At 40.1% G+C, this 54,964-nt stretch overlaps 3 protein-coding genes across 5 annotated transcripts; 1 reads left to right on the plus strand and 2 right to left on the minus strand.

The window, feature by feature from the left end:
* Positions 1–2,031: 2,031 nt before the first annotated feature.
* hhex (hematopoietically expressed homeobox) lies at positions 2,032–9,581 on the minus strand. The gene is made up of 4 exons (XM_078279797.1): positions 8,895–9,581; positions 4,438–4,616; positions 3,182–3,232; positions 2,032–3,045 (listed from the first exon to the last, which is right to left on the minus strand). The coding sequence occupies exons 1-4, from the start codon at positions 9,289–9,291 to the stop codon at positions 2,773–2,775; spliced, it is 900 nt and encodes a 299-aa protein (XP_078135923.1). The 5' UTR covers positions 9,292–9,581; the 3' UTR covers positions 2,032–2,772.
* A 4,411-nt stretch (positions 9,582–13,992) lies between these two features.
* trub1 (TruB pseudouridine (psi) synthase family member 1) lies at positions 13,993–25,209 on the minus strand. Its single transcript, XM_078279493.1, has 8 exons — positions 25,017–25,209; positions 24,830–24,928; positions 20,123–20,178; positions 18,043–18,124; positions 17,865–17,937; positions 16,254–16,393; positions 16,033–16,089; positions 13,993–14,633 (listed from the first exon to the last, which is right to left on the minus strand). Exons 1-8 carry the CDS (start codon positions 25,162–25,164, stop codon positions 14,473–14,475), a joined length of 816 nt encoding a protein of 271 aa, XP_078135619.1. The 5' UTR covers positions 25,165–25,209; the 3' UTR covers positions 13,993–14,472.
* A 320-nt stretch (positions 25,210–25,529) lies between these two features.
* lrrc45 (leucine rich repeat containing 45) lies at positions 25,530–52,069 on the plus strand. 3 transcript variants are annotated; one of them, XM_078279172.1, is made up of 19 exons: positions 25,530–25,621; positions 27,007–27,322; positions 27,718–27,779; positions 27,872–27,942; positions 29,764–29,942; positions 30,642–30,770; positions 32,766–32,878; positions 34,092–34,150; positions 34,362–34,439; positions 35,938–36,048; positions 36,311–36,446; positions 42,383–42,460; positions 42,662–42,773; positions 42,893–42,963; positions 43,969–44,061; positions 47,078–47,170; positions 47,692–47,865; positions 49,729–49,876; positions 50,932–52,069. In XM_078279172.1, the coding sequence occupies exons 2-19, from the start codon at positions 27,094–27,096 to the stop codon at positions 51,129–51,131; spliced, it is 2,136 nt and encodes a 711-aa protein (XP_078135298.1). In that variant the 5' UTR covers positions 25,530–25,621; positions 27,007–27,093; the 3' UTR covers positions 51,132–52,069. The 3 variants fall into 3 exon arrangements, with proteins under 3 accessions (XP_078135298.1, XP_078135299.1, XP_078135300.1); XM_078279173.1 differs by having other exon boundaries at positions 35,971–36,048; XM_078279174.1 differs by lacking the exon at positions 35,938–36,048.
* Positions 52,070–54,964: the final 2,895 nt, after the last annotated feature.

Below are 54,964 nucleotides of genomic sequence, written 5' to 3' on the forward strand. Positions count from 1 at the left end.
AGCCATCGCCCTGCTATGCCCTACTACGCCCTGAACTGCTACAACTATTATTTCTAGTCATAGTTACATTATCTTTATTTTTTACTATAACTGCCACTGTTCATCGTACCGACTGCTATAATTATTATGAATCATATTTCTCTATATCTGTATATCTGTATCAGTGTCTCTGTGTCCAACTGGCACCGTCAGACACTAAGAGCCTGGGTCTGTCCCAGGTTTCTCCCTAAAAGGGAGGTCTTCCTCGTAACTGTAGCACTAAATGCTTGCTCCTGGGGGATTTACTGGAATTGTTGGGTCTTTGTAAATTATAGAGTGTGGTCTAGACCTACTCTATCTGTAAAATGTCTCGAGATAACTCTTGTTATGATATAATACTATAAATAAAATAAAATCAAATTGAATTGAATTGAATAGTTCCTGCCCGATCCTGTTTTTATTGTTGCATACTTCTTCTTCTAGAGCTTTGTGGGAGGAGGGAGGGAGGAGGGAGGGGGGGGGGGTATATTTGCATGGTTTTCTCCCACTTATATGGCTGTCTTTGTATTGTCTGTGTTTTTTTCATAACTTAAAAAAAATGCTAAATAGAGCTTGAAAAAGAGTTCTGTAAAGCAGTTTGGGGTTCAGCATCTTCCTGTGATTTTTGTTATATGAGTTAAGTGAGTTGTTGATAATACTAAAATATTGAGCAAATGAATGTAACAAAAAAAAAATGTTCTTCTTTAGGGCATACATATTGTCACATGTTTTTTTTTATGAATCTTCTTCAAAGCCATACAGCAGAAATACTGCATGGTGCCTGCAGGCTGCAGAGCTTCCTGTCTAAAGTCCACCAATCAAATTCTTCTGTTCATGTTATAGATTGTCATGAGATTAATTTCTACTAATCCATGTGAAGAGGTCAACTTGAAATAAATGAAAGTATAGACACAATATGCACTGTTATAGATTATGTAATGCAAGCATTTTCCATATCGGTGCTACTGATTACCTTTCAGTTTTAAAATGTCATTAAAAACCACTTTGATGCATTTCTATAGACTTAATAGGCTATACTGGTTACATTTCTGATTACACAGTAATGTTTCAGTACTGTGAATTTATAATAAATGATACAATATAATATCGAAAGGGGCCAATTTGTAGTGTCAGTAACTTTGCTTATCTTTTAATTACACCTTTCTGAAATCACAATCGTTTATTAATGTCAAATTTGATATACAGATTTTACTTGTAAGGAGTAATCTAATAATGTTGTATTGATACTTTTATCTAAGAAAAGGATATAATAAAACATCAAAATGACCAACAGGCTCTGATTAAACCAATGGAACGAAGCTGTATTTAAGCTAAACGTCAAATCATTTATGATTATGTAACCTCACAAAATATTGCAGGTTGTAATACATTTCTTCCTTGTCTTTATCTGTAGTACCCCATGTCTGGAATTTGTATTCTTTTCTTAACTTTACATATTTAAAAAATATATATAATTAAAAATTGGTGTCCTAAATCAGAATTGCAGGCCTAATGAATTGCATTTTCTTATGTTATTATATATTTCCTCTTTTTTGTTATTTTATTTTACATGACAGAAATATAAAGACAAACATTGCCTATTACAGTGAGCAGTCAGCTTTAACTTAGCGTTTGTATACATCATTCTTTTTACATCTCTTCTTTTTTTTTTTTTTTTACAACTTGTCCTTACAAATAGTTGGATTATTTAAATGTAATTTATTTTTAGGCTATAACTTCAATCAGCCCATTACCAAATCTGATTAGTTTTAGAAAAGGCCAGGCTAAAGCCCCATTGGTTCTTATTTTCAATGAATGGCCTGGGCCTACTATATTTATGTCAAGTGATTGATTTATTGTAGGCTAATCTGTCATTTTAATTTTCGCCGAGTTATAGATGGTCACCAATTCAAAACATTAGGACGTAATATATTGATTTCCTTATTTTCTATTTCAAATAAATACCAAACAATAACTCACAGTCAATATCCAGCTGTTCCAAATTCCAAAATGTGTTCTTACCACAAAAATAGTTTATTAGATATCACACAACAAAACATAATTTGCGCTACATTGATTATTTAATGGAACATCATGATTGAAGGTAACGGCCCAAAGACGTGAACGTGTATCATCCCAGACGACATACAGTACAGCAGACACTAATGTCTACTGCTCATTTACAGTGATCGACACATAACACAGACACAATCAACACAAATACAGCAGCGTGCTATATGCATTATTTACAAACAGAAAAGTGTCCAATAGAGATAGACAGTCCTGTGTGAAAGGCACTGGGAGATGGTGAAATGTAGTTTTTGGGGACTGAGTTTTACCTTAATATTACATCAGGAACTAGTCTGGCATCCTGGATTAAAGAGACTGAAGTGAAGGTGAATGAACAAGTGTCAGAGCAGTCAGTCCAGTGATCTTCATCATCCAGCTCCGAATGACTGTATGTGCTTTTACATATTAGGCTACAGGCCCCGTTTACCATCCACACACATTCACATTCATCACACACATCCAATTACACTGTGGCCGAGGCTGCCGTACGAGGTGTGTGAGATCAGATTAACATTCACACACCGATGCATGGCGCAGCATCGGGAGCAATTCGGGGTTCAGTGTCCAGTGCCCAAGGACGATTCAGCAAGGGACTGCAGGGCCAGGGATCGAACCGACAACCCTGCGATCGCTCTACCGCCTGAGCCACAGCCGCCCCGGGTGCATCCAGTGTCAGTGTCCCAACTATGGGTTCAGTGTGTAGTCGTCGTCGTCGTCCTCCTCTATGTCCAGCTCCTGGTCTGTGTCATCGGACACGTCAGAGTCCAGCTCGGTGTGCGCCTGATGCGGGGACACGGGGCGCACGCAGCGGCCCGCCTGCGCCACGTCCGAGGCCGGGACTGTGTGTCTCTGCTCCGGGTTCTGGATCCCGGAAGGCTCGGTCGTCTCGTCTCCTTTATTACTTCTCCCGGCGGGACTCTCATCCTCCACCTCCCTCTTACCTCCCTGAGGGTTTTCCTGATGCAAATGGATAATAGATCGTTTATGTATTAAATGTAATTATTACCGTTAGGCCTAGTTAATAAAAGGAGTAGCCTAAGAAGAACTATTTCCGAAGAAGGAACGTCATTCGTGCCATGAATCCCTCGCTCACCTGTTTGAGTCTTCGCCACTTTGCTCGTCGATTTTGAAACCAGGTCTTAACCTGAAAGACAAAATGAAAAATTAGCAAATGACATCCTCCTTTTATTCAACAGGGAATACACGTAGGCATAACAAACTAAGTGATAAGTTGTTAAAATGATAACAGCACAAAACATTAGGCCTACAAGCAGTTTAAATGTGTGTGGACCGGCCTAGTTGTGCTTTCATCCAAAGAATGTGGCGATTGGAGATCGGGTTTCATTCTCAATAGGCCTAATTCCCGATTCGGTCATTCCCAATGTCCAAGTGTCTGCTAAAGTAGCCTACGCTTATTGTGATGCTATTTCTCTACCAATTATTTAGACTTCACCAGTGCTCATTAGAATCTCATAGCCTATGTCTTAATCCGGTCGGCTAAAGCACAGAAACCCTGCTCTGGTCTATCGGTCTTATGTGTGTATTTTCGGGCCTGTGTGTGTGTGTGTGTGTGTGTGTGTGTGTGTGTGTGTGTGTGTGTGTGTGTGTGTGTGTGTGTGTGTGTGTGTGTGTGTGTGTGTGTGTGTTAAAGGAGTGAATTAGTTAAGACAAATTCTTCTTCTATTGGGTCAGTTCTAGCCTAGACGTTTCTTTCTTAGCATTGCTTATAACATGACGTCCCTCAATAACATGACGTCGAAATGCGCAGTAGCCTATCTATGCTTCACGCGCCAAGCGCCATCTCCTCTGCACGCGCGCGCCTCTAGACAATTAGACCAGAGATATTCAACAGGGGGCCCGCCAAATTATGTGTAAAAATAATAACTTTTTAATTAGAATGTCTGAACATATACATTAATATGGAGCCAACATAATATAGGCTAGTTAAAATGGCCTATTCGTAAGAAGAAAAAAAACATTTAATTTAAGCATTGAAGATAAGGTTACTAAGGTAACCACTATGGTAGCCATACAGTTAAGGGATGCACTGTGCCTTCCACATGTTAACATTAAAATATTATGTTTGAACGATATAATAATATCCATTCATTTTCATCCACGTGGCCAAATTTAATATGCAACTCAATTGTATACTATATAGTACGGGGGTCCCTACTCGGTCTCTCTTTCAGCTTAGGGCTCCTTGGCCTAAAAAACAACGTTGACGATCCCTGTAATAGACCAACCTACTTAATGGGACAATTCATGTCAATGTTGGATGTAAAGACATCCACGTGGTCTCGTATTGCTGAGTGAGCCGGGAGGTATACCGAGCTCCAGTCTGCTCACCTGTCTCTCGCTGAGCTGCAGCATCTTGGCCAGTCGCTTCCTCTCCGGAGGTGAGAGGTATTTCTGCGTCTCAAACTTCTTCTCCAGCTCGATCGTCTGGTCGTTAGAGAACCGGACCTGGCCACCCTTTCTTTTATGTAAGGGCCGCTGTATGAAGGGGGCCCACAGCAGAGGTTTCCCTTTAGAGAAGAAGGAAACAGGACCGAATATTCATTTGAAAGTCCACATTTAGCCTCATAATATCTGAGGATATCTATGGCATTTCTGATTGGTGAATGGACCAAGTATATATTTTTCACACCCGTCACACAGAATAGAGCAGACTGACATAAATAAAAAGGAGCTTAGAAAAAAAGATTACGCAGAAAAAAACGGAGGGAACAAAACCCTTTCTAAAAGATATCTTGCACTTCTCTGGCCTTTATAAATAATTTAAAAACTTGACATATGCCTAGGCCTACATAATGTCAATTTGAAATATCTACAATTTGAAATCTAATCTTAATCCTATACATACTGGACTATATGCCTGTCCTCTGCACATTTTAGGCTATACTGTATATCCGGAACTTTTGCACATCCCTCAACAATTTTTGCGCATCGATACAGCTTTTTTACTTTATATTAATAGTAATGTGTTATTTGTTTCTGTATTTATTGTTGGTTTATTTCATATTAATGTTCAATATGTTTATGTATGCACCAACAACCAAGGCAAATTCCTCATATAAGTGCACTTATCTTGGCAATAAATCCTTTTCTGATTCTGATTTACATATGTCATTTAATTCATAAAGTACGCCACAATATGGGCCTATAATGCTGTCCAATATAACTAAAAGAGTTGAGTTAAAATAATGAATTGCACAATGCTACTTAATATATATATACTTTTGTCCCGATTTGATTCTTTCACGAGACATGTGTGCCGATCCGATTTACACAGTGATTTTCATTTACTGCGATCCTAGAAGTACTGCCATTCCATAGTATTGAGTATTGCGATTTTTTTTCCCCTTCTTTAACAAAAACAAAAGTTGAATAAATAATACACTTCTAGAGACAATACATCATGAGACATTTATGAAAACTAATTGTTTTCTAAAAAGAATGTCAGAATGTCAGTCTGACATTTATGTCATTAGTAAAGAAGTAGCCTACATAACAATAATGTATTTTCTGCATTTTCTGCTTTTGCTGGAAACGGATGACGTAGTCACTGTCAGCTGTAGCCTGCCACATAAACAGAAAATATTTAGGTGAATCATTGGTAAAAATAAAAAAAATTTAAAAAAAATCGATTCTGGGGAAAAGAATCAATTTTCAAAATCATCACAAAAATCACAAACGATTTTCGATTTCCCCCCCCCCCCATCCTACTTAAACTGGAATAGTCCACTAAAAACATGATCCACTTATTAGTGCACAGCTCTCCGTGTTGTTTCAAACGACTATTGGACCGATTTATTTGAGGGAAAGGCCACAGCAGTGTAATCAGGGCTGTTTTTGTCTTGTCTGGCTTCCTCTCCAGTTAATGGCCTGGAACAAACAATAGCACAGGCTGCGGCCGCCACACTGCTCTTTAAGGAAGGTCGTGACAGAGTGAAAACTATGGCCAAATATCCGCTTCATGTGCTTCCTGCTTTGTGGTGTGATTATAGGCGATGGCATCCACCAACAGACGCTCGTGCCCTCTGCTCTCACTGATACAATGTAAATCTGTTGTGGTTGAAACTGCTGTCAGCCCTTCTTATTGCTGCTCCTTTCCAAAGGAAGTTAGCTAATCCTGTCCCATGAGATCTATTCTCTCAACGACAATGTCATGACAGGAAAGATTTTGTAAAATAGACCTTAGTTTATGGAGCTTATTTTGCTAACCTGAATTAATAAGGTGAACCCCTTTTCGAGTCATTTTGAGTCTTCACATTTCTACACATTCTTACGGTGCGAAGTACAGGCCTGCTCCGGTTTCAATCTGTAGCGAATGAAAGGAAATACATATGGTACGCTACAGTAAAGCTCATAAAACATAAAACATGTTTGCAGATATTAGCCTATTAAGGAGGATTCTGATTGATTTATGATTAGGCCTGATAGCCCACGGCGTTTCCATTTCTATTTCATTTTCTGTTTTATTTATTTTTTCATTCTATTTTAAATTATTTTTAAATTGCTCTTTAATGTTTTATGTAAAGCACTTGTTGCTGCTATACAAATACAAAAATACTCTTTCTTCTCACTTTCTAGCTATAGCCTATACTTGTCAACCAGTTACGCTGGGCAGAAAGCATGTTCCCATATATTTCCGTGAGAAAAATAGCTGTAGAAAAATATGCGAAAGGCAGGATTTGTCCTAAAGTTTAAAAAGAAAGATCCACCATGAAGTCAGGGGGAAAACGAATGATCGTATTAAAGTACTGTTGATTGGACACATACAGTAGGATAGGCTTCTTAAAAAAAGGAGGGGGAACTCAGATACATGGCCTACTTATCGGTCTCATTATTTGACCATATTTTTAATCTGATCTGTCCCTGTTAAACAAACAAATAAATAAATCATTACTGGTTCACATCATATAGTCTCAAGACACATCACAAGTGCTGGCCTGATACAGTGAAGAGGCTATTTGTAAGTGATTATGTTGTGGGGTGAAACTGACATGTTTTAGGCTATTGAAAGGCTATTATTTAGTCAGCTTTTGTTAGTCAACATGTAAGGCGGTGTGAGGTCATAGCCTACTTTTTTTTAATGTATTTAACATTAGCCCCTTCCTCTTTTATTGTAGCCTAGTTTAAACTCCTTTAAATGAGACTTGATCTTTTTGTGGTAAGATCCCATCAGGCTTGATGTGCTGCTCTGTTTACTTGATTTTCTTCTCGCCGCCAACCATGAAGAAAGTCAGCCACATCCTCGTGGGCCAGGCAGAGGAAGTGCAACAATATGTGAAAAACGGATCCCGGGCTATCAGAGGCCGAGTGTTTCCTGAATATGTCTGTATTGAGGATGTCGATAAAATAATCAGCAGCGTGCAGCGAGCTCCCGAGGAAGCGGCTGGCCGGGGTGAGCCAGGAAAACATTCAACAGCTTCTGAAACCAGATTTACTCCTATCGACAGACTCACGGCTTCCGCTATGAACGGAAAAGGCCCGGCTCGTTCAGTGCAACACAAAGTTAGACGATCAGCTTGTCACACTATATTCAAGAAGACCATCACTCACAGCCTCTAACCCAGCCAGTATAATATGGATTCAATCCTTAACCTCTAAACCTATTTAATGTAAACCAATGATCACACCTTACCTAAACCCTTACTCCTGTGCCCATGAGCCCTTATTCCCCATTAGCCCACTATCTGATGAGCCTACTACTGCATCAACCTGAAATATTTAGTGTCTGCATTTCCTTTAACTCGACATTTATGGTATCTTACGTAAGGACGCTGACCAGAATTTAAAATAAGCGTATGGGTTTTACATGCGTAATGGACCCAGGGGATATGACACGATTTCTTCTCATCCTCATTTATGGGAGCAAAAACCTAACATTTTTAGTATTTAATGTAAAGGGCGTTTGGTGCTCACAAGTATATGAACACACACACACACACACACACACACAAAGCAGTGAAATAACAAGTGATTTAGAGCCCAGCTATGTTTTACTCAGCGGTTGATTTGCTCCTCTGATGTTTCAGAACAATGGGAGTCAGGAAAAAGAGTCAAGGTTGCCATTCACCTCCCGCCACCCCCCACCCCTATCACCACCACCACTAGCAGACCGAATGGACAGGCCTGCCTGCTGTGGCCCCAAACATGTCTGTCACAATAACAGCGTGACTCATATGTGCGTGGTAAGGCAGTGCAGAAATGTTCTTTCGGGACCGAGATGAGCTGAAGAAAAGAACACGTCCAAAGACTCTTCCTTTGCCCTGCAATCTGTTTATGAACAGACTGTCTTGCGTTCGACATGCATGCATAACCAAGCGTGATATACTTAGGCTATGCAAAAATGGTTTCGTTGGCACTGAAACGAAGCTTGTGAAGACAAAAAAGTACTCATGCAAAGGGTAAAAAGGGCTTCTATTGCTACATCATCCAAGCAAGTTTGATTTCTTTTGGACGAAATGAATTTAATGTCTCACAACAGAAGCAGATCATCATATTATGTACAATAAGGCATGAGGAAAAGGCAGCATGCAAAATATGGACTTTTGAAAAATGATCATTTGTAATGTAGCCTGACACTAAAGATAGCCTGCTGAAAGAGTCATTATGCCAACAGTCTGCACTCGTGGAACTGACGTTAGAGCACACAAGGAAACAAAAACATGATTGTAGATTGTCACGGGTGGTGCTGTAAATGACATTCACTCTAAAGAAGAAAGAATATGTAGGCTATACCTGAAAATACCATTCTAAACCTGTCTATGAGTTTTACGCACACTTGCCCAACTCACCGAGAGGGTCGTGCCTCAGCAGCGCCTGTGCGTACTCCCCCATGGAGCGGTGGTGCTGGTGGTGGTGGAACGGGTAGATGGAGCCGGCGAAAGCCCCGGCGGAGGCGTACGTCGCGCTCAACGCAGCAGCGGCGTGGTGAGACAGTGCCGGGTGGATCGGTGTGGGTTCATAAATCTGCGTCCTGTACGGCGAGATGAGACTTGTGAAGGAGGAGTTGGGCGACGGGAGAGTCGGTGTGGGAATGATCGGAGTGGAGCAGGAGGAGGAAGAAGAAGAAGAGGAACAGGGCGAGGAGATAGTGGTGGAGGTGGCAGTCCTCCCCAGAATGTCCTCAATGTAGAATGGTGTCGGGTGAGCCGGCTGGATTGGAGTCGGTGCGTAAAGCGGGACGCTCATGGTGCTGTTTACCTCCGCTGCGCGCTGGAACTGTTAAAGCTACGTCTCTCCTTTCTCTTCCTACAGCCTTCCTCTTTATCGGCAGTATCTCTGAACAACTTCTTTCACATAGTACTACACATCTACTGGAACTTTCAGCGCAAACTTCAGTCCGCTGACTATCCCAAACACATGAAAAGAGTGTTTCGGGGCTGTGGAGGAGACCGTTAGAGTGTTTTGGTGTCCATCAAGTTGCGGTGGGGGACTAGCTGGTGCTTGGACCAACTGTTGGGGCTGTTATCTGGCTGCAGGCGGAGAAGGGAGGAGATAAGTGGAAGGCTAACTTCCTGCAGGTGGCCAGCGGCTGCTTCTGATTGGCTTACTTGCGGCTCCAATCGAGCCACACAGTGCTCAGATGACAGGAGGGAAAATATAGTTGTATTTCAGGAGAATCAGTTCACTACAGCCAATCATCTGGTCACTAGAAACCCGATGGGGTGAGTGATATAGCCTAATGGTGCAACGATGATTTACTAACGCTTAGCCTTTGTTTTTAAATGCCAAAAGTAGTTCTTACTCCGAATATTAGGACCATCTCGCATTTCTCTCACTAGAAAGCGCTTTAGGCAGAATGAGTTTGCGACCGGGTAATAATACACACTCTAAGAAATAATAGAAAAGGTACTGCCAGCTCATTACCCGGACTTCAAACGTGTTGAAAAAGCGACAAAAACCTCGTAAAAACTGTCAAAAGTCGAAAAAAAGCTACAAAAACGTCAGTAAAAAAAAACTTTTAAAATCCGGTAAAAAGCGACACACTCCCAAAACCGACCTCTGTGGCTTCCAGAAGATGTCGGAGCACAAATTATGCAATATGAAATGAAAAAAACTAAAACAGAAACTGTGAATCACGTTCTATAGACAATTCCTGTCTACAGTGACACTGTAATTCACAGATATTTCTTAGAGTGCATCTTGGAAAGCAGGGAATGCGTCAGTACATAATATCTTCACAGGAAAACAACCCCTCCAAAAAATAAAGCTGTCAGGGTATCGGCAATAAAAAGAAATATCTGAGATTCTATCTCCCCACTGAGAAACCTAAACATTAACAGGTGAAGAAAATGTTAAAAATGAAATGAGAACGGTCTGTTGTCATTGCGTTTGACTGATTTCAAGTAGATCTGTAGCCTACATTTGATGTATTCTTTATTAATCTTCATATATTGTGAGCCTTTTGGCAACAAGGCTTCTAATGCAACTGAAAGACTGTGATTCTGTGTTCTAGTCTGCATTCAGGAAGGCGAATGCATGTGATTGTGTAATAACCCGTGGTGGAAGTATGCATAACCTTTACTTAAGAAAGAGCAAAACAACAAATATTACAAGTAAAAAACCTGCATTTAAAATCTTACTTAAGTCCAATTATTATCAGTACTACTTAAAGTAGGCTATATGCACTACTTGTGCCTGAGGCCGCTAGGCCTGGTCAGTTTCCTCTCCATGCTGACACACCCACACAGGCACAGGAATCAAGTCACACTCCTCCACTCCTCTCAACGTTAATTATTACCCTGTTGTTGAGTTTTGGGGTTGCCTCCCTATATATTCACTGAGATGAAGTACAAACATGCCAGCATGTACATGTTATACTTGTCTATTACTCTGAGGTGGCCCCTTATTGTCATATTATTTTAAACTAAATACAGAAATCAAATATGAATGGGTGTTTTCATATTTTCACTTACACCAGTATAGTTCCTATTAATACTCCTAATATATTCCTATAGGCTCCCACTCCCCCCTCCCCAATTTTCTTCTTCTTACAAACAGATCCAAATGGCATGAGCTCAGTGTTGTCAGTGTTATATTGTTCTGGTTTTATGCACGGCACAGAGACGTTCGTTAAATGGGTCTTTGACTAATCAAACACTTTAGAGTGTTATCTTTAACAATGTAGTACAAGTTAACTGCGATCCTCATCCCGGCGGTGCAGCTGAATAGCGGGTGATTAACTCATGATTTGAATGTTTGGAGTTTTCCTGTGAAATCCATCTAGGTTATCAGTGCGGTTGAGGTGATATACTTATGATAAAGACTACGAATGCAAAGCGTTTTAAAAGGTCCTCGAAGTGCACGTTTATCTCCTCAGATACGTTTTCGCAAAGTGATAAAGAATAACCGACAACTTCTCGTTTTCACCACGAACAGAAAAGCTGTCTCTCTCTGACCATCTTGATTTGTTTTATTACCAGGTGACTTCATTAACGATATGGTCACAAATCACGCTCCAGTGTTGAGAGGAAGCCTATTGCTCCTCACTGATAAATCTGCGCACTAATCCAATCCGATGGTTCGATTTTGGGATGCGTCTTTAAAGCGCGCGCCGCTAACTGGCAACTTTCTAACGGCGGTAATTTAGATAAAGTGGACTCAGAGAGCAAACAGGGATATGAGCAGCCTTGAAGACATGAAAGAAATCACCAAACGGCTAATATTTGGTCTGAGACAATCATTGCAGCGCATTGATCCGGCCAGCTTTCCGCGGCGTCAGGCTCCTGTCGGAAAAAAAGATTGATAACTTCTCAGCCGAGGCGCTGCTGCTGCTTCTTTGGCAGCTGGCGCCATATATGTTAATGTTACCATCAACAATATCAATTATAAAGAGATAAAGTCACAGTTTGACTTGGTATCTAATACTTTTGACTTGCCACTAAATCGAAATTGGGACATTTAGGCTTAAGTCAAAATTGTGACTTAATGTTATTTCCTAAGTCTTTATTTTAGTCGAAATTTTGACTTTTTAAAAAGGGTCCCAAACCCCTAGTCCACCTCTACTTTAACTTGATTACATTCAGAAATAAAGTTAGTGATTGTCAGGAGTGAGTATCCCTCACTTTTGACAAAGTATTACAGTATATATTTAGTTAAAGACACTCATTCAAAACCTGTAAGAAACTTGACTTGCATCTCAATTTTAAGACATAAAAGTATAATTTTGAGATACTAAGTCAGAAGTATGACTTACCAAATCAAAATTATGAAATGAGTCAAAAATGTGACCCATCATCTGCAATATGGACCAGCATAACTGTACCATGGTACAGTCTAATTATAGCACTTCATCTGGCAGGTACTTTGAGTCTCTTCAGACACTTGAACCCCAAAGTGTGCTGTGCTAATGCCTCTCCTGTACTTGAGGCAGTGACGTTAGTTTTAGTAATTTCAAACAGTCAGCTTAAAGGAGAGGGGGAAAAGACATTTGGGAAAAATATGAAACAATACATCTACATTTAGAAAATCTTTTCTCTGGTGTGCCAGGGGACCAGTTACAGCTGCCGTAGTCTGGCTTTGCCAGACCATCCACACGCTGCGGAGCGGAGGAGGGTCTGGCTAGTCCACACAGCAACGTCATGGGCGGCGCTAAGCTCCGCATGGAGCCGCTGTAAAATAGTCTCAGGAAGGAACTTGTTTTGGTGGAACATGTGTACCTTCAAAAGTTGTTAGTTGTTAGTCATACAACAGAAAACTCAGATTGGACAGATAGTCTAGCTAGCTGTCTGGATTTACCCTGCAGAGATCTGAGGAGCAGTTAACCATAGTCCTCACAAATCCACCAGAGGTTAGAACGCCAACACAAAGGAAGAGGTCAACAGCTTTTTAGATATGCGCACACATCACTACGCCGACCTTTTCAAGAAGCTGGTTGAAGGAAAGAAAGAGGGACGCTGTCTTCGCACGGTCCAACAAGTCCACCACTGCTGGAAAACTTAAGAAATCGTATTTTGCACGGCTGCATGTTAGTGGAGTATTCACTTTCATTAGCCATGTAAACAGCTTAGTGGGAATATCGTCTTTTTCGAAATATAGGCAAAAACTGATATATTATGTGCATCTAAACGCAGTCAGTGATGCCTAGTAAAAAAATATAGTTCCTATATGACCAGAAGCCACTCTGTTATGAATGATGTTAGAAATGGTGTTGTATTTAACAAAGAAGAATGGTTTCACTTGAATATTTATTTAATATGCAAGTGCAAAACAAATTAAGACAGGCTGTATAAACACACCAACACTTTCAGATGTGGAGTACACCAATCTTTACAAAAATAATAATAGCAGCTATACACAGTGTACTAGAAGAACAGAACTTGCTTTCATTCACGTCAAAGGACTTCTTCAGGAGCACTGTTGAGATCATGGCACTTCCACAAACAAACCTCCAGGTATATTGAGCAATATATTTCACCTGCTTTGTAAAGGAATTTTTTCAGCATGGCTACAGAAGGTGGAGCTGCTGGTGTTTCAAACAAGACCACCTAAATGAAGACAATGTTATCACAACACTTCTTTTCATATCAGTCAATATCGATATACCATTATATCACAACATAAATGAAGTTAATATTTCTGCTCATCTTACAGATTCCCCACAGTTGTGACTGAAAGCAGTAACTATATTTATATATTTATATTATACAAAAAGGAAACCATTTTAAATCCTTTCAGCATGAATCATAAATCCTGCAATGTGAAATATTTTTTCTCCAATGTTTATTTACACTGCAATTCTGTTTCAAGTATTGTGTGAATTTTCAAGCAATATTCCCTGCCCTAGTGTGTGTGTGTGTGTGTGTGTATGTATGTATGTATGTATGTATGTATGTATGTATGTATGTATATATATATATATATATATATATATATATATATATATATATATATATATATATATATATATGGTCCTATTGTCAGATAGTGTAAATGTGTGTATACTGTATGTGTGTATCATTTAGCTCTGTAATACAAGGGGAGGATATGAACAGGTGAAGACCAAGGCTGGATGGAGTGGGGCTGTTACTAAATACAGAATTATTTACAAAATTAACTTGAAATCGTAAATAGCCGGTGAGACAGAGACCAAACAGAAACCACCAGAATGTGGCCTAGAAATCACGAGTACAGTGTATAATTACACTGGTCCATTTGGTTCCTCAAACAACAATGGGTTTGGACATGCGTCTCAATTCGTCACACTTCATTCAAGTACATGCCCTAAAAACATCCGGGAGACAATGGCACGCCTAGACCGGATGTTCCCTTCATTGGAAAAGCCAAGCAGTTGAGTCATGACCATGACAACCATGACAGACTGAAAGCCCAGCTTTTCACCCTGGGTCCCGTTCAGGTGTCGGGTGTTCCTCAGGTGTCGGCGTCTGGAAGCTCCGAGTCGGGGCAGGGCTGCAGAGAGCGCAGGATGTGTTCCAGTGTCCACTGCTCCTCGGGTAAGGCGTGCTCCTCCAGGGTGAACTGACCCTGCTTGGTCCGGATCAGTTCCTTCACATGGGCACACGAAGACAGCGCTGCAGCACACAGGTACTGGTTATTCTCATGGGACAGGTTGGGTTAGTTCACTTTATTGACTTTTCCATCAACATGCTGATCAGTGGTAGAAGTAGTATTCACTTCCTTTACTTAAAGTGACTATATGTAACTTTTACACGTTTCTGAAAGTGTGTAATGTTCCATCTGATGATCATGTTCCATCTGATGATCATACATGACGTGTAACATAAATGAGACTAAGTGAAAAGAACGCTAGTTATAGAGCTAAAGATCTTTGCACGAACCCGATGGGTTCGTAAATTTCTATCATTTTACACGGGCTCGGGCGGCAAAAGAGCGGTCAGGTGATGTGTTTCGATTAGCGTGAAAATGGATGCTGAGAAGGTGAAACAGGCTGGCCCCTGGAGAACTTTTTTTTTTTTTTTCTTTGTTCCAACTTCCAGGTGACCTATAGCCGACGTTAGTCATGAATAAATGATGTTAAAACATGTAGAAATGACTCATTCTTGACTAAAGGCAAAAGAGCTGTGTGGTGCACACATTTGAATACATGTTGGGCTGTAAATGGGCTTTTAAAAAGCTGTCAATCAAAATGTACTTGTCGGGCCTAACTTTTAAGGCCCGATTACAGCTCTAGCTAGTTTTATATAGTTTTTATTAATGCCTCTGCTTGGGTCCGATTTTCACAACACATCCAAACTAGGCTAAGTTACCGTATGCAACACTTAAAATGCAACGATGCATCTGTAACGTATTCTCTTATTGTAAATGAATGATTTTCTGTCTGAGCAAATTCATCCCAACTATATGACCTCCCTATAACACTAACTCAGTAATCTACAGTGGGCAACACAGCACCGTAAAGAAAACAGCAGGTGTGGTAAAAACACTATCGCTTTAGTCCAAAGGGGTCGCTAGAATCAACACAAACTGAAAGGTACATATAGCCACTTCAAGTAAATGTACTAATACCACAATGTAAAAATACTCTGTTACAAGTAAAAGTCCTGTATTGAAAATGTTACTTAAGTAAAAAGTATAAATCAGGAAAATGTACTTAACGTATTAAAAGTAAAAGTACTCAATGCTGAAAAATCCTCCCATTTTAGAAACAGGAAAGGATCCAGACAGTTGTGTGTGTAATGGTCTGATCATTTCAGCTGGACTTGTAGGCCTACATAAACTACATGTGTTTGGTGTGAAAAAAAATCTTAAGTAACTAAAGCTGTAACAGATGAATGTAGTGGAGTAAAAAGTACAATATTTCTTTCTGAAATGTAGCGGAGTAGAAGTAGAAAGGTATGACTCAAGTAAAATACAAGTACCTCAAATTTGTACTTAGGTAGAGTACTTGAGTAAATGTACTTAGTTACATTCCACCACTGATGCTGATGAGCAAATTCATTATTATCTCACCTTTTCCCAGGTCATCCACCAAGCTTCTGACATAAAATCCACCACCGCACTCGATATCTGTTGTAGAAATAAAACCATTTCAGCGGTTTGTTTGAATGTGCAATTTAACTGAACGGAAACGGCAGGCAAAGATAACCAAAAATGCTATTTTGAAATGTCAGAAGTCAGTATTAAAGAAAGAAAGAAAGAAAGAAATACTGCATTCTACAGCGTGTGCTAACCAAGAGTGAAGAGAGGAGGCTTGAACTCTTGCAGGGTCAGTTTGTACACAGTGACTGGTCTGGCTGGTTTGGCCTCAACCTTGTGACCTTTCTTCAGCAGGACAGACAGGCGCTGGCCGTCCTTTTTCAGTGCAGAGTAGCTGAAATGACAGAAAATCAATAAGCACAGCATACTGAAGATGCCTATTTAATTGAAAAGATAAGCTGCACTCAGAACAGAGTTTATACATGACATCCATCCATCTCATATCACAGAGTGATACTGTTAGGCGGCAGCGTTCCCTCTTTCCCTCAATGTTGCAACTTTAAAGCTTTAGTGCGTAACTTTTTGATATTAATAAACGTCTGTTACATTCAAGCCATTGCCAAATTAGTTGCTACTAAGCTAATTAAGACTATCAGCTCCCCACAACTCTCTCTCTATGTCTCAGTGTGACTATGTTCAGAAGATTGTGGCGTCCGGTGACTTTCAAGCAGAAACTCAAGTGAAGATAATGACCTCTTCTGAAGAGTCCATCATGTTTTTATAATCCTCCGTGTCCTCCATGGCTACTAGCAACTGCGTGTAAGTGAGTGGGTGGGTGGGGGGCTTGTATCATGTGTATCATTATTTAGAATTCCTCATGGGGGAGACAGAAACAACACACTACAGCTTGTAGGTCTTTTCAGAAGGGGGGCAATTGACGCGCCTCATAATTCATTTTCACTGAGAGGCGCGACAAGTGGGCGCAATCCCACAAACTGTCACGTTTACGCTCGCCACACGCCCGCCTGCTGCCAAGAGTTTTCTCTATGCGAACGACGCACAGTGCAAATAAATGAACACGAGACAGATTCTTGCAGTTTGTGAGTTCCATAAAATATAAAACCGTTTTCTAAACAGTTATCAGGACATAAGACAGTGGGGCTTTTGCTTGTCAGAGCATCGGCACAAGACTGGACGTATCGAGTAACGTCACGTATAGTTTAAACTTAAATAAGGCTGTAGAATTATGACCATGCTAATTTAGCTAACTTTAGCTATCAACCATAACAGTCTGTGGTTAGGAAAGACTAGGACTGCCACTATTTAGTATGAATCCACCTGTGATTAGGGGTATATGATACCACTGTCAACTTATGTCATTCAGTTGTATCAGTAGGGATACACAGTTTCTGCAGGTTATGTCTGTGGTACAATCAGAAAGAGACTCGCGCCATAACATGAAAGCTGATTGGCTGCAATATAAGTAGCATGTTGTTCTCATTTGTAGTCGTAATACAGCAAATTCTATTTGGACTAGTGAAAGAAAGAACTACAACACCACGGAATCAAAAAAATTAAAGTGTTAGAGCCAAAACACACCGGGCGTCAATGCACCGCCAATAGCTGCGAAGTGCCCATGTTATCCAATCTGTCCTTTAAAATCATCAGATGGTCGCGGCGGCCCGCCCGCTGCAGCGATCGTTTCGCCGTCTCCTCTATTTCTTCCGCGAGCAAATGTGTCAGGTATAACAACAGGAAGGCCACAGAGCAGACGGATACTTTACAAAAATAAAACACCCAGGTTCATGGTGATTTGGGCTGTGACACACACACACACACACACACACACACACGGCTTTACTCACAGTGGAGGAACTTGCATTATGTCACCAGTGAAAACTTTCAGTTTCTCCTCAATGGCCAACCTGGTTATGTGTTCTGTGGGCAAAAAACACATAAACATCATCCTGTAAAATAGAGACTGCAGAAAAAGAGGCATGCTGTTTGGATGAAATTATGTTATTTTTCTTCTTCAATATTTACCAAAGTCTTTCTCCAGAATCACACTGCCAGTGGCATCAAGGTTATCTGTTGCTTTCCCCAGTTCCCCTACAGCAACATATTTCTGAAAAACAAACGGTATACATCACCAAGTTGTCAGTGTATAAACGACCACTTATATGGAACTGTTGAAATTTGGAAATATTCATGCCGCTCAAATATTTAACAGGAGCAACGTGTTTCATTTGGTCATAATATATGTACTGTCCTCAGTGAAATATACTACTCCGGATGAGTAGTGTAACTTGTGCAAGCTTCTCAGGCGAGTAGCAGACTTTGTAAATTGATGTTTTGATATAGTTTTGCTGTTAAACGCGGACCCCTATTACATCAAGGATCAAGGATTTATTCCCTTTTTGGATTCTCTGTTCACCGTGAAGGCACGCAGCAAAAACTAATTTCACGAATTCAAGGCAACACTCTGTGGCAGCCAGTCGAGAGTAGTCTATATCGACAACGTTTCATTTTCGTGATTGTTCCGGAGCAGCTGGAAATTCCGACAGATGACCCTAATTATGGCCAGATGGCCGTCCCCTTCCTTTGTCTCTGTGTTGGCGTTTCTAACCTCTGGTGGATTTGTGAGGACTATGGTTAACTGGTCCTCCTGAGACTATTTAGCAGAGGCACCGTCATTGTGTCCGCAATTATCAATCAAACTTTATTTATATAGCACTTTTCATACATAAAAATGTAGCACAAAGTGCTTCATACAATCCCTTCGTTTCCTACCTCAGAATTCTCCATCTTAAGTTCTTGGAACTGTGTGCATTGAGAGCAACTTCAGGCCACAGTCAAATTCCTTGTATGTGTACTAAGGCATGGATACCCGCCCCGAGCCCGACGGTACCCGATGGGCCTGGCCGGGTTCGGACAGATATTTAGAAATTATGGTCGGGTTCGGGCCAGGCACGGTCACATCAGCGTGATAAGACATTTGTTGTAAAATGGTGCTGCTGCTCCTTTAAGAGAGCTCATGTGTGTCTGTCTGTGTGTGTGTGTCTATGTGGAAGCTGGTCAGAAGAGAGAGAGAGAAAGAGGAGCAGACGTGTAAATGCGACCGGAGCAGAGTTATTCATGTTATAACGGCAGCCCTGGAGGTACCGAGTCTCCTCTGGCTTTCTGATCACGGTCGGAAATGAAGCAAGCAGTGAAGGTTAACACGTTGAACATTTTAACAGCTTATTAACGTGAGCTTGTTGCCCCGTCAGCTGATGACCTCATCTGTTGACATTTCTGAATACCTTCCTACAGCTGCTTAATAAAAGCTTTCCACACAAACAAACGTACATGTGTCATTAGTATGAGAAAAAAAAAGAGATTTTAACAGTGTCGGGTTCGGTAATGGTTCTGTCGGGTTCGGACAGAAAAATTTGGCCCGATCCGGACTCTAATGTGTACACACACACAAAACTGATTCCATTTGAACTTACCAGACTGTTCTTTTATGCGCCCAGTGCCCACTTAGTTATTATATCCAAATTACTGATGATTATTTATCACAAATCACATTGTGTAAATAGTAGTAGTAAAGTATTTTTGTGATGCACCAATTGTCAACCCTACAATATCATCACAATATCAAAATCGAGGTATTTGGTAAAAATATCGATATTGCCCAGCACTACTTCTGATATAGTGCCATCTACTGTATGTCTTCATTTTGAAATAACAAAAAGGTTTGTTTATATATTTTGTGCATACATTGTTTAATAAACCACGCGTTTCCGACTTTGACCTCAGAAAATCTGACTTTCAGCACAAATGGAACACACTATAACTTGTATTTCTCTCTTATCAGTATTGTATTCCCTGACTATATCTGGACAGTAATACACTACAATGACATATTGCTGCTCACAGCTTTTATCAAATGTGTGTTATGTTCCTAACTAATCTACAGACGCACAAGTCTTATTGTTTTGTATGGTATACTAATAAATAAAATCGTCGTTATGAAAACACACATTCTGTTGAAGCAGAACTGTTTTGTTAATATAGCTCTTTACAGCTTTGTTGTACATATCAATTGACTTTTTGTTAACATAAGTACAAACAAACTCACCTTAGAACCAGCCAACATTGTACTGAGCATCTTTGTGCCATTCCCAACACCAACAACTGAAAGACACAGAGACAATGTTAGCAAAGCCCTGCTAGCAGCCCCTAGAGGTGACAATGTTCATTACACCCAACACAGACCACACAACATACCGATGATTTTGCTCACCTTACAGTAGTGGCCCTAGGACTTCTTTTATTACAATTTTATCCATGCTGGCATATGGTCAAGGTATTGTCCAAATTCAGGTAGGGCTGCAACTCATAATTATTTTTAATGGTCTATAAAAATGTCAGCAAAATAAATAGTGAAAAATGTCCATCATAAGGTCCCAGAGACCAAGGTGATGTCTTCAATGTCTTGTTTTGTCTGACAAACTGCCCAAAACCCAAATGTATCCAGTTTACTGTCATAGAAGACTTAGTAAACAAGCCAATACTCACATTTTTAAAAAGGTGGAATCAGTCATTTTTTGCCATTCTGCTCGAAAACTATTAGATTAACAAACTAATTGCTAATTTATTTTCTGCCGATCGACTAATCGATTGATTGACCAATTGTTGCAGGTCTAAAGCTCAGTTCAGCCAATCACAACAAGCGACATCACAAATGGCAACAGCTACATGACAACCTAACAACATGGAGAAATCACCTTACTGTTTTAAGTCCTGCACCCGCCCATAAAATAAAATGCCCATAAAACATGCATGCAGATGTCGGTATTTCTTGCAGTTTGCAGTCCACAAAGATACACAGGAGCTACAATAGTGCGCACTAGTGGTGGGCGGATCGATCCAAATATCGATACCAACATTGGTATTGGTATTGATCAATACCAGTGCAATGAGATCAATACTTTAGTTTCTCTCCAGTATGCACCGCTGCGGTTTCATCAAAGAGGAGACCTGGCTGTCTGTGTGTGCGTCAGTGCCGCTCCTGTCACAGCGCGGAGCTGGCACACTTTGCTCCTCCTCCCCTCTCTTGTGATTTGATATTGTATCGTCACGTGACTCAGCGGCGTCGCGCAAAGAAACAATCAGCCAGCCAGGCGCATTTTAAATAGCGTTAAAAAAAAAAAAAAAAAAAAATGTAATAACGAACGCAATGTGCGGTGGCCGGTGTTGATATTGAGGCGCACCGCCACACATTAGTCTATGTGTGGGAAACACTGTAATATGACACTTCAGAAGTCACACAAATCAGGTGACAGTTTTTTTTAGAAACAAATTCAACTTTAAACTTGCTGAAGGCCGTTACACACCAACCAGATGCCGACCGTTGGCAGTAAAGCCAGTGGGACTGATCAGTCTCCCCGAGTTGGTCAAAAAAGTTCCTCAGAACACACCGAAGAGACGAGACGTAATACGTCTCCATAACAGCAGGCGGCACTAATCTGTATTGTCGCCCAAAAATGAAAACCGGCAGCTGATTGGACGAACGTGTCAATGGGTGGATTTTTCAACCGGCCAATAATGGCGGCTTGTTCAGAATACGATCTCATATTGTACTAAAATAGTTCCCCGAAACGTGTTTCTGGAAACATTTGAAGAGAGAAACAGGCCGTGCAGTTGCTGAATCTGTCTTCATTTCAGATCAACAAAGGTCAGTTTAAAAGATTTGGCAGATTTTGAGAGGCTCATCCCGCTCGCCATTTCCGGGTGAGTCCCGACTGTCCTGTCTCTGACTGAGCATGTCGGGTCGGCCAAAATGAAGGTTGACAGCTCCTCCAACGGACGACGGCACGGAACACACCGAACAGACTCGAGTCACCGACCTCGCCAGACGGTCTGATGTCCGATTATCGGCCCGGTGTGTAACTGCCTTGAGGCGTGGTGTAGGTATGGAAACAAAAAGTGGGAATTCTGTACTAAAAGACTAACTTTGGAAGATACCCATTTGATTTTAGCTTTGACTGAACTTTGGAATAAGTTTTGCACAAAATAGGATGGTGGATTTGCTCCCAACACTTCCATTGAATGTTTGAAAGTTAATTAAAACAAAATGTTTTAAACAAAATGATCCATAACCTTGTACACTACATGCTTTTCACCTTATTGCCACAGTAGTAGGGCTGCACAATATGAGGGAAAAGTGTGATATGTAATAACATTGTTGAATATCGCAATAACGATATTACTCGTGATAAACAGATAGTGTTTTCAGTTCTGCATTTCTACTGAAGTATTCTGCTAAATTACCACAAATTGCTTGTTGAATTTAAAACATAAAAAGGAAAAATCATCTCCAACATTTTCTTATTGAACATTGAATAGAATATAAAAGGCGCCACAAAAAAAATGACAGTTATGTATTAAAGTGCAGTTTTCTACTGATAAATAAATTGTGTATTTTACGATATGTCGCAACCTTTCACGATATGTGTATTGTGCCAGTTAATGTTACGATAACGGTAAAAAAAACGATATATTGTGCAGCCCTATATGGGCGATATGGACAAAATCAAATATCACGATATTTTTGACCAAGTACCGCGATATCAATATTGCGACTACATTGTAGGGTTGACAATTAGCCTGGAAATCCAGACCCATATCCGAAAGATTAAGGGTCTGGCACTGAGTAATGAAAATGGCCCAACTCGAGGGGCGGCACCAAGCATGCATCTGAAAATCTCACTGCACGCAATTGGATAACACTACGACCAATCCCAACAATACACGGGGTGACGTATCCAGAGCCCCATACGCTTACTTACCAGAGGAGCTAACTGGTAGATTAAACTCTTAGCTACCAGCAGAGCTAACTGGTAGATTAAACTCTTAGCTACCAGAGGAGCTAACTGGTAGATTAAACTCTTAGCTACCAGAGGAGCTAACTGGTAGATTAAACTCTTAGCTACCAGCGGAGCTAACTGGTAGATTAAACTCTTAGCTACCAGAGGAGCTAACTGGTAGATTAAACTCTTAGCTACCAGAGGAGCTAACTGGTAGATTAAACTCTTAGCTACCAGAGGAGCTAACTGGTAGATTAAACTGTCGTCATCTGTTTAGCTGGCCTCTGGCCCGCCTATATCAGATACAGCGATGTGATTGGTGCAGCTCGGCTACCAGGGCATAGTTAATGAGCATCATTACTCAATGCCAGAGTGACTCGCTGAGCTAATTACAATTGTGCTCTCGTGAGAACTCTGGATTTCCGAGGTAGATGACAATGGGTGCTTTCACAATATATTTACACAATTAGATTTGTGATAAATAATCATCAGTAATGTGGATATAATGATTTAGTGGGTAAAGGCAAATAATAGAACAGCAAGAACAGTCTGGTAAGTTCAGAAAATGACATCACTTTACTGTAACGCTTCTGTCACATTATGACATAACAATATCCAAAATCTAAGGCGATATTAGGTCAAATCAGTGAACAGAGGGAGTGGCTGAGAACGATGACGTTGAGGATGTGCACTAGAAAGATGCAAGCGAAGCCATTCGGTCCGTTGTGGCAGCAATGCTGCTGAATATCCAGAAGTTAAAGCCCGAGCAAGAACAGTCTTTGCTGAGTTGTGTTGGTGGCCATGATGTTGTGGCCCTCCTCCCCACGGGGTTCGGGAACAGTTTGATTTTCCAGCTCGCTCCTATGTGGTGAAGGAATTGGCTAAGGCTAATGCTAGCGATGCTAATGCTAAATATAAGCCGATAGTTGTTGTCAGTCTCCCCTCTTGTTGCACATGTGCATGACATACGTCACGACCAACCGTTAGCGATTGGTTATGGCAGATCCAATAGTTTTAAACTTCAACAGAGTACCCGCCTTCAAGGAAGTTAACACTTGTCAACGGAGAGAGGCCAGACTCTCTGGACAAATGAAATGTACCAGAGTCTGGTAGGACCAGGCTAATGGACCAGAGTCTGGTCGGACCAGGCTAGTGGACCAGAGTCTGGTCGGACCAGGCTAGTGGACCAGAGTCTGGTCGGACCAGGCTAGTGGGACCAGAGTCCGGTAGGACCAGGCTAGTGGACCAGAGTCTGGTAGGACCAGGCTAATGTACCAGAGTCTGGTAGGACCAGGTTATATCCAAATCGCAGTGGGGGCAAATATTTGTTAAAGGCAAAACATGTGTCAAACCGTTCTGAATGAAGTATTGTGGCACGGCAGAGACGTCCCGGCCTACACATCGTATCCCACAGACTAAAGAAAAACAGATCCTCGCAAAAAAGAAAATCACACTATAATATTTTTTTATTTTAATATGTTTCAATGAAAACAGGGCTCTAGAGTGCGACCAAAACTTGTAAGGGTGCAACTATAATACAGAGCTATATATCGTGTATCGCCATTCGGCGTTAACAGCGACGCAAGGAAAAATTTGGGTGCACCTAAATTTTGTGCTGGTGCACCTAAATAAAAAAGTTAGGCGCACCAGTGCAACCAAGGCAAAAAGTTAGTCGGTAGCCCTGGAAAATGATCATTCCCTTCAATATCGTGAATCATATCACAATCGTAATATGTGTCACAATAATTGCAATCCTCATATGGTGCAGCCCTAGACGATATCTAGTCTCATATCACAATATCGATTTATAGCGCTATATTGCCCAGCCCTACTTAGTAATTAATAACCATACCCAGCCCTTGGAGAAATATCAAGGTACATCGCCTGTAACTGTGTGTTTGGGTGGATCTTTTCTACCAATATCTGCTCCGCGTCAACCCAGCTAAGGCAGAAATGACAACCAACAAGCCGCTTACCTAACACCCCGCTGGCAGCACTGTCCAGCGTCCCTCCGTGGCCCATCTTCAGGCTCTGCTTCCTCCTCTTCCGTGGGTTCGGGTTTTGTACACCAGCTTCTAGAAGAGAGAGACACCAAACACGCCACTGTTAGCTTCAACACATGACAACAGACACACGTCCTGACTCCCGCCCCTGCCGAATTACCCCTGAGTAAAACTTCTTTGAGTGTATTCAACACGTCTGCAGATGTCGGTCCTTGTTTCTTATATATCGCAAACAATCCATTTAAAGACTGTAGTTTAGATAGAGAACTAGTTATCGGAGCCGCAGTGTTACTTATGCTTCCTGCCATGCTTGTTTCATTCTTCCTCTACATCTGCCAATATTTCGTCTTCTTCTATTATTTGTTCAGTTATCAACTGCGGCTAAGCGAACCGTTTTTTTGTATTTCGCCATCTGCTGGTTCAAATACTCATTATTTCTTATTTGGGCTCCAACAAGTCACAATATATGCTATGTACGTTATAAAACATGACATTAATAAACATTATGCCCTTTTGACTTCTGAGTTTGAATTTTTGACTGATTAAGGTTGATTAAGTGCCGTTTTAATTGTTAGTAGTAGTAGAGAGTCGATGGGTGAAAAATGCTCGCGCTTTAAAAAAAAAAACTACGCTGACCAAGATGCTTTGCGCCGAAAAACACTTCCTAGTTACTTTGTCGGTTGGTTTCCTTTGCCTGTCAGCTGTGCTGTCTGTAACAACAATAATTGCTACGAAGATATTTGTATTGCGACGTCAGTCGCTGAGGTTTGTGTTCTTTTGTTTCAAGATACAATTCGTATATTCCCAGGAAAACATAAATACTTCCGTAATATAGGTTAGGCAACCATTTGATAGTCTTGAACGAACCTTTGACTCCCGTACACGATAACGCGACACTCTTATTCAAAAATTGGCAAAACAAATATTGCTTGCTTATTACCAAGATACATATCTTGTAAAATAAAACGCAATACCTTTTTCTAAATTAATAGAAGCCATATTTTGATTCGGCAAACATAGGATTCCACCAAGCAGCCAAGTTTTTTTTATTACATGTTAATGTTATGCTTTTGCCAACTAGCTAGCTAGCTAGCTAACAGAACAGGCAAATCAGTTCTTAAAGTTTGAATTTCCTCCTGTTTTGATGGCGCTTGTCACAGAGCAGTACTTGCCAGGTCAATTCCAGTTGTTTAGATTTTCTAAGTGGTAACCTGTACTTGTGGGTTGGGCATGTCCATCACAGTGACTCGGGACACTGTCAGTGCCTGACAAGTCTTTAACCGATTAAGCATCCATGTATTCCTAATCAGAAACTGTCCTGTAGTAGACTGGGTAAACCCAGCTTGGTCTGGTGATAGCCAGACTAGTCCTGTAGGCGAACCCAGTAATCAGGGAGCACTGACTGCCACACAAGAGTTTCATGCTATTTGGCCCCACAAAGGCAGCTGATAACTGGTTTTGACTATGGTCCTTCTGCTTACTTCCACTTGATGGTAATGAGCTGCTAGTAGATCTCTGTACATGATTAAAACAGGAGGCTAGCAGAGAGACCTCCCTTGAGGTGCAGTTTTGATGTACTTGATGCAGGACAGATGGAACTATTACAATGGTAGTTTCTGTTTTCTGTCAAATTAATTTTCATTAGTTATTAATAGGGCTACAGCTAGCAATTGTTTTCTCATTACTACTACTACTAATAATACCTTTTATTTATATAGTGCTTTACATGGTACTCAAAGACACTTTACAGCAAAACCAGCACTTTTAGCACATTCAAATTTATATTGAATATGATGATTGTTTTCTGGATACATCTATTGAACCTTTGGTCTACAAATTGTTATAAAATCGTGAGAAATGGCCATCATGAATAACTAAAACCCAAGGTGATGTCATTAAATGTCTTTTGTTGTCCAATCAACAGTCCAAAACCCAAAGATATTCAGTTTATAATCACAATTAATTAATTAATTATTATTATTATTAAAAAATAATGAATCCTCACAATTAAGAAGATACTAGGGACTGTTTGGCTTTAAAAAAATGACTTAAAGGATTATTCAATTATTAAAATAGTACATTTTCTGCTGATCAAATAATCATCTAATACTTTTATCACTAGTCTGCAAATTCAATCTTTTCTTCTCCAGTCAACAGGACAAGTCCCAGAGGAAAGAAGGAAGACTTGAAGACAGCATTGTTCATCTCAGATGAAAAGGAGAGACAGGTGACGCACAATGGAGGATTTCAGGCAGGCGTACCTGCGTCTGTGTAAGGAGGCCGGTGCGGAGCCTCAGGAGAGTGTTGTGGCTCAGCTCCAGGAGAGCAGGGCTGCTCAGGGCTCCAGACTGGACCTGAGTGGACACAGCCTGTCTGCAGATACCTGCTCTGTGCTGGCCAGGGCCTTCCAAAATGATACCGGCTTTACAGAGGTGGTGCTCAGTGACTGCATGCTCAGCGAGGAAGGTGTGTATTGTGTAAGTCTTAAGATTGACACACAGCCTATATGTACAGTAGTTTGGTTTATTAAATTGTAAGTTGCTTACTATAAGAGCAAGAGTCAATTAGCATGTATAGAAATGCAAACGCATGCTTGTAAATAAATTTGCATGTTTTGATTTTCCATATGGATAACTGTCACTGATGCGGTGGTATGCACATTTACTCTGGGTTACTTTGTCTTTGCAATGCAGTTGTTAATACTACTGCTTGTGACTGTTCACTGAAACCTGCCTGAGTCTGCAAACTCATCCAATGCATTTTAATTAGTCTGACTTTAAAACAAACAAGTGTTATATATTTTCTAATTGTTAATGTGGTCAAATTCCAAGACCAAAACCAACAATGTGTGTGACTCTCAGGTGCCAAAGTACTTCTGACTGGACTGTTTGGCAACACAACTGTAAAAGTCCTGGATCTGAAGGTAACACCTGCCAAATTAGACTGTCTACACTCTCAGACCCTAATGGATTGTAAGTGTTTGGATAGTCTGTTGATGCAAAATATTGTTCACAGGGAAATAACCTGAGATCGACAGGGGCTGAGTTGCTGGGAAAGCTGTTGGCACGTAACAATACTCTGCGTAGGTGAGAACAATGCCCTTCACGTGAGAATATATTTTCTGTCGCTATTTTTTAAGCGTGAAGCAATTGTCATAATGGCACCTGGATGGGGTCATTTTAGTGTGCAACCGAATTTTTATTTCATAAAATATAATACAAATACGTTTGGAACCTCTCCATGACAACTGAGCAAATTCCATTCACTGACGAAAAGCCTGAGATGTGGTCAAAAGCTCAAGAAAGAGCTAATAAGGGGACCTTGAGTTAGGATTACTTTGTTAAACATCCAAGCCAAAGACAAGAACTGTCCTGATAAAATAATATGAACAAATAAAGTAAGTTTTTCATATGTTATGATGAATTATGAATTATGCTTAAAGGGTAACTACCTTTTTTTTATCAACCTGGACCCTTTTTCCTATGGATTTGTGTGTAAGTGACTGATAGTAACAACAATCTTTGAAATTTGTAGTATTAAGCATGAATGCTGTAACCGGCAGCCACAGGGCTGCAATGTAACCCTATGGGGCAAATGTGCATTGTCAATGTGGTCCACTAACAGTGCTTTATTTTGCTACTGAAAAGCTCAGATTATTATTCTAGGTGTCTGACAACATTATGAAAAGGATCCCTACAGAGATAGACCTTTTTAAAACCTCTTTAAGGCCTTTCTGTTTAACTCGAAACAGCTCTGAGGGCGCTAGCGCTAAACCCACCAGACCAGAGAATTAAAAAAACAAACAATACTTTTAGTGTGTATAGAGCCAACATATTTTCACATGTAAATCAGTAAACTAATTTAAGAACTCAAGAATGTCAGATCTGCTTGTACATGTCACATCACCAGTCCTCATTTGAGCTGCCATGAGTGGTGTAACCATGGCTGTTGAACCATTGAGGGGGCCCTTGGGTAAAACCTTGCTGTTGAGCACCCTGACTTATTATTGTTCAAGTGAATTATTTTATGCCAGTGGCTCACAGCTTGGACAATGGAAAATATACAGTATCTCACAAAAGTGAGTACACCCCTCACATTTTAGTAAATATTTCATTATATCTTTTAATGGGACAACACTGAAGAAATGACACTTTGCTCCAATGTAAAGTATTAAGTGTACAGCTTGTATAACAGTGTAAATGTGCTGTTCCCTCAAAATAACTCAACACACAGCCATTAATGTCTAAACCGCTGGCAACTAAAGTGAGTACACCCCTATGTTAAATTCCCATAGAGGCAGGCAGATTGTTATTTTTAAAGGCCAGTTATTTCATGGATCCAGGATACTATGCATCCTGATAAAGTTCCCTTGGCCTTTGGAATTAAAATAGCCCCACATCATCACATAACCCTTCACCATACCTAGAGATTGGCATGGTTTTATTTCAGTTAGCCTAATAGCTGGTTTGATTTGTATTGAGAGATGACTTTATGGAAAGTACCCCATGCCATTCTCTAGGTATGGTGAAGGGTATGTGATGATGTGGGGCTATTTTAATTCCAATTTGAGGGGACAGCACATTTACACTGTTATACAAGCTGTACACTTAATACTTTACATTGTAGCAAAGTGTCATTTCTTCAGTGTTGTCCCATTAAAAGATATAATGAAATATTTACTAAAATGTGAGGGGTGTACTCACTTTTGTGAGATATTGTATACTTATCAAAGTTGACTGCTACCGCATATTATTAGAATCAACTAATAACTTGCGTATTTATCTTCCTAGAAAGGATTTTTGATCAGGACATAAACAATGAAAATGAACATAACCCCACACTGCTGCAACAGAGAATGATGTCTCCATGAACACATAATGCTTACAACCTGTGAATACTGTTTGCAGGCTGGTGTTGGAGTGGAATGCTTTGGGAGTGTGGGACGAAGCCTTCTCACTCTTTTGTGATGGTTTGGCATCCAACAGCGTGCTGACACAGCTGGACCTGCGCAACAATCAGATCAACCACCACGGAGCGTCTGAGCTCGCTCTGGCTCTTAAACGCAACACCACTGTACAGGTGCTAGGTGAGACGCAATAAAAACAAATATGACCACTTCACCTCTAGACCGACACTGACGCCGATATTTTATTGTGAAATACAAATGCTTGTTATTAGGGCAGAGCAATTTCAAGAAAATATGTAACCGCATTGCCAGACCTATCTCCCCAACGCTGTGTCAGTGCTGGAGTATGGTCTGGCTACACCGCTCTATCCTGGGTTAAGTAAAAAAAAAAAAAAAAAGAGAAGAAGATCTGGCTTGTTTGTATTTCTTTTAACCAATCACAACCGTCCTGGGCGGCGCTAAGCCCAGGATGTGGTAACAGTGCCTTTGCAAAATAGAAAGTAGAGATAGCGCAAGGGGAGGGACATCCGGCGCATTAGAGACGCGCTGGATGACACCTTTATCCCAGCAATGTACATCCTAGACTAACCCAAGCATAATCACAGATTGTTTCTGCATGCAATTAAAATGATCATAAGTTGCGTGTACTTGAGGTCCTAAAAATGTTCTATTATACAAAAAAGTCAACAATAAATTAATCTTGTTATTAAATAGAGGTAGTCTGTACAGATTTTTTTGTAGCTAACAAACATGCAGAATGATCAATCTAATTCACAAGTTGGAGGGTAAAGAACAGGTTCTTGCTGTATTCTGGTTTACGGTATATCGCTTGACTGACTAATGGTCCACTTTGGCTGTTCTCACTGACTGTACTTACAGATCTGAGGTGGAACAACATTGGTCTGCTGGGTGGCAGGACTTTGTTGGAGGCTCTGCAGAAGAACCATAGCATAGTGCAGCTGGAGATGGCAGGGAACAACATACCTAGTGACACACTCAAAGCACTTGGTAAGGTTTGTCTCTATTTTACAGGATGATGTTTATGTGATTTTTGCCCACAGAACACATAACCAGGTTGGCCATTGAGGAGAAACTGAAAGTTTTCACTGGTGATATAATGCAAGTTCCTCCACTGTGAGTAAAGCATCCCGTCTGAGGAAACGTCTGTGTATGTGAAAGTACACTGTTTAATGTGCAGGTGTAATCGGCAGAAAGCCATGAAATGTACTGTGCATATTCATGTTCCTCAGTGTATAAAGCCATACCAGACCTTCTATGAGTTTTCTACTGAGAAAAAGGCAAATTGTGTCTATCGTTACATTTAGTGACGTGTGTGTGTGTGTGTGTGTGTGTGTGTGTGTGTGTTTGTTAAGTACATGGTTAAGCATGCGTGTCAGTAAAATGTACTCTAGTTTTTTTCTACACTGTATTACTCATTGCTTGTAATAAGCTAAACATGCAGCTGCATCCTGTCTGCCTCCTTAAAGGGACGGTTAATCAGTATACAGTATATTGTTTCAAGCCTGTGCCATACAACTCTGGATTTTCACATACTGTCATACAGTTTTAAACATAAGCAAGTTAATACAAGGGCAAATACCATCTTTTTGTTTTTATACTTTTACAAATGAACAATTGTGAGCTGTGTACATTCACCAGGGTATTTTAGAAGTGGGTGAAACCCTGACAAACATCTTAAGCTATACCAAACTAGAATAATGAAAAGAAAATGTTATCACCTAACCTTGACTCCAGAAAATGAAGCCAAAAGACAACTAAATGTGGTAGGAGTCATGCAAATTGTATTATTTGTTTAAATGCATAGATTATAAGTAATGTTACCAAAACAGATGCAATCACGTATCACACAATCACACGATACAAGCTTGTATAATACATATAAACTGAGTTATTAGATATGAGATCACATTGGATATTGGATATTACAATATACAGGGCTTTTCTTGGCACAAATTTGATCACATCCTTCAGTATATAAGACATACACCATGAGGACATCTGCTGGTGGGATAGATTTGTTTGGATATACATATATGCAGAGGAAGTAATATTTACTGCAATAAGTGCCATCAGTGATTGTTAATAATTTTACACCTCTCATTACACTGTGATTGTGATGTAGATTTCATTTTAATAGGATCCCCATTAGCTGATGCAGAACATCAGCTACTCTTCCTGGGGTCCACACAAAACATAAAACATGACAGAAACAGATATGACATTTTCAGACAACCACATGAAATAAAAATAAGAAAAGTATAGCTAACAATACTCTTTCTCTCAAACATATAACTATACATATTCCATCTTCATATATATTACACTATATTGATAGGCACTGAATATACAAAAGGGAAATCTTACAACATATTTCAATAAATGTAAATATTCCTATACATAAAAAGTACATAATGTAGTTACAAAATATGGTTACAGGCATAGGGCCATTAGATGTAGACTCTCTCTTTGCCAGAACTTCCTTCACAGCGCTGCAGAGGAGGGTCTGGCTAGTCCACATAGCATTCAGGGATGGGAGGAAAACGTGCTCTGGTTTATTGGCATTTCTTTAAACCAATCAGAATCATCATGGGCGGTGCTAAACTCCACCCGGAGCCGCTGCTAAATAGTCACGAGAGAGAAAACTCCGATTGGACAGATAGTCTAGCTAGCTGTCTGGATTTACCCTGCAGAGATCTGAGGAGCAGTTAACCATAGTCCTCACAAATCCACCAAATTTAAAATTCCAACACAAAGAAAGCAGAAGGAAACGGACAATACATGCATCCTGCAGAATTTCCGGCAGCACCGGAGCAATCCCAGAAGTGGAACGCGAAGGATTTAGACTAGATGTCGATTGATTTGAATGTGGTACGGATTATCACCCAGTGATACCTGTTAACATGCATACCATCCTCTGCTCCGGACCTATTTTTCTCTCTCTTCACTTATTAGCCCTCTGCTCCTGTTGTTTAACCCTTTCAGAGCAGACCACAGGACACAACTCTGACAGACAGTCCACCCTGAGAGAGGGCCGCAGCAGGACCCAGGTCCTTAGCAAGGAGATTCAGACACTAAAGGAGGAGAAGGGCCGGCAGGTAACCCTCACAACCTTACACCAAAGAATGAAATAATTCCATAGGTGTAGATTACAAGGGGTATGCAGGGGATATAAAGAGGTAGATTTGTCCTTTGAAAAACTACCCCAAATATGATACAACAATGAAGTGAACAATACAGGAGAATACTTAATACAAATAATTTCCGTTACGCAAATAAAGACATTCTATTATAATTCTGATACAGAATAAGGACACTGGTGAATAAAGGCTGCATGAAGAAAAAACTATTTCTCACTCATGGCCATGCAGATAGATGCAGAGGTTTCCAGTCCACCGCTTTGATACAGATGAAAATATCTCAACAGCTATTAAATGGATTAGGGCTGCAACTAACTATTATTTTTATTGGCAATTAATCTGCCAATTATTTTCTCGAATAATTGATTATTTGGTCAGTAACATGTCAGAAAATGGTGAAAAATGATGATCAGTGTTTTTGAATCAATACAGATAGAAGAATAATACAGACTAGAACTATGAATAGAAATAATAGTTGTAGCAGTGCAGGGCGTTGAGCCGAAAAACAAACCACCTGAACAACCAAATCTGCAAGGCGAGAAAGCATAAGGACTCCGGGGAATAAGCTCCCCGGAGCTGGGTTAGTAAAACACCTGCAAAACTAATGGCATGACTTCAGGCTCGATTCAGACTCGAGATGCGAGACTCGTGTCGCCTGATGAATGTTATTCCCCTCCCTGCGTAACCTATATAACCTACCTACGTAACACGAAATACAGTACATTACCTATCTGCTGTGCACGGCCACACGTGAGAGAGGACAACAAACAGCTGCTGTGCCTTTCATCATAAACTTTGGCTTTAAAAATGTCATACAAGACCAAAACAACAGAAGCGCTGAATGCAAATATGTGGACTTTAGCTCAAAGACTTGAGACATGACTTGGACTCCAGCGCAGATACTTTTGAGCATCTCTGGTTCAAGTCTTAAAACATCCAGAGAAGTGACAGCATAGTTTAGCTTGACTGACATGAGTTGACGATGAGTCACCATGCAGTCATTGAAGCAAACCTGCATTTAAAGATACACGTGGTGTGTTTAATACTCAACTTTTTTGATACACACAAAAGTTTGGTGGGAATATCACTTTCAATTCTAAGTATTATTAAGTTTTACAGATTTCAAATAAAGTCTGTGTTGGTGACTATGGTTGTTCCTCCTCTCTTTTAGTACCTTAGCCTAATGAATACCATAGATAGGCAGAGGGAGGAGATGGGACGCTCCAACGGGTGAGTACCATGGGTAATGACATTTAACTGTTTATATTTGCACTGGAAAGGAAAATAAACCCAGGGAGATGTGGAACTCGTTTAAGCGACAGTTGTCTTAATAATATTGGTAATATGTGCAACAATTACTCTGCATCTTCCTGAAATAATCACATTTTGTATCCATAACCTCATGGCAATGGCCTCTTTACCTATTTTCCTGTTTGATTAGGTCTACCTCCATTCAGATAGGCCAACTCCAGGAAGCTCTGAATGAGAGGAAGTCAGCTGTCAACTCCCTCACTGCGAAGTAAGCATTTCATTTTCCCTTATTCAATTATTCACAATAAGAAGGAGGGCACAGTCTGTGTGTAGGTGTTGTGTGTAATATAAGTTACATAATTTAGTTACTTATTTTTTTCAGTCAAGCACAAAGTTGTATGAAGGACTCCAGTAAGAATTACACAGTATCGATGTATGACCATTTTAGGACGAGGGAGAACATTTAAAGGTGCTTTAGGTAGGATTGTGAAGATCCAGGATTTCGCCAAAAAATGTGAACATCGACAACTTCTCAGTCCCTCCCCCTTTCTGCTAAAGCCCCAAACTGTCTCCTAAGCCCCTCCCCCCACAAGGGAGAATGAATGCGTGTGCATGAGCAGTGATTGTACACGCTGGTCCTGATTGGAGCATCTGAACAGGGAGTGGTGGATGTTTGTAAATCTCTCTCAGGCTGTTGGTGGAGCCAGAGGAGATGATTATTTTAATGACCTGCTTCATGTAGTTCTACTGGAACATAGGGTCAGTTTCAGAAAAATATGACTGAGGCTTTGCTGTTGGCTTCCCAACTAATAAAAGACAAAGGTCACGCCATACAACGCTAACACTGAACTGCCGGCTGCAGACGTGTCTTGGGACGAGCAAGCAAGAGATTAAGCACAGCGGTGCTTTGAATGACAGAAATAAAACCTTATTTTCTGTAGCTGTAACAATTCCAAATGTTGCTGCACAATTAACTGTCTCAGAAATCTGTCTCTTTCAGTCAAAAAACATATTTATTCATGGATTACCTTTTTAAACACATTCAAGTTTTGAATGAATTCCAGGCTACATCTTTTGATTACATCACTGTCATGTGACCCAGATAATGTAATAACACAGGTACACAGCCTATGAAGTAAACAACGCCTCTTTATTTCAATACAACATTGGCACCAACTGTATCCCACCTTGTCATTATTGTTGCTATGAACGTGTATAGGGTCAAGTGCCGACAACTTACAATTTAAATAATAATAAAAAAAGATATAGTCTGACCAATAATCACTTTGTATAATAACAATTTGGCCTATGTAAACAAAAATCAACAATTACCAGTCATAACCCTTAGGACCTTAGCTAATGTTAGCAATTAATTGCAGTCAAACAAAGAAACTGCGATTATGTTAAATTGACAATTAGACAGTTATGTAATAATTGTTACAGGCCTAGGCACAGTGAGACAATATATATATATATATATATATATATATATATATATATATATATTTTTTTTTAAATGAAAGGGGCAGATACACTGAGCTGTGTTTACCCCTGCGACCACCAGCAGCCCTCATCCTGTCATGTAACTTTATACGTCAGCAGATTATTTTACATAATCTTCACAGGTCTTTAGACCGGGGTGGAAGCCTACACACAACATTGGACTTCTAAAGAAACCTTCTACAGTAGTTCCTTCAAAATAGTTGTGGGGACTGAAAGACCCAGAACCTTGTGTCAAAACACACTTTCGACACAAGGTGTGTCAGGTCGTCTGGCACATGTCTGCTTTCTGTCCCCAGAATCAGAACCAAACAGGGAGAAGCAGCGTTCAGTTTTTATGCATCACATATCTGGAACAAACTCCCAGAAAACTGCAGGTTTGCTGCAACACTGAAGAACTTTCTTTTTGATGCTGCCTTTCTTTAAATAACTGTTCATTTCTTGTACTGCACTGTAACTTTTATTCTCCTGTTTTATCTTTTTTTATATTTGTAATTGTTTTTACCTGCTCTTAAATGTTATATGTAAAGCACTTTGAATTGCCCTATTGCAGAAATGTGCTATATAAATAAAGCTGCCTTGCCTTGCCTTAAGAAGCACATGCAGTAACTCTGATTACACGGTGCGATTTTTGTGCAGACTTCAGATGACAGAGGCTGCCCTCGCCCTCTCGGAGCAGAAAAACCACAACCTGGGAGAGCTGCTGACACGAGTGAAGGCTGAGAAAGAAGAACAGAGGGAACGACAGAGCAGAGAGAGGAAGAAGGAGCAAGAGGTACGTACGGACAGATGAGGAGAGACAACACTGCAAAAACAAGTCATTTCACATCAAATGTGATTCGTAGGGCTACCCCCTCCTAGTAGTAGATTATCGTCGTTTTGGTCTATGTCGACTTAGATTTCTTTAGTCGATTAGTAATTTAAAAAAATATTTTTTTAATGCTAAATGACTTATTTTCAAGAAACGCATGAGTATATCTCTGGGAAACACAAGACTTGACGTGGTGCTTTGGCATGGTTCGTGATGATGTTTTATAGATCTTGTCGATCAACTCAACTAATCGATTAGTCCAGGACCCTTTAGCTGAAAGAGAGACCGAGTATGGACTCCTTACTACATATACTGTATACAATTGAGTTGCATATTAAACTGGGCCGAATGGATGAAAATAAATGTATATTATTTATACATCATGTTTTAACGTTAAACATACATGTGAAAAGCACAGTAAATCCTTAAGATTAACTGTATGCCTACCATAGTGGCTACCTTACCTGTAGTAAGCTTATCTTTAATGTGTATATTCAGGGCCCTATCTTGCACCCGGCGCAGCGCAGCTCAAAGCCTAACGCAAGTGTCTTTGCTAGTTTAAGACTGACCCAGTTGTCAGTTTCCCGTCCAGCGCCCACGTCGTTTAAATAGCAAATGCACCTGCGCCCATCTGTGGCCCATGGGCGTGCTGGTCTTACAGGGAGGTGTGTTCAGGTGCATTCTGGGAGTATTGCTATCTTGAGGCAGCGGGAGGTGATCGCGCCATTGACCAAGAAAAACCTGGTCTAAAGTCAATAACGCAGCATTTCATTGTTATTTTAACAGCAAATTAGTAAAATGCTCCTAGGCTCGTGCACAGCACGCACACTATGCTTGTTACACACACAGGGACGCACAGCAGCACACACACATGCAGAAGATTACAAATTAAATATATTACGGTGCAAATCCTCCATCATAACAGCAATGCTCCAAGGTCCAAACGTGCCTGGCTTTTAAAGGGAATGGGAGATGATCTCTGATTGGTTTAAAAAAATATTTTTAACCTAATTTAGCGGCCCTCTTGTACTAACTCTGAGGACCCCCATAGGGGCCATGGACCCCCTGTTGAAGATCTCTGGATTAGTCAACAGAATCGTCTGAGTTTTAGTCAAATACAAATTTCTTTAATAAAGGACAGCCCTAGTGATTTGTACAGCAAACAGTTTAAAAAGATGTTTGCTTGGCTTACATTTTCCATATGTGATTCAGCCTATAGCTAGCTCATGTGAGCTTTCACATGTGCTACTAAATGTAGTGAGGGAAATACATTTAGCCCTTGGCTGTTTTTTACTGAGTATATCAAGGTCACAGAGGGGAAATCTTCAACCTACAGTACAGTACAGTACAAAGACAAAAAGAGACAAGCTTTAGGCCTCATTCACCAAACACTCTTAAGAATAAATTTGTTCTTAAACCCCACTTACACAGTTTTCACGAAGATTCTGGCATTCACCAATGTTTTCTTATTTGGGATTTGTTCTTAGGTAAGAACAGAATCTACACACACTCAAGAGCACTCACTCTTACGCACAATTGAGAGCTGACATGTTTGCGCAAAACAAGTAGTTATACCGTTTTCATCCGTTCTAATTTAAAATGTAATATTTCTCTCCTTTATAATTTTTTAACAAATTATTTTACACATAATTATGTTTGTTTGTTTTAATAAATACACACTTTACTCACTTCTGCTCATTTGTAAAGCACTTTGAATTTCCATTGTGCATGAATTAGGCTAGGCCTAAACAAATAAACTTGCTTTGCTTTCAATTCACATCAGTTATGTTAACAGGGAACCTTGCCATCCAATAATAAAATGTATCTTCTTTTGCCTCAGATTTCAGATCAAACCATTTCTTTTTTACTTCATCAGTTCTGCGGATACAGCGTTCACTGCATGAGTAACTGCATTCCATGCATCGCTGTTATTTGCTGCTTTGTATCCACTGCTGACGCTACTAAATATGATGTCTCGTTTTTCGCTAACGTCTTGCAGCAGTACCTCCACTTCAGAATTACAGATTTGTCTCCTTAATATTTAATATTGTTGGGCAGTTTGTGTTTGGTGTTTTATAACATATGACACTGTTGACTTGGTCTGCCTGTCCAGTATCATGACGTTATGTGACAACTTTACCACTATCTCTTGTGTGCTCCAAGATTCCAATTTTGGACGGAAAAGCAATGAGCCGTACAAGAAATCAATTAAGCACAAATATTTAATTGTTTTATTGCTGTTGATTAAGGGAATGTGCAGCCCAACCCAGGCCCAGACACCCCTATAAGTTTTAACACCCCAGCAGCTTTTAAAGAAAGATCTGGTCTTTGTTTCTTTCATTTGAATGTCTTGTTCCTAAAATGGACATGTTGCGTATTTGGGCTCACTCTAAAGATGCTGATGTATTTGTCTGGTTAAGTAAATCTGTTTCAGATAAAGAAATAAATATTAGTGGTTATAATGTTTTTAGGACTGACCGCCCTTATAGAGGTGGGGGTGTAGCAGTCTACATCAAAAATCAATATCAAGTTAATGTACTGCTGTCAAAATCATTAGTTAAACAGTTTGAATTTTTAGCCTTGGAGCTCGAAGTCTCTAAATCACTTAGTATAACGGTTGTTGGTTGTTATAGGACACCTTCAGCTGTTAGCGGTGCTCTGCCCTCCTTAATGCAACTCCTTTCTGATTTTAACTCTAAGGAATTAGTAGTCTTCGGAGACCTTCATTGGAACTGGTTACAACCAGTATCTGATGATTTCAGAGCTTACTGTGATTCATTAAATCTTTTTCAGATTGTTGACAGTCCCACACGGCCAAACTTCAAAAACCCGGAAAAATCATCTCAAACCTTTCTTTCTCAAACCACTCATAATCTGAATAATCCGTCGAAATTTTGGAAAACTATCAAATCATTATCAGAAAACAGTAAAGGCCAGGAGCTTCCCTCAAGCATTGCGATGGACTCTCTAAAAGTTACGGACAAGGCCAAAATGCTTGATTGTTTCAATGAACATTTCATAGCCTCAGGATTTTTATTTGAGTCATTCAGTCCTCAACATGAGTGTTCCTCTACAGTTGAGACTGTTGGTCTAGATCCTTCTAGTCAGTCTTTTAGTTTCAGTCCTATCACAGTTTCAGACGTGAATAAAGCCCTCAAGCATTTGGACACAACAAAATCTGCAGGCCCTGATAAACTGGATCCCTACTTTTTAAAGCTAGTAGGAAATTTTATTGCCGTGCCCTTAACTAATATTTTTAATCTGTGTTTGAATACAAATGTCATTCCTCCTATCTGGAAATCAGCCTTTGTGGTTCCCCTGCTAAAAGGTGGTGACCCTACCATCTTAAATAACTACAGACCAATCTCTAAACTGTCTGTCCTGGTCAAGGTTCTTGAATCCCTTGTCAGTGATCAGTTAAAGAACTTTTTTAACAGTTATAATGTGTTGTCTGACTTCCAATCTGGTTTCGGAAAAGGGCATAGTACAACGTCGGCAGCTCTTAAGGTTTGAAATGACTTTGTTGAATCCATGGATAATAAGCAGCATTGTGCAGCCCTCTTTATTGACCTTTCAAAGGCATTTGATACAGTGGACCACATAGTGCTTAAGCAGAGACTGTATAGGGCTGGGCTTTGTGAAAAAACTGTCGGCTGGTTTGTTAACTACCTTACAGACAGAACTCAGTGTGTGCAGGCGGAGGGCAGCACTTCTTGCTATCTCAAAATAACAAAAGGCATGCCTCAGGGGTCAGTCTTGGAGCCATGCCTCAGGGGTCAGTCTTGGAGCCATGCCTCAGGGGTCAGTCTTGGAGCCACTGCTATTCATCCTCTATATCAATAACATTGATCATAATGTGTCTATGTCCATGCTGATGACACTGTACTGTATTGCTCTGCACCCACCGCAGACCAGGCCCTCTCCCAGTTACAACTTGCTTTTAACACGCTTCAACAAAATCTTTATGATTTAAAAGTTGTTTTAAATGCAGAAAAACCTAAAGTAATGCTTTTTTCAAATTCGAAATCTAAATCAAATTTCCCTTCAATCCTCACTTCCCAGGGTACGCAAATTGAATGTGTTTCTAAGTACAGATATCTTGGTATTTTAATTGATGAATCTCTTTCTTTTACCCTTCATATTCAGCAGCTAGCAAAAAGATTAAAACTTAAACTAGGATTTTATTTCAGAATCAAATCCTGCCTTTCGTTGGAATCTAGAAAGAGGCTGGTCGCTGCCACTTTTATGTCTGTACTTGACTTTGGTGATGTTTTATACAGGAATGCTTCATCTCAAAGTTTACATGCACTGGACATTGTTTCCCATGGAGCTCTGAGGTTCATCACTGGTATGAAAGCCCTCCCTCACCATTGTGAACTGTATGAACGTGTTGGATGGCCTTCTCTATCAACACGGAGACTTCAACATTGGCATACCTTCATATATAAGGCTATTTTAGGTCTCCTTCCATCCTCCCTTCTGACCTATATCAGTGTAAATAGTACCGGGACTTAAAATCTTCGTTCCCAGGATCTTTTCCTTCTGTCTGTTCCAAAGGTTAGAACTGAGCTGAGAAAAGGCCTTTAGGTTTGCTGCTCCCTCTGCCTGGAACAAGTTACAGAAATCCATGAAACTTACTGAGCTGGTCTCATTGGTCACTTTTAAGAGGATGATGATTGACTTGGAGGACGCCACATCTGGCTGCAGATGTTTTGCCTGATGTGTTTAGGATTGTGGTTGACTTTGAAAGATTTGCTGTGTCAGTTGTTTTATGTTTTTTGGTGTGTTTGCGTATTTTGTGTTTGTATGTACTGTATGTGTGGTTGTACTGCTGCCTGTCTTGGCCAGGACACTCTTGAAAAAGACACTCTTCCTGGTTAAATAAAGGTAAAATAAAAAATAAAATAAAATTAAAAAATTATTGGTGGAGACAGGAGGTTAGCATCAGAGGAGCGGAGGGCGCGGGAAGGAGGGTGGTGGTGAAGCAGGTCGGTGAGATAGGAGGGGGCCTGGTTGTGGAGGGCTTTGTGAGTGAGGAGAAGGACTTTGAATTGTATTCGTTGTGGGACAGGGAGCCAGTGGAGGTTCTGGAGGACCGGAGTGATGTGGTCACAGGAGCGTGAACGGGTCAGCAGACGAGCAGCAGAGTTCTGTATGTATTGAAGTTTATTTAGGACATTGGCTGATGAGCCATATAGAATGCTACTATTGGAGTAATCAATTCTGGAAGTAATAAAGGCATGGATCAAGGTTTCGGCAGCAGAGAATGTAAGTGATGGGCGGAGACGGGCAATGTTTTTGAGGTGGAAAAAGGCATTTCTGGTGAACCCCGCCGCAGACTAAATGCACTACCCCCATTCAAAATGCCTCACTGTCTGACAGCCGAAGCAGGCTGTGTGAATGCCCACTAAAGGGTAAAAGGGCAGTGACAACACCACTGTCCTGAAAAGTGACATTATGAAATAAGTGTTACTGAGATAAATCCTAAAAATATATACAGTAGGCCTATATATTATTAAATACAAATCAACTATTAAATGCTATTCTACAATTAATTCACAAATTGACTCATTTTATATCTTCAATTCACATATGGACTTGTGCTGTGGCTGAAATCAACTTTGCGATGCCAAGAAGAACATCTCTTTGTTAACAGTATACAGCCTTGCCATGGAAAAATCATGTAGAATCCTCACTGACAGAAAAAGATCAAGTCAAAGTTCAGTGGTCCAAAAAACTACAATGACTGGTGTCTGTTTCCTACTACAGTCTGCTCGGTAATCTGAACAATCAGTTCTGCTAAACAATAACACAAACAGGTTCACAAACGCAGAATCATTTATGCCTATTGAGATATTGCTCTCACTAATGAAAGTACCTCATGTGTTTCCATCCTGTAGGACAGTGCTCACAGAGAGGGCAAACTCCTCCGAGAGATCCAAAACCTGATAGAAACCAACGCCCAGCTCATGAATAAAGTAAGAGCAATCTCTGTTCAGAACGGTGTACATTTATGTCTTGATGATTTGCAAAAAAATTTAAATGCCAACGCTGAGCAACACACACACACACACACACACACACACACACACACACACACACACACACACACAGACTAAAGTTGCATTATGCGCAAGTTGTTTATTAGATGTGAGCCTAATTGTCGATGTGTGTCTTAGGTGGAGGAGAAGGAGCGAAGGTGTAAGTCTCAGCAGCAGCATATCTTTGAGCTGAAGCAGGAGCTGACCAATAGCACAGCAGAGCTCAAGCTGCAGCTCACACAGGCAGAAGGTAACACACACTCACAGAACACACACACAAACACACAAACATATGTTCCTATTTACAGATACATAAGATTATTTCACATAAAAGCCAGCAGAGATTTCCTGTATGTCCCCCTCTCTCAGACCGTCTGGAAATGGAGAAGCGAAGGTCCAAGCAAGCCCTGCAGGACATGGACAGTCTCCGCCAGAAAGAGGTGCTCTCAGGTTTTTTCTCCTATATATACAGTATACAGTATACAGTGGTTGAATGTAACTAAGTACATTAACTCAAGTACTAGGGCTGGGACGATATGCTTTTGTCCGGATTCAATTCTTTCACGATACATTGGTGCAGATTCAATTTGTATTGCGATTTTCATTTATTGTAATTCTAGTATTGATAGTATTGAATATTGTGATTTTTCTTTTCCTTCTTTAACAAAAACAAAAGTTGAATAATACACTTCTAGGGACAATATATCACAAGACATTTCTAAAAACGAATTGTTTTCTAAGAAGAATGCACATCACATGTCAGTCAGTCCGTCTGACATTTATTTCATTTGTAAATAAGTAACATGGATTTTCTGCATTTTCTGCTTTCGATCTGTTTTGCTGGAAACGGATATGATGTAGTCGCATCAGTGGTGCCGTAGAAACAGAAAATATTTAAGTGAATTATCGGTTAAAAAAAAAAATCCATTCTGGGAAAAATAATTTATTTTAAAAAACGTCAAATTCTTTTCGAATCAGATACTGTACTACAGTACAAATGTTGAGGTACTTGTACTTTACTGCATGCCACTTTCTACTTCTACTCCGCTACATTTCAGAGAGAAATATTGTACTTTTTACTCCACTACATTCATCTGTTACAGCTTTAGTTACTAGTTACTTTACACATTGAGATTTTTACACACAAAACACATAAATTAAAATTAAACTACCCATCAATATAAAGCCCTACAAGTCCACTTAGATAATTAAACAGTACTTTTACTTTTAATACTTTAAATACATTTTCCTGATAATACTTACAGACTTTGTAACATTTTCAATGCAGGACTTTTATTTGTAACAGAGTATTTTTACAGTGTGGTATTAGTACTTTTACTCAAGTAAAGTACTCAAGTAAAGTACTCTTCCAGCACTGTACATATATATATTATGTGTACTAGATAGAAAACGATGAAATACTAAAAGTTCAAATTTCTTCACAGGTGGAGCATATGAATCGACATCTAGAAGAGAGCGAGAGGGCTCTGCAGGAACGCATCTTCAAGCTGGAGGGACAGCGGATACAGCTGGAAGAGGTCCGAGTTAGAGTGTCCGTGTTTAAAAGATAAAAACACAATGTAACACATACATTTAGTCAACAAAGTAACTCCTAATAACAGATCAGGTATTGTTATGGTCTGCAATTATTTAATTATATAATATTGTTCGCTGCGTAGGGCAGGCTGTGAGTGTAGTGTATGGAGAGTGGACCAAGATTAACTGCATACCCTTCTTACTTACAGTTATACAGTGGGGCAAAAAAGTATTTAGTCAGCCACCAATTGTGCAAGTTCTCCCACTTAAAAAGATGAGAGAGGCCTGTAATTTTCATCATAGGTACACTTCAACTATGAGAGACAAAATGAGAAAAAGAAATCCAGAAAACCACATTGTAGGATTTTTAATGAATTTATTTGCAAATTCCTCGGGAAAATAAGTATTTGGTCACCTACAAACAAGCAAGATTTCTGGCTCTCACAGACCTGTAACTTCTTCTTTAAGAAGCTCCTCTGTCCTCCACTCGTTACCTGTATTAATGGCACCTGTTTGAACTTGTTATCAGTATAAAAGACACCTGTCCACAACCTCAAACAGTCACACTCCAAACTCCACTATGGCCAAGACCAAAGAGCTGTCAAAGGACACCAGAAACAAAATTGTAGACCTGCACCAGGCTGGGAAGACTGAATCTGCAATAGGTAAGCAGCTTGGTGTGAAGAAATCAACTGTGGGAGCAATTATAAGAACATGGAAGATCAAGAGCCCCTCGATCCGGGGCTCCACGCAATATCTCACCCCGTGAGGTCAAAATGATCACAAGAACGGTGAGCAAAAAATCCCAGAACCACACGGGGGGACCTAGTGAATGACCTGCAGAGAGCTGGGACCAAAGTAACAAAGGCTACCATCAGGAACACACTGCGCCGCCAGGGACTCAAATCCTGCAGTGCCAGACGTGTCCCCCTGCTTAATCCAGTACATGTCCAGGCCCGTCTGGAGTTTGCTAGAGAGCATTTGGATGATCCAGAAGAGGATTGGGAGAATGTCATATGGTCAGATGAAACCAAAAATAGAACTTTTTGGTAAAAACTCAACTCGTCGTGTTTGGAGGGGGAAGAATGCTGAGTTGCATCCAAAGAAGACCATACCTACTGTGAAGCATGGGGGTGGAAACATCATGCTTTGGGGCTGTTTTTCCTGCAAAGGGACCAGGACGACTGATCCGTGTAAAGGAAAGAATGAATGGGGCCATGTATCGTGAGATTTTGAGTGAAAACCTCCTTCCATCAGCAAGGGCATTGAAGATGAAACGTGGCTGGGTCTTTCAGCATGACAATGATCCCAAACACACCGCCCGAGCAACGAAGGAGTGGCTTTGTAAGAAGCATTTCAAGGTCCTGGAGTGGCCTAGCCAGTCTCCAGATCTCAACCCCATAGAAAATCTTTGGAGGGAGCTGAAAGTCCGTGTTGCCCAGCAACAGCCCCAAAACATCACTGCTCTAGAGGAGATCTGCATGGAGGAATGGGCCAAAATACCAGCAACAGTGTGTGAAAACCTTGTGAAGACTTACAGAAAACGTTTGACCTCTGTCATTGCCAACAAAGGGTATATAACAAATTATTGAGGTGAACTTTTGTTATCGACCAAATACTTATTTTCCACCATAATTTGCAAATAAATTCATTAAAAATCCTACAATGTGATTTTCTGGATTTTTTTTCTCATTTTGTCTCTCATAGTTGAAGTGTACCTATGATGAAGATTACAGGCCTCTCTCATCTTTTTAAGTGGGAGAACTTGCACAATTGGTGGCTGACTAAATACTTTTTTGCCCCACTGTAACTTTTAACACAACAATTAATAACCCACAACTAACTTTCTTTAACAGGGCAAAGCACCATGGCACACAACAATTTGGGACACACAAACAATTCTGTTCTATTCAACACTCTGCAGAACGGCATTTTTTTATATTCATTATATTGTTCTCCTGACAGTATAGGCCACTATAAATCTATAATAAGGCCCAGTCATTCAAAAACATAAACGTGAAACCGACATAATCTTAAACAATACTGTGACACAAAGTTTTGGCCATACCGCCCAGCACTATGTGACTGATGTTGTTTCTGATACAGTTGAAGATTGTTGAAAAGGAAAGAAAACGTTCCAGAAGTTGAAGAAAGACGTTTTTTAAATGTTTTTAATTCATCCTTTATTTAGCCAGAAATGTCCCATTGTGTTAAGGAATACTGCTTTTCAGTAACACACACCTAACAAAGACAAACAAGCTCACCACGATCACCACTCTCTATCACAGTGAATGATAGAATGTACACGCCATTACTGTGGGATTTATAATTAGGTTTTTTTTTTTTTTTTTTTTTTTATTGGTTTATTTGATAGGGACCATGCATATTTATGAACATTGTTGTATAAAAACACAATGTAAATATGCCAGAATTAGTAAAAATAACAGTCCCTAGGCAGGTAACATAGGACTAACATATGTGAAAGGACCATCAGTGGTTGAAATCAGGCACTGAAATATGACACCTATGTGAACTTTTTTTTCTTTACATAAAATCTCTAAAGGCAGCTGAGGGGCATTGCCATAGACTGAGTGGGACCTGTATTTATTGAAAAGGGAAGTTATTGCTTACCCTAACTGTATTTTTCCAGACAGTTGGGTTATTCAAATCCACAAGGTGGCTTCTTTTTCTAAGCTGGGAACTTCCCACTTCCCACTCAGGAAAAGCTGGCGTTGAATGTTGTGAATATTGTGAAATGAATACAGTGTAGGTGGAGAGGTACAGTTGGTGGACAGGGTAAGATTAACATCTTCCCAACCTACTGTCCTCCAACACAGTATCCCTGTATTTTGGGATCCTTTCTACGGAATGAAGTTGCACTGAAATTAATTATTGTTCCTCATTGTGGTTTGGATCTTCAGCGACACCTTCAGCACAGTGTGTAGGAAGCACTGCTGGAATCTCCAGTCTACCTGTGCTCTTAATGTAATGCCATGTAATAATGTCCATGTGTTGTAGGAGCTGAGTAAAGCTAAAGCAGCGTGTGTGACAGAGAGGGCCCAGGCAGAGGAGGAACTGGGAAGAGTGCGAGCTCAAGTGCGTCTGGAGGAGGTGAGTTTAAAAATCCGCATCATTGATCAGTTATTAAGATTTTACTACATTTATATTTATGATGTCTTTTTTCCTAAGCGACGTACAAATGAGCTACAATCTAAGCCTCAATAGTGCCACAAGTAGGGATGGGGTTCCATTGCATTTCATCAAATTCAAATCCAGTTATCAAATCCCTTTAAATACCTTATTGAATTTTATTGGGGTTTACTGAACAATATAACAATAGATTAATGTTGAATACATTTTATTATTTGTATTATACTGTACAGTAGCACATGAACTTGAAAGTCCTTGTTAAGACTAGATAACAGTCAGACAAAGTGTGGTTTTTATAAAAGAACCTGGAAAAGGAGAGGCAAATAAAATAAATAATAATTTCATAAAATGAATTTGTAGGTATTTGAGACATTGCCTTACAGCATGCTTTTCTCCCTCACCCTCACATTTTATTGTTTTTAAAGTCAGTTGTTCTCGGTTCCTCCATCGTTCTCACTTTCTGCTTTATTTCCTCTGAGCAGCAGGAGCTTGTGTCGGGCTTGGAGGAGAAGCTTCGCTCGGTGCGTTCCAACCTCCAGGAGGTCCAGCTCCACTGCTCCCAGCAGAAACAAACCATCTCTGAGCTGCAGGCCAAGAACAGCCAGCAGGGCAGCGAGATAAACGCAATGCGGCGCAGGACTGAGGAGCTCCAGCAGGTCAGGAAGCCCTCCGGTCCACTGAATGTGGCTGTGTCGTTTCCTGGTTAAATAGTCTATATCCACGACGTTTCATTTAGGGGATTGCTCCGGTGCCACCGGAGGTTCCGCCGGATGTCCCTCACTATCCGCTTATTTTGTGTTGGCGTTCTATTTGTGAGGACTATGGTTAACTGCTCCTCAGATCTCTGCAGGGTAAATCCAGACAGCTAGCTAGACTATCTGTCCAATCTGAGTTTTCTGTTGCACGACTAAAACTACTTTTGAACGTCCACATGTTCCACCAAAACAAGTTCCTTCCTGAGGCTATTTAGCAGAGGCACCGTCATTGCGCCTGGCGCTTAGTGCCGCCCAAGACGATTGTGATTGGTTTAAAGAAATGCCAATAAACCAGAGCACATTTTTCTCCCATCCTGGAATGCTGCGTGGACTAGCCAGACCCTCCTCCGCAGCGCTGTGGAAGAAGGTCTTGCGATGAGAGATTACTGGTTACGCTACAGCTCCATCGACCCTGTGTCATGGTTCAAATGTCCACTATAGACCCAATGATATGGGATTTTGAAAGCTGATACCAATATTGATATAAAAAAATATCTGATGATTATATATCGGCCAATATTGGTTTACTACACTTAACGCAACCCATTGTTGTTTTGTTATCGTCATCGCAATATTAACTGGTGCAATACACACATCACAAAAGGCTGAGACATATCGCGGTAGAAAACTGCATTTTAAAATGTAACTCATTGTTTTTTAGTGGTGCCTTGACCAGTGGTGTTTTAAATTCAACTAGCAATTGTATTTTAGCAGAATACTTAAAGCTGCAGAACTGAGTACACGTTATATCTGTCGCAAGTAATATCGTCATTGCGATATAATCAACAACGTCATCGCATATTTTCCTTATGTCGTGCAGCCCTATATTACACACACACACACACACACACACACACACACACATACTTTACAGTATGTGTTGTATCTTGTCCTTCTTCGGGGAACAGAAGTTATAGTCATGACATTTCGTTTTGGTTCACTCTCACCGCTCTCATAGCATTTTCTGAGAAAAAGCTCTGAATATTGGACTTACACAAACACCACTCCTAATGATAATGTTACTCTGTAACTGCTGGATGTGTAACTAAGCAACTGTTTTGCTAACAAGTTCACCATATCAACTCAAAAGGTGATATGTTAATGTTGTGTTCACAACCTGTTTGCGCTGCCGACAGATGCTGGACACACAAAATAATTCATTCCGCTTTGCAGTGGTAGAATGTAACTAAGTACTTTTACTCAAGTACTGTAACTCCACTACATTCATCTGACAGCTTTAGTTACTAGTTACTTTAAAAATTGAGATTTTTGCACACAAAACACATTTTTTATTATAAATTAAACTACCCAACAATATAAAGGCTTACAAGTACACTTAGCCGATTAAACACTTAGTCGATTGACAGAACTGTTTGGATCGTTTCCAGTTTCTATAATTTTTCTGCATTGAGTACTTTTACTTTTAATACTTTACATTTTCCTGATGACACTTACATACTTTTACTTAAGTAACATTTTCAATGCAGGACTTTTACTTGTAACAGAGTATTTTTACAGTGTGGTATTAGCACTTTTACTCAAGTAAAGGATCTGAAAACTTCTTCCACCACTGCCACTTTGCAACTCTATGATAGACAACTGTCTAAGGTTAACCGCATCTCTTACTCAATGCATGCTGGGATAATCCCCAACAGATACTCATGGCTGCTGTACAGTGGCCTCGTCCATCTGACGAGCCTCCAGAAGGGATAAATGAAGGTGTTTGTTTGTTGTGGGTGTTTAACAGGTGGTGTGTTGTTGCAGGACCTGTCCGCTAAGGACCAGGAGAAGGTGGCTGAAGTAAGCCGGGTGAAGGTGGAACTGCAGGAGCAGATTGGACATTTACAGGCAGAAAGAACGGCACAGGGAGGACTCAAAGAGAAGATCAGTGCTCTGGAGAGAGAGATTAAAGGTGCACCCCACTGTTTTTTTCTTATAAAGACTTCTTATTTAAGTCTTTAATTTCCATGTGCAAAAGAGAGTACATTTTAACAAGTCAATTAGCTTCCTATTTCAATCACAATGCAGTCTGCATGGAGTACTGCTTGGTTGTGTAGAAAGGGTGTTACATGGCTAAGCTAACCTGGACTCATATACTAAAGACACACAGCTACTAAAGGCTAACCTAGCTCGTAAAATGAATGGTATTGTCTCCTCTCCCTGCGTGTTGAGTTTAATGTGAGAAAGAGACAGCTGGCCTGGATGAGTGTATATGTTCCTACCTAAGAGTGATTGTGCATGTGTAAAACTGACTCCCCAGCCGCCGTGTCGTTTCGCGCTCCGTGTTCTGGAGCCGGGCCTGCTGGCGTCGGTCATCAGGAGGGACAGCCTCCTCGTGTGTTCTGAGCAGCTCCAGCGCCTTGCGTTGACTTCTCCGCCAGCCAGCTCCTTTGTGTGTAGTTCAGGTTTTAAAAAGGTGTATTTACAAAAGTAGTGATGTGGGAAAACAAGAGCAGTCTTTCAGTGTCGTCGTCTTGAAATGGTGTTCTCTGTGTGGTAGTGATTACTCACGCGAGGTCGGAGAGTCTCAAGCCATCCGCTCCAAGCCTCCGCCTCTGGTTCCTGAATCAATTCCTCAGTCAATCTCCACACCTGCCGTTTGGCCTGGGTTAAATCAGCATCACACAAACACCCCCCACCATGTCATACATATCAGTTCTGACCCTTATTAAAACTAACCACATAACTTCCTGAAAGACCTATACTGATATCATAACACTTTGTTTGTGTCAGTAATCCCAGTTCAGATACATTTTTCTTAAGAAATGTATTGATTCTGTTAGCATCATGTGCCACAAGATATACAGCAAAAGGTTTCACATGTGTAAATACCTACCCAGGTCAACCAGTAATCTGAACTATTTGAGTCCTGTAACCAGGTCAGATATTGTCATATTTAAAAAATGAAATATTTTCTGTAGTGCTGTCTTTCATACCTTTCTCCCCCTGTGGCTTGCTGCCCTGCAGTACTAAGCAGTAACCACAGAGAGGTGCTCCTCGACAAAGAGAGTGAGATGTCTTCCATGCTGGAGAAGCTGCGGCTGAAAGAGGCGGAGATCCAGAGGATGAGGGAAGACGAAGCCAACAGAGCCAGCTACCTGCAGAGCGCCATCCTCACCTACGTTCAGGGCTCGCCTCTGGGACACTACAGCAGTCCCAAAAAATGACCCACAGACCTCGACCCTCTCAGCTGTAAGCTCTGATCTCTCGCACACTTCCTGCACAGGTCAGCACGGTCTGAAGAATAAAACAAAATCATGATTGTCTGGACCTGAAACATTTAGAAAACACAGAGAAATCAGGAGTGTAATCTGTGCTGGGACTGTGAGCTGTAATCATACCTAACACAATGTGCATATCCAGTCAAGAAATGAGTGGTTTAAAAAGTCTGGGGAAAAAACGACTGGTCTGACATCCATGACATTGGATGGATATTCTTGGTCCCCAGAAGATGAATATTACATACAAGATATATTTTTGATGCATTTCTACATCATACTTGAGGAGAGAAATGATGCTCTTTCATCAATTGCTACCCTCGAAACAAACATCAAAACTAATAAAAGGGGTAAAAACAGTATCAGGGAACTTAATTCTACCATGCTAAGCATCTCAAAATGTCTACAAGTGCACAGAGTGCTTTGTATTTTTATTATAATGTCTTTTTTTTTTTTTAAGAAAATATTTGATTTGAGACTAAACTGCTGTTGAAAGGACATTAAATCTGTTATGACCACAGCCCTGACTTAATGTTTAACACATCCTTAGATGTTTGCCATTAAAATTCCCACTCTGGTGCATATTACTCTCCCATTAACTGAGATGTACTGCGCATAAAATGAACTGTACGTCATCAGCATCATTCATATCCGTTTTTGCTGTCCAACCCATCCGGTTGCACTCGTTCTTTTTCTAATCCAGTCTAAATGAAACAAAGGCAGTGCACCATTGTTAGTGTTTGCATACAAAATGAGATTTGGTCCAAATATGTCTTAATATTGTATCTGTCATACTGGACAGCTGCCCCTCTCCAGCTCAGATACAAAATAAAGTCTGCTGTTTTTACAAAATATTTTATGAAGAAAGTGCTAATAAACTCTGGATGTATTTTACAATACAAATTGCTGTTTTATATCTTGATATTTTGTTTCAGATACGTAATGGATACTTGTCATTTTATTTTTTCAGTGTTTTACCATTCTGCTGTTTTTGATTACATGTGTTTTTTTCTATCAGTTAAATGTGGTATTAGTCTATTATTTATTAATACACCTCACAAACACAATACTGTAATGCTATCCATGTTGGTGGGGTGGGGATGTATGAGGTCACTGGGTCTTAGAATTACAGCCAAAGATCCTTAACTGTCAAGATAGATCACATACATTTAAAGCCAATGAAAGTCAGTATGGAGGAACCTTCAGCATTATTCTATCTGACATTCTTTTTTTCATTGGAGCATGTCATTAATCAAGAGCGTTGGTCTGGTAGTCCACCTATCGAAAGTGAAAACATTAATAAATACCCCACAAAATGCTTGCTAACCATATGTTTCCCTAACTGCCATTTTAGGTCATTTGTATGTTTTTTGTAAGCACAAGTTTCTAACTACTGAGAATGCAATAACCACACTTGTTCCCTATGTGATCACTTGCACCACCTTACTGACATTTGCCTCATTGGTCAGGCAAGTTTATTTGTAGGTTATAGCACCATTCAAATACAGAGGCAATTGAAAAGAGCTTTACATAAGCAGAAACAAATTTGGGCATTTAAAAACACAATAAAGTGGATCATAAAATGGATTAAAGTAAAATAAAATAAACACAATCCATAGGAATATAGTTTCCTTACAGTTGTACAGTAGTGCAGTGATAAATAGCCCCTAAAATGATAGACTACAACAATAAAAACACTCTGGAATTGTTGGGTCTTTATAAATTATAGAGCGTGGTCTAGACCTACTCTATCTGTAAAGTGTCCTGAGATAACTCTTTTTATGAGTTGATACTATAAATACAATTGAATTGAATTGAAAGTTATTAAGAAATATTAAGTAAGTAAAAATGTTGAAATTATGAGATAATCAGATTATAAAATAGTACATCTTAACTCTTTGTCATAATTTTATCTTGAAAAGTCATCATTTTGACTTACCGTGAGTAGGCTTTTAACATTGATTCTGAATATTGTATCCATAGACTGTCTAGCCAGCCTGGACCAAAAAAGAAGGCTAGACAGTCTATGGATACAAGCCTACAACTACTAGTAGTAGTTGTAGGCTTGTAGTAATAGTAGTAATTGTAGACTAGTAGTAGGCCTACTGGTAGTAGGCTAGTAACGTTAGCAGTAGTAGTAGTACCGGTAGTAGGCTAACAGTAGTAACATGGACAAAAGACTACCTTACAAGGCTAAATGACACTCTCTGGCAGATTCTGCTTTAAACAGAGCTCTAAAATCAGGGCATAATAGTGACCAGCTCACCTTTACAACTCTCCGAAATAAGGTTTTAAGGAATTTAAGAAAGGCTAAGGCAGATTTTTTTTTTTTAATCAGAATCAGTAATGAAGCTCAGGGAAATGGGAACCTTATCTGGAGAAATCTTAATAAATTAACTGGTAGGAATAAAGAACAAAGGACAGCTCTACCTGAACTCAAAGTGAATGGAATCTTGACCCAAGATAATGATATGATAGCAAGCACATTTCATGATTTCTTTATAAAAAATCAGTCAGGGAGCTGGCTCAAGGTATCCCAACTGAAACTATACCATCTATCCCCATTGATAAAGCTAAACCTATTTTTTAAAATAAAGGAAATATCTGTATCAGAGGTTATCAAAATTATAACCTCGCTAAGGAACTCAAAAGCAAAGGATGCATATGGTTTGGATACCACATTTTTAAAATCACACAGGGTCGCACTTGCTTGCCCCATTGCTCATCTGATCAACCTGTCAGTTAGGCAAAGTACTTTTCCAAGCTCCTGGAAAACAGCAGTGGTATCTCCGATCTATAAGTCTGGTGATAAAACAATGGTGTCAAATTATAGACCCATTGAAATCCTATCAGCGATATCCAAGGTGTCAGAAAAATGGGTAGCAGAACAGCTGAAAAACCATCTAAACTTGGGGCACAATCCCTTTACACCCAATGCAATTTGGATTTCGCACAAACCACTCTACAGAGACAGCTAACTGTTTCCTCCTTGAAAACATCAAGTCCAAATTAGATGAGGGTGGTATAGTAGGTGCAGTATTTCTGGACCTTTTTAAGAAGGCTTTTGACACTATTATCAAAATTATCTCATTTTAATTTCTCAGCTGAGTCCTACTTAACTAACAGGAAACAGAGCGTACATATTGGTAATTCTTAATCTTGGCTAATACCATCAGATATAATCTGGCTAACTTTAGACACATAAGGCCATATCTAACTACAGAGGCAGCCACACTTTTTATGCATGTCATGATCTTTTCCCACATATACTGTTTCACAAGCTGGTCCCAAGCAAACATGACAACTCTTAAACCAATAGAAACCCTTTATAAGCAAACTTTAAAAATACTAGCTCAAAAACCTATCAGCTATCACCACTGCCATATCACTACTAAATACAACTTATTCAATGTTGACAGTTTCCTACATTATCTAGATGCCTGCCTCATTTTCAAAATATTACATGGGCTTGCACCTCCACCACTGAGTGATTTTCTACAACAGAAGAACAGTGAGCAGTGGCAGGGCAGCGAGGGCAGCCACCAGGGGAGACTGTGTTGTACACTATAGACGTAGTAAGTTTGGCCAAACAGTCTTCTCAGTACGGGCCTCACATTACTGGAACTGCCTTCCTATTGAACTCAGAGAAAGCACCAGCTGTCTATCATTTAAAATCACACTCAAGAGATGGATTAAAAACAATCTAAACTGCAAACATCAATAGCTGGTTTACCTCATCCTGGTTGTATTGTACTTATTTTTTATTTATTTTATTTGTCCCT

This window comes from Sander vitreus, chromosome 21, assembly GCF_031162955.1.
Source record: "Sander vitreus isolate 19-12246 chromosome 21, sanVit1, whole genome shotgun sequence".
Taxonomy (NCBI): domain Eukaryota; kingdom Metazoa; phylum Chordata; class Actinopteri; order Perciformes; family Percidae; genus Sander; species Sander vitreus.

Bases quoted from the DNA above. Each gene is read 5' to 3' on its own strand.
- hhex (XM_078279797.1), bottom strand. From the start codon at position 9,291: ATGAGCGTCCCGCTTTACGCACCGACTCCAATCCAGCCGGCTCACCCG. The intron at 4,617-8,894 runs GTGAGTTGGGCA...TCTTCTCTAAAG, and splicing joins GCTGAGGCACGACCCTCTCG to GGAAACCTCTGCTGTGGGCC. The intron at 3,233-4,437 runs GTGAGCAGACTG...TTTGTCTTTCAG, and splicing joins TGCAGCTCAGCGAGAGACAG to GTTAAGACCTGGTTTCAAAA.
- trub1 (XM_078279493.1), bottom strand. From the start codon at position 25,164: ATGGCAGGAAGCATAAGTAACACTGCGGCTCCGATAACTAGTTCTCTA. The intron at 17,938-18,042 runs GTAAATATTGAA...TTTTGCCCACAG, and splicing joins GATTCTGGAGAAAGACTTTG to AACACATAACCAGGTTGGCC. The intron at 16,090-16,253 runs GTTAGCACACGC...TTTCTACAACAG, and splicing joins GCCTCCTCTCTTCACTCTTG to ATATCGAGTGCGGTGGTGGA.
- lrrc45 (XM_078279172.1), top strand. From the start codon at position 27,094: ATGGAGGATTTCAGGCAGGCGTACCTGCGTCTGTGTAAGGAGGCCGGT. The intron at 27,780-27,871 runs GTAACACCTGCC...TATTGTTCACAG, and splicing joins TAAAAGTCCTGGATCTGAAG to GGAAATAACCTGAGATCGAC. The intron at 49,877-50,931 runs GTGCACCCCACT...GCTGCCCTGCAG, and splicing joins TCTGGAGAGAGAGATTAAAG to TACTAAGCAGTAACCACAGA.